The 51452-nt window shown below is 38.9% G+C and overlaps 4 protein-coding genes across 6 annotated transcripts; 3 read left to right on the top strand and 1 right to left on the bottom strand.

Moving 5' to 3' along the window:
- The first annotated feature begins 2292 nt into the window (after positions 1–2292).
- LOC311077690 (B-cell receptor CD22-like) lies at positions 2293–14462 on the top strand. 3 transcript variants are annotated; one of them, XM_084106281.1, is made up of 11 exons: positions 2293–2395; positions 2678–2732; positions 3214–3564; positions 3654–3902; positions 6759–7013; positions 7163–7417; positions 7549–7791; positions 7879–7966; positions 8114–8159; positions 13596–13846; positions 14083–14462. In XM_084106281.1, exons 2-11 carry the CDS (start codon positions 2687–2689, stop codon positions 14138–14140), a joined length of 1842 nt encoding a protein of 613 aa, XP_083962407.1. In that variant the 5' UTR covers positions 2293–2395; positions 2678–2686; the 3' UTR covers positions 14141–14462. The 3 variants fall into 3 exon arrangements, with proteins under 3 accessions (XP_083962407.1, XP_083962406.1, XP_083962405.1); XM_084106280.1 differs by having other exon boundaries at positions 2305–2395; positions 2678–3555; XM_084106279.1 differs by having other exon boundaries at positions 2305–2395; positions 2678–3564.
- Positions 14463–15543: 1081 nt separating this feature from the next.
- On the top strand, positions 15544–23336 carry LOC311077706 (B-cell receptor CD22-like). The gene is made up of 11 exons (XM_084106304.1): positions 15544–15633; positions 17028–17084; positions 17476–17826; positions 17925–18173; positions 20570–20824; positions 20936–21178; positions 21267–21357; positions 21473–21518; positions 22643–22729; positions 22808–22867; positions 23085–23336. The coding sequence occupies exons 2-11, from the start codon at positions 17042–17044 to the stop codon at positions 23109–23111; spliced, it is 1452 nt and encodes a 483-aa protein (XP_083962430.1). The 5' UTR covers positions 15544–15633; positions 17028–17041; the 3' UTR covers positions 23112–23336.
- A 1094-nt stretch (positions 23337–24430) lies between these two features.
- Positions 24431–26509, bottom strand: LOC311077935 (CMRF35-like molecule 6; the record flags this gene model as incomplete). The annotated part of the gene is made up of 6 exons (XM_084106580.1): positions 24431–24639; positions 25209–25249; positions 25357–25470; positions 25569–25616; positions 25988–26350; positions 26461–26509. The coding sequence occupies 6 exons, from the start codon at positions 26507–26509 to the stop codon at positions 24619–24621; spliced, it is 636 nt and encodes a 211-aa protein (XP_083962706.1). The 3' UTR covers positions 24431–24618.
- Positions 26510–27412: 903 nt separating this feature from the next.
- LOC311077695 (B-cell receptor CD22-like) lies at positions 27413–37944 on the top strand. Its single transcript, XM_084106288.1, has 10 exons — positions 27413–27510; positions 27789–27843; positions 33798–34151; positions 34250–34498; positions 35993–36247; positions 36367–36609; positions 36697–36784; positions 36932–36977; positions 37285–37535; positions 37770–37944. The coding sequence occupies exons 2-10, from the start codon at positions 27798–27800 to the stop codon at positions 37825–37827; spliced, it is 1590 nt and encodes a 529-aa protein (XP_083962414.1). The 5' UTR covers positions 27413–27510; positions 27789–27797; the 3' UTR covers positions 37828–37944.
- Positions 37945–51452: the final 13508 nt, after the last annotated feature.

Genomic DNA, 51452 nt, shown 5'->3' with positions numbered 1-51452 from the left:
TCTCAAAAGATTCCACAGATACAAAAGCGCATATTCAGGGGCATTTTTAAGGCAGAACACCAATGCAAAAGACTCTGAAATTACAGGTACAGATAAAGCAAAGTTGTGAATTGTGTTGTGTGCAAAGCAATGCGAGTAAGGACAATAATGCACGATTGTGTGTGGATCGCTGTGTGTGTGTGTGTGGATCTCTCGCGTGCATTCGTGGATCGCTGTGTGTGTGTGTGTGAGAGAGATAATCTCTCGCGTGCATTTGTGGATTGCTTTGTGTGTGTGAATCTCTCGCGTGCATTTGTGGATTGCTTTGTGTGTGTGAATCTCTCGCGTGCATTTGTGGATTGCTTTGTGTGTGTGGATCTCTCGCGTGCATTTGTGGATTGCTTTGCGTGTGTGGATCTCTCGCGTGCATTTGTGGATTGCTGCGCGCACATGTGGATCTCTCGCCGTGCAATTGTGGATTGCTTTGCACACATGTGGATCTCTCGCGTGCATTTGTGGATTGCTTTGCACACATGTGGATCTCTCGCGTGCATTTGTGGATTGCTGCGCACACATGTGGATCTCTCGCGTGCATTTGTGGATTGCTGCGCGCACATGTGGATCTCTCGCGTGCATTTGTGGATTGCTGCGCGCACATGTGGATCTCTCGCGTGCATTTGTGGATTGCTGCGCACACATGTGGATCTCTCGCATGCATTTGTGGAAGGTTTTGAGACTGTTTTCACTCCATAAAAATTGAGTAGAAATAATTTAACATTTAAACATTTAAAAAACAATATTTATGAGTAATATTAACTGTTTTTATTTATGAGTAATATTAACTTTTTATTTTCTCAAACCTTTGTAAATAGTTTTCCATACAACCAATACACAAATAAAAGTGTGTTATATGAATAATATTGATTTGAATTAAGTAATATTTTTGTTTCTTGAAACAGATCAGTTTAATTCTCCATCCTCAAATATTTTGATAGAAATTTCACAAATATATTAAGTGTATTATAAATAAATAATTGGTTAGTCAAATGCTAAATGTGTGTCTTCTGTTAGTTACATAGCGACTACTGAACAGACATGTAGAAGTTTATTTAAAAATGCAAAGTATTAAAAGTATAATCAATAAAAGCTCTGTAAACACTTGGGCCAAATAGAGGAAATACGTCATGCAAGTAGACAAGTGGTCAAGTGCAAAGACCGCAAGTGTGGGTATTTAGACAAGGCAGATCTCAATGAGACCAAAACGACAAGACATTAGGAGGAGGAGACGGTTCTCATGACTGTAGACTTGAACATCGACTCCCACTACCTGTTCTCACACTACATACTTGATAGATAGCGTGTGTGTGTGTGTGTGTGTGTGTGTGTGTGTGTGTGTGTTTATAGAGTTACACTTCCCTAATGCACATGGATAAACACAAACACAGTGTCAAAAGTATAATCTGAAAAACTGCTCCCTCTTCAGGACAGTGGAGGTAAAGTCTGGCCATCCTCAATGTTACTCCATCCATCCATCATAGTGGTGCCTGATTCTTTTATATAAGGGAATGAAATTACATGTTAATGCCCCATCCATCCATCCATCCATTCATTCATTCATTCATTCATTCATTCATTCATTCATTCATTCATTCATTCATCCATGCATCCACCATTCATCCACAAATTAATCAATCCATCCATCCATTCCTGTATCCATCCATCCAATAATCAATCTCTTCTTTCTTTCTTTCTTTCTTTCTTTCTTTCTTTCTTTCTTTCTTTCTTTCTTTCTTTCTCTTTCTTTCTTTCTTTCTTTCTTTCTGTCTGTCTTTCTTTCGCCCACAAAATTATCAACCCAACCATCCATCCATCCATCCATCCATCCATCCATCCATCCATCCATCCATCCATCCATCCATCCATCCATTCATTCATCCATCATATTGTTTCCTGATTCCATTCTATTATAAGGCAATGGCATGTTCCTCCCTCAAATAGGTGTAAATACTGAACATGGATGTAAACACACACAGTTTGATCTTATTTTGTAAACACTGTCTTTATAAAACTACTCGTCTTAAAGAAAGAAGATCACTTTTCAGGAAGCTGAAAAACACCATCTAATCATGTTGACAGGAGGTTTCCCTTCACACTGAAAGTTTCATTTGATATTTGTAATGTAAACTCTGTAGTCATGCTTTTAGATATTCTTTAACCAATCCTTTAGAGAGAGTGTTTTATCTTTTTCTATTTGCAAGTGGTTTCATTCGGGTTGTTCCTGTCTCGGCGTGGGGAAGGTTGATCAGACTTTAAAAAGAGGAAGGAAAAAACTGTAAAATAGCAGAAGAAAGTTTTCAGCTTGCATTTGCACTTCACTCTCCTGGAGTCTGTTATCAGCGGCTGAAACTACAAAACGGTAAGAGATACACTTGTTCAGTAATTAATATTGTCTAAATAATTAATTTCCACACAAGAAAATTGGAGTGAGAAACATTGTCTTTCATAATAACCTCTGTTAGATGACTCGTGTGTTCCTAACGTTATCTTTAAATGAGTTTCATCCGTGGAAATCTACTAACAGTGAAGATTGTAAAGTATTTGTATCATTTTTGCAGTGTTTATAATGCAATAAACGGCTGTTATTATAGTTTTTATGAAATGAAAGATGACATATTGAACTGTTGTGTACATTATTTAGTTTCCTGTGATGTCACTGATAACTCTTGCTCTGGTGTTTCTGCTCCTGATTCCAGGTGAGTCTCTCCTGTAAATGACACACGAGTTCATTACTAACTCAGAGTAAAAGGTTTTGGCTAGTTAGCATGGATCAGTTAGCACTGCTGGTGCCCCAGGAAATATAGCACTGGTAAAATATCTACTATAATGGAGGGAAATTTCTGTGATTTATTTGTTGCTTCTAACGAAAATGGTATTATTCAGGTTATGCTGATATAATGCTGAAATAAACTGCTGAAGCTGATAACATGTAGAGCATAACGGTTTTCATGGTTAGTGTTCAATGTTCTGCTTCCTGCATTTCATCATCTTCTGTCTGATGGCTGTGGGTTTTACACAGATCACATCATAAGTGTAATTCTTCATTTATTAACAACAGTTTTGTAAAGAAAAACAAGTTTTAATGATAGTGTATGGTCCTGTTTAACTCATAGATGGGTATTTGTTCCTTCTATTGTTGTTTCCTATCCTTGTTGCCTTGTAAATTTTGTGTTTCAGGAGTTTGTAGCCAGTGGGGTGGTTGGAGTGTGAGTTACAGTCCTTCACACATCTGTGCACTAAAGGACTCAACAGTGATAATGAGATGCACTTATACATACCCTACTGGACATCAGATCAAGAAAGTGTTCTGGACTAATAAAAATAGTGAAGAGCCTCCAGATCTGTCTGAGGACCCTGAATACAGTCAGAGGCTTCAGTATCTGGGAGATAAACAGCAGAACTGCACCGTCAGACTGAGTCATGTGACACTGAAGGATTCACGCATGTACTATTTCAGATTCATCACTGATAAAGATGGAAAATGGCTTGGTAATCCAGGAGTGACTCTTACTGTCACAGGTGACTTTGGTGAGGTTTATCTCTTCTTCTGTGCATTATGTTGAATAATAATCAGTGTATGTCAGCAGCACTAGATATAATGTGTGTGTTGTGTTCAGATCTTCAGGTGGAGTCTCCTGAGAGAGTGACAGAGGGAGATTCAGTCACTCTGAGATGTAAAAGCAGCTGCGCTCTGACTGACAGAGCAACATTCATCTGGTACAGAAACTCACAGAAGATATTAACTGAGAATAAATACAATAACAAACTCTTCATCAATCCAGTCAGAAGAGAGTATTCAGTCAGATATAGCTGTGCTGTAGACGGACACACTCACATCTCTCCTGCTGTTCAGATCAATGTCATGTGTGAGTATGTTCTTTAAAGTTTTCTTTCCAAAGCCAGTAGAGTTCACTCGTCCCTCCTTTTCTTTAAAAATGATAGTAATTGGGGCTAATATTTAAAACATTTAAATGCTCACTGTTTCAATAGTACATGAACAATATATGTGATTTTAACATTTTATGTTATATTCAATTTTACACACCGTTGTCATGGCAACGCCACACCATGAACACAACACACAGTTCAAATAATGGTTTAAACACCTTCAAAGCTCAAATAATTCACATATCTGAACAAAATACTGATTGTAAATGCTTTTATGAAATACTAAGACTCACATTTATGCCTTTAAATCCTCCAAAATTAGCCCCATTCACTTCTATTATAAGTACCTCAACATTTTTTTCTCTTTTTTAAAGCTACACTGTAAGATTTTCTCCCATCTAGCGGTGAAATTGTATATGACTACCAACTGAATATTACTTTCCAGCCCCTCCCATTCCGAGGGAGTTTTAACTCCTACGGTAGCCGTATTATTTACAAGGTAAACAATCCTTTTTCATCATTGACGTGAGGAAAAGTATCCTAGACGTCGTTCTAGCGTTATCCACAACCCTGCTATAGTTAACCAATCAACTATAAAACTTTGAATTTACACAAATAGGCTGAATTACATCTGTTACAAGAGCGTCTATTGAGATCAGAGGAGTGAGGTTTAGTCGCACAGCGTCTACTATCTGGCCTCCGTTACATGTGGTGTGGGGGAAACCGTAGTACCCCGGAAGAAACCCACGCTGACACGGGAGAACATGCAAACTGAAAGGACTCCTGCTGTGAGGCAACAGAGCTGACCAATGAGTCCCTGTGCCGCCCGGATTCATGGATAAGGACTGTTTATTTCTCTGAATCTCCTGCGTCGTGCGCTTACTTGTGATGAAAAGTCTGATTCATTTCCGCGAGCCACACTGTAAAAAAGAATACATTGATTTTATTGATATCTAATTAATAAAAATGAGGCAACAGATTACAAGCAATATTATTAATTAAATTTAACAAATTAGAATTGAGTAATAATTAATCAAATGAATTCCTTAAAAGTTAACCATTTAAAATAAGTAAAATGTACAAAATATCGTTTATTGCCAACATTGAAGACACCTGGTGTTAACAAGCAGAATCACTGAAGGAGAAAACCATAATTAAAGTCACCATTGTGGAGATCAGTGTGTGTTTTAGTTGGGCGCTTGACCCTTAAATTATTAACTTTAAGTTTTGTTCGGCTGCTGTACATGAGTTATAACAGCCAGATGAACAAAGAGAAAAGGTGATCTGATGGTGTTGGTTGTGATTTAACATAATCATTATTTCACAATCATTAGACCTGAATCACTGAACCTCATATAGAGTCCAATTTTTGAGTTAGGTTAACTTTATTAATTACAGCAGTATAATATTTTTAGCCTTTTCAATGAAATCCAAATGATCAAATCAATAATAAAAATAAAAAAATTAAATATATATATATATTTTTTTTTAGGCACAAACACACATCAAGATTTTGCGTATGAATCTCAGCAATGGTGACAAACAGATCACCTCTGAACATAAGCTCATTATTTATTCATGCAGCAATGCATGATGGGAGCCATGAATGAGTTTTGATTGGTGGAACCCAGAATGCACTGCAACAGGCTTTATAAATGTCACCATTGTTGAGATTCACAGGCTGATTATTGATGTCTGTGTGTCTCCCTTTTATGTAAGAGAAACTTTTTAGAAATGATTTGCCTTACATTGTAAAAGTTAAAAATATTATGCCGTACAAGGCCGGTGCTGTCATAATTAATAAAGTAAACCTAACTCATAAATTGCACTCTATGAGTTCAGTGATTCAGGTCAAATGATTGTGAAATAATGATTATGTTAAATCACAACCAACACCATCAGATCACCTTTCCTCTTTGTTCATCTGGCTGTTATAACTCAGGTACAGCAGCCGAACAAAACTTAAAGTTAATAATTTAAGGTCAAGAGCCCAACTAAAACACACACTGATCTCCACAATGGTGACTTTAATTATGGTTTTCTCCTTCAGTGATTCTGCTTGTTAACACCAGGTGTCTTCAATGTTGGCAATAAAAGATATTTTGTAAATTTTACTCATTTTAAATGGTTACCTTTTAAGGAATTCATTTGATTAATTATTACTCAATTCTAATTTGTTAAATTTAATTAATAATATTGCTTGTAATCTGTTGCCTCATTTTTATTAATTAGATACTAATAAAATCAATGTATTCTTTTTTACAGTGCATTTCATTCGGACAGCTGGTTTAAAAACACGATTCGTCTGTTCCATACGTCATCAAGCAATGATGGCACTACGCCATCCTCGGTAATCCTCTGCAAACTTCAACAGTGGGGTCTTTTTGAGTGGCACATGCTACTTTGTCTTGTGTGTTTTGCGTAATTAACCTGGAACTAAAGTTTGATTCAGTTTGATTAATGAACCGGCTCGACTGGTTACTTCCTACTGGCTCAAAAGAACAATTCGTTCAAGAACCGAACATCACTAGCGCTTTCTACAGCCACACCTAACAATTATGTTACTAACTACAATTTTTGTCATGTAATTTGGAATCAGTAACCGACTATAGTATGTAAGTAATCTATCCAGCACTGATTTACTGACACCACACACACAGAAAAAAATTGTTCGTTTTGGATTTTCTTAATAAGTGGCATGACCTTTTGACTCAAGGATCCATGGATTCATGTTGTTTATGCTAAATTCTGCCCCTACCATCTGTATGTAAGAACAGAAATAGAAGTGCTTTGGTGGGGCGAGTGACGGGTGATACTATATGTTTCTCCTGTAGATCCTCCAGTGAAACCCGTGATCTTCATCAGTCCAGCTCGTGTAATAGTGGAGGGAGATTCAGTGACTCTGAACTGCATCAGTGACTCAAACCCTCCTGCAGAAATCAACTGGTTTAAAGGAGGAACGTTTGTAGGATCTGGAAGAATCTACAGCATCTCAAAGATCAGCTCTGATGACAGTGGAGAATACAAGTGCAAGTCCATCAATGAACATGGAGAGAAATACTCTGATGCTGTGACTTTAAACGCCATGTGTGAGTTAATGATAAAACATAAGATGCAAATTTTCTGTTTTGATAAATTCAGTCCATATTAGCAATTTAAAAAATGTGTAATACAATTTAATAATAATAATAATAATAATAATAATAATAATAATAATAATAATAATAATTGTTATTAGACCCTCCCAGGAGCGTCTCAGTGTCCATCAGTCCATCTAGTGTAATAGTGGAGGGAGATTCAGTGACTCTGAACTGCTTCAGTGACTCAAACCCTCCTGCACAAATCAGCTGGTTTAAAGGAAGAACGATTGTAGGATCTGGAAGAATCTTCAGCATCTCAAAGATCAGCTCTGATGACAGTGGAGAATACAAGTGCAAGTCCATCAATAAACATGGAGAGAAATACTCTGATGCTGTGACTTTAAACGTCATGTGTGAGTTAATGATAAAACATAAGATGCAAATTTTCTGTTTTGATAAATTCAGTCCATATTAGCAATTTAAAAAATGTGTAATACAATTAAAAAATAATAATAATAATAATAAGAAGAAGAATTGTTATTAGACCCACCCAGGAACATCTCAGTGTTGATGAATGGACCTGGTGTAATAGTGGAGGGAGATTCAGTGACTCTGAACTGCATCAGTGACTCAAACCCTCCTGCTCTGAACTTCAGCTGGTTTAAGGAGAATGAAACCTCAGCTGTTGGATCTGGACAGAGTTTCAGTGCACTACAGAGTGGACGCTTCTACTGTCAGGCTCACAATCAACATGGATCTCAGAGATCAGACGCTGTAACTGTCACAGGTGAAGCTTTTCTTTTATAAAGGGTTCAAGACAGTTATAGTATGTAGCTTTGAGACTTAATCTGAACTCAAATTCTTCATCTTTCAGTACATCGTGGTCACGGCTGGCTCGTCTGGTTGGGGATCACAGCATGTTTAGGATTCTTCATCGTCATCATCATTATTCTGTTTATAATGTAAGTTTGAATAAAATCATTCTCAATTACAGTGAGTGTATGAATGTAATTCACTTTCAGACTAGTGCAGGTGGAAATGCCTCATGTAATGTGAGTAGTAATGAATCTTTAAAATGCAGCTTACAAGTTTATTGTCTGTTAAATCAGGAGAAAACGAAGAGGTGCTAAAGCTGAAGACCTCACTGAAAAACAGGTAAATCTTCCAGACACAACATGTGAATAGTCTAGTTAGACGGGGCCATTCACACAAAACGTGAGAGACAAGTCAGTGGAACGAGAGACAAAAAATCCCAGAAAGTCTAGAGATGTGTTTTTAAAAGTTTACCGCATTTTATAATAATAATAATAATAATGCATTTTATTTAATGGCGCCTTTCATAACACCCAAGGTCACCTCACAAGCAATATACAGGTCACTGAATAAGACAATACACACAACTAACAAGCCGCATACAGATAAAGTGCATTAAAAACTCAATACAACATGTTATACAAAAAGCTTGTATAAAAAGATATGTCTTAAGACGCGTTTTAAAAGTCAACAAGCAATCGCTATTGTGAACATCAAGGGGAAGAAAGTTCCATAGGTGGGCGGCAGCATAACTAAAAGATCTGGCACCCATGGTAGTTAGTCAAATCCGAGGTACCACAAGAGAAATTGAAGATGAAGATCTGAGAGCCTTATAAGTAAGTAGCAAGATCTTGAATTCAACTCTATACTTTACTGGAAGCCAGAAAAATCTGAAAATCAGGCATGTCCAGGATGATTGTGACATCATCACAAAAGAATAAAAACACCTGATCACCTTCCTCTTGACTTTTTCTTGCCATATCAAATGTGTTTTATAAACTCACTGTTACAGCAGCCAGAGAGAGATGAATGGTAAGAAGTCCAGGGACAAGAGACCAACTAAAGCAAATACTGATCTCCATCATGGTGACAACAAACTTTATTATTAACTAAATCTCTGTTAATTCTCAACAAGAACTTTTGTACATGTATGAAATCAATAATCGTAAACTGGTTTGTAAACTGGTTTCACACTCAGTGTTACTGGACGTCAGTTGTAGTTCTTGTGTTTCTCTTTTTTCTGTTCTTGTTTGTCTGTCCTGCAGTGATTCTGCACTGTAACGGATTTCTGTAATTTGAACAGTATTTTACTGTAATATGTACAGTAAGATACTGTAAAATATGTATACAGTATGTTACTGTAAACAGCAAAGGATTATGGGAAAATATAGGGTCACTACTGTAATTCTTCACTACTGTAAATCAATTTACAGTAGTGAACTTGCCCGCGAAAAACTGACCAATGGCAAGAGGGATTTCTTTTCAAGTGTTTTTTTGAGGGGTGAAGTGGCAGTTAATGCACGGACAAAAGATCATGTAACTCACCAAAAAGGTTAGTATATAATTTCTATTTTATGTAAAACAAACATTTTCAAATGTTTTTACTTATGTTAACAGCAAACTAACATGATGTATCGTTTTGTTTTCGTCTGAATGGTTTTAGTGCCTTTTTTTCCTGACTGTCGTCAGAATGTTTTTTTGGTGCCTTTATTACTGTCTTTTTTCCTGACTGTCGGCCGGGTCGCTGTCACGGTGATAATATTAACTGGTGAGTAAGTTAAGTTCACCTATATTAGCCGAAATATTCTTTAGTTAAAACTATGAAAAATAATGGTTGTGTGTTCCTCTGCCTCTTTAACGCAAGTTAGCTCATCAGGCGGGCGGAGTCGTCGGTAACGTTAACCGAGCTAACAGCGAACTCAACGTGAAATACTGAGGTAAAGTGAGATAGACGAAACCCTTGTTAAAGTGCGGGTTTTAAACAATATTTTCACGTAGGCCTATATGATTTATTTTTAGGTTTGTGATCTGGATAATGCCATCTGCAACGATGGAGTGTGTTGGAGCCTTTTCATTGTGATAACATCAACTGGTATGTAACGTTATGGTCAACTTCACCTAAATTAGCCGAAGTAAACTTATTAAACAGAGAAGCATAATAACTTTGGTATGTTCTGTCTCCTCTTTCACAACTTTTTGGCAGATGTACAACGTAAATACTGAGTAAAACTAAGTTAAAGGGATAACGTAGTAAGTTACACCTTAAACAGAAAATTATGTATGTCATCATTTACTCGCCCACAACGTGTTCTAAACCTGCATGAAGTTCTTTCGTCTGAACATAAAATAAGATATTTTGAATAATGTTGGTAAATAGTGGCTGGTCCGCATGGACTTCTATAATAGAAAAAATACTTTGGATGTCAATGGGGATCAGTAACTGTTTGGTTGCTCATGTTCTTTAAAATATCTTCTTTTGTATACAGCACATTAAATAATTGAATGGAAGTTATGAACAAGTTGAGGGTGAGTAAATGGTGACAGAATTCACAATTTTGAGTAAACTAACCCTTTATCCAACACCATTGTTAATTTCATCTTTTGTTTTATTTTCAAGTTTGTGGTCTGAATTATGTCGTCTGAAATGTCGGAGGTGTATTTTGGAGTCTTTTTTGTGATTGCCTTCGTAATGGTGATAACATCTACAGGTGAGTAAGATGACATCAACTAAATTAGCTGAAGTATGCATTAGTTAAGCAGGCAAACATGTTCTTTTCTGTTCTTTATTTTGAATTTGCAGCAGCCATTCCCTCCGGACTGTACATCACTGCTGACGCTCTCCACTAATACACAGAACGGGTTGACGTTGGAGGAGGAAGAGGAGAAGGAGGAGGAAAGGGTTAGCAATATACCATTATCAATATAGCAAAGTTTTGCTAACTAATATTTTTAATGTTGTTTAATTGATTAAAAACTATAAACACCATACAACATTATATCTTACCTCATCTTCACCCCACATGTTATTGTTGTTAGTAATAAGTTCTGTTATTGTATTTTAGTTTTTTTCTGTAAACTATAACACTAAAAGGCTGCTGTGACTTTGTCTGTTTCAGGAGAGTCTGTTCTCAAAGCAAAAACATGGATGCTGACAATGAAGGGCAGAATCATCATCCAGTTACAACTGCTAACAGACGACTCTTCAGCATTAGCTGTCTATTTTGTCGAATGCAGAATCAGGTAAACCAAAATATATATATATATATTTTTTTTTACATTACATTACATTTACATGCATGCATTTGGAAGTCACTTTTATCCAAAGCAACTTACATTGTATTAAGTTTAATTAAAAAATTATCCATTCCCTGGAAATCTAAGCTACAGGAATGTATTGAAATGCTTTAATGATTTTAATGTAATGTATTATGGGGTAATACCATCCCTGTAGGTTAGGGGTGGAAATTGGCAAAAATTTGATGATTCGATAGTATTGCGTTATTTGGGCCACAATTCAATATTATTGCGCTTCCTAACATTGCGATACAGCAAGTATTGCGATTCGATTCTGCTACACATTTACTGGAAGCTAGTGCAAAAACTTTGTCCTTGAACATTCAGGACACAGGACCTTATTACAGAACGTAATTATATGAACGCGTCACCACCGCATTAGCACCAAAAACATGGAGATTTTATTTTAGAGAATAATTACAGAACCTATTCGATATACTATAATTCTATAATTAAATAAACTAATCGAATATCCAAAAATTGTGACTCATCCCTGCATGTAATACCTTGTTTTTTCCCCAAAATCTTCACGTACGTCTCGATTTTCGAAGGGGATTATAAACGTTTCTTCCTTGGTTCGCTTTTATTTAGGCCTATTACATTCACATTCTTTACTGTGGTAAAGTAGAAAAACGTTGTAGGACAGATTACTTTTACTTGCACGTCAGATTCATTTCAACACAGTTTTTGCTTGTTATTAGACATGTACGGCACGTCAAGTTTATTTGATTTTTAGTTTCGCTCTCTTTGGCAGCGCAATTTCAAACATAGCTTAAATGTCTTGCCCTTGTGGAAGATTAAATTCACTTTTCATACCTTTTACAACAAGTAGAAAACATGAAGATATCAGAAAATAGATCGATGGTCTCTTTCCTCCTCGTGTCATCCCTCTCAAAGCACAGAGCGGTATGGCTTCATGTGGAATCACGTGTCTTTGTGTGGAAGTATTAAACGAAAGTTTTTTTTTTTATAGATTTAACTTTTCTATTATGTAAGTTTCTAATATTTACTGATATGTATTTGAATGCTTTACAGGCTTTGTGTTGCTTCTTTGACGGAATTGCTCAAATAAAGACTTTTTTGCTCGAGTAAACTACATTTTTTTATTTCAATTTTCATAATAACCCCCCAACCACTGCAGGTAGTTGGTCCATTACCACCGCAGTGGTAAAAAAAACTGCCACCGTCACAGCCTTATAACCTTTATTGGAATACTTTGCGCTACTGTATCAATATAATTGCGTGCGCAAAATATTGCGACACTGAACAGAATCGATTTTTCCCCCACCACTACTGTAGGTGGATTCAGAATCAGATGTAGTGCTTTTATTAACGCCAAAGTACATGCAGCATCAAGTTTGAGGGTTAGGGAAAATTCTGCCAACACCGGTCTGAAAAAATTATGTATTTTTTCCCTGCTTGTGTTTGCAGGTTCATTCTGAGAGTCAACCCTGATGGCACCAAACACCAAAGGCACAGATCAGATGGAAATCTGGAAAGGTCCAAAGAAAAGCATCAGCCTGAAACCCTCAGTGTTTCTCATCAGAGAGCTTGTCAACTTTGACTGGCAAAATTACTGAAATGTAACAACACAAACTGACTTGCTGACTGGCCTGTTTTGCTTTTCAGTGTGTGTACGTTTTTGCCATGCTACAGATATAAATGGTCACCAGGAGATTAATTCTATGGACTTTGGAGATGTTGCCTTTTTTTTTCTTCAGCTAGTGGCTCCAAAAGGTCAAGATTTGTAATTTGAAGTTTCTAAAACAAAATGTTCAACGATTAAAAAGAATATTATAATGACAAATGTTTGTGAGTTATTGTGATTTTTTGGGGGGTGGGGTAAACAAATTTAAAAAAGAAAATTTAAATGATGAAAAAAAAAAAAAAGAAAAAAAAACTCAATACTAATACTGTAAATGAAAATACGGTAATAATACTGTAAATGCAAGTACAGTAATAATACTGTAAATGCAATTACAGTAAATGGTACAGTATACTGTAAGTGAAAATACAGTAATAATACTGTAAAACATTTTACAGTAACTTACTGGCATCCAGCTGCCAGTAAGTTACTGTAAAATTTACAGCAACCTCTTTACAGTGTGCTTATCAGGTGTTCATCAGTTTCTCAATTCACTCACTTCTTTTCATTCACTCTGTCAAGGGGACTATATTAGTGAACTAATGTAGGGAATAGTGAATGAGGGTATTGGGTGTGATTGGGAAAACAGCCTCTGAGTGTCGATTTTGAGCACTGTTCATTTACAGTATATTCCTGTAGGCTATTTTTGTTTTCTACGGTATATTACTGTTTTAATGCGAAATGGTATGATACTGTCTGAATTACGCCTTTTTTTACAGCAAGGGCTAACAGTGTAGAAAAACAATGGAAAAGTAGTGCACTGAAATGGAAAAACGTGTTCTGTGTGAACAGCCTTTAAATGTGAATGATAAATAATATTTAATTTTCTTCCGTTTCAGGACAATCTGTACTCTACCGTAACAGAGAGAGACGTTCATGTTTCTGAATCAGCCGATTGTGATGACGCTCAGTACGCCAGTGTTACTTCCAGCAAACCCAGAAGAGACGGAAATGCTCCTGAATGCAGAGATACTGAGGAGATCCAGTACGCAACTGTCCAACATCACAGAAAGACAGAGACGAAGAGAGCAGAGGAGAACGAAAGCCACTACAGCAATATCAGGATCCGACAGCCTGATTCTGTCCTGAGGTGAGAAGAACGAGCTTAAAGAGACAGTTTACGCAAAAATAAAACATTTGCCATCAACTCACCCTCATGTTACTTTTGTGTTGATGAAAGGAGAATTTATAGTTCTTTAAATCTGGACTTTTTTTTTATAACTTTGTGTCCCACTGATGTTTCAGAAACATCTGAATTGTTTAATGACTTTTATCATCATGTATTCTGATACATACCATGATTGTTGTTTTATTTGATGTTTTTAGGCTATCAAATGTGCAGACTGTGGAAGAGGCGTCTGTGATCTACAGCTGTGTCAAATGAGTAAATGAGACCATCATGAAGACAAAGACCAAAACAGTGAACAATATTCTGAGAGTAGGGCTGTCAATTTAGCATGCTAATTCACTCAGTTATTTATTATTCATTAAATAAGGTGAATAGATGTCAGGAATGCAGTGTATGTGGTCTTTTTCTCATTACAAGAGCAGAATACAAGAGCCAAAGAACCAACAACACATGTTTAGTGAGACTAAAAACATTTTGTGATGTCACTGCTTGGTAATTTGTTTGTTAAAGTCATTTGAACTTTTGACTTCATGTGTTTTCTGTAAGCAAATAAAAAGACTGTATCAATTTGACCAAATTCAATCTTGTGTGTGGTCATTTCTGGGTCATTGTAGACCTAAGCTCAGAATAACCTACTATATGTGATAGCTGGGTTAATATTAATATTTGGGCTGTTCTAACAAACTTGTGCAACAGTGGATAAAATTAAAGCTTTGATGAACACCTCAGTCTATTAAAGTCACCAGTGACGATTATTTGTAGAGCAACTTCTGTGTGCGTGTGTTAAGACGAGGTCAATCATGTTGGTTTAATCAGCTTGACTAAAACTACATTTAATGGAGCCCCTAAAGTCACATGGTGGTGGAAATTATATTTCAATGCTTTTGCATTTTTTCTCAAATCATTTGAATTCCTCATGCATGAAACTCTTGCGAGCAAATGAAAAAGCATTGAAAAATTATTTCTCCTCCCATCTCATACTTTTGAATCTCCATGTCCTTTTAGGGGGTTTTGTATTAAGCAATATTAGCTAAGAATTCATTTTGAGCGATGACGTACATTGAGACACATTGGGCTGTGCATGTGTTCTTCATTATGGGCTGGCGCTCATGTGTGGGCGAACTGATTCTGGATGAGGTCATTTCCTGTCCCACCCATCTCTACTGGCCACCACTTCCTGTCGCTATTCTTTTCGCCAATAAACTGAAGGCAAATATTATCTTGAGGATGTCAAAATACAACTTGTCTGTCGGTTGTCAAAGTGTCGACATCCAGTCTTACTCAATATAAGTTCCTATCTTGAGTGTCTTGCTCAATAATTCTACAGAAAATGTTTCCAGGACAAAAGGCTATAAAAACTAAGTTTAAAAAACCCACTTTTATTTATTTATAAATAAATTACACTTTTATCATATAATTTATTTATGAGCATCCCTTCACTCTTAAAATGCTGAAATTCAAGTTAAACTGTAAATGCGTCCTATAATTTAATAAACCTTTGTACATGACCTATCAAATTGGTGGACAAAATTCTTCATATTGTTAAACATTTTGGGTTTAATTACGTTTTAGATATCAATAAATGCCATTGGATCATGAAGAAAAGTTGTCTGAAGTTGCTTGTGTGGGCAGGAGTCAAGAAAGAGGAAGAAACATTTTCTGTCTGTGCAAGTATTTTAAAACGAACAGTGTGTAACCACGAGAAATTCATCAGTTCAACGCCTGCTGGAGAGACTCACCAGAACACGGTAAGAGTTACGCTGGTTACTGTGTGAATATAGTCAGATTAATACTGTTGTAGAAACCACTAAACTATTTAAAAGGAAATATTCTCAATGAAACATTATTTATGGAAATGTTTTTCAAGCTAAAGATTGTTTTATAATCCTGGTCTTTGAGGACCCCCAATACTGCACATGTTTGATGTCTCTCTTATCTGACAAACCCATCTCGTTTACACTGTCAGTGAAATGTGAACCAATTCCGATTTTTTGCTCATATGCGACACAGATCCGATGTGTTCTCTGACAGTGTAAACAGGAAAAAAACATATGCATTCGGATATTTCGAGATTGGTTTCAGGCCTCATTCATATGTGGAAATAAATCGGATATGTGCCAATGCGACTGTCATGTAAACAGGCAGATCGGATTTTCTGAGGTTATTAGGCAACGTCTCCGCGGTTTAATGACGAGAGAAACCCCGACGCACATCTGCAAATAAGGGACGGATGGCCAGACGAAACGTTGTGTCATCGTAGGAGAGGAATGTGGAGAGGGGCACGGGAAGTGTTTTCACAGGATTGTAAATGTAACAAAAAATTTGGTTCATTTACATTTATTCATTTTAAGCATTTAGTCATTTATTTGTAATAAACACTTTCAGTGGGCTATTTAAAAAGTGCTAGGACTATTTACATGTTCAATCATATTTTTAAAACATACACGCAGAGTGTGACGTCATATTGTGTGTGCATAGAAAGAATTCATCCGCAGTCGCTCAAAAAAGAAAAAGAAAATCGTCCACAGCTGCCCTACTCCTGAGCGCAACTCCACTGTCAGTGTTGTGTAAGTACAGGCTCTAGGCACTTTTTTTGTGTTCATTTCTATTTCCTGCCCAATAACCCCTTAATTTAAGGCTTAATTTATGTCCCGTAGATTGGTCCGTTACATTACAAATGAAAGTAGTATCAATAATGTAAAATATGTGATGTGCAGTCAAGTTCGGGTGTGTGTTTTAACGAGTGTTCTCACCGATACGCTTGTGATTCGTGGAGTTTTAACGAGTTTTATAGACATTGTTTCTTATTCAAAAGTGGTGTTTGGCAACTTCGCATATCGCAGAGCATGAAGCATATTTCGTGTTCGTCCATCTGTGCAAGATAATTTAACCCTTTAAGCATGCGCAATATGTTTCAGATAGTAGCCTATGGCAAGTGTAAACACATGAATCAGATATGGGTCACAATTTAAAGAACGTGTAAACAGACAGTCAAAAAAATCGGATATAGGCAACAAATCAGAATTGGGCATCAAGACCTGCAGTGTAAATGAGGGAGGCCTTATGGAAATGTTTTTAAAGCTAAAGATTATTTTTTTTTAATGATCATTGAGTGTGCGATACTGTATTATTGTTCTTGTAGTGACGTCACTGATAATGGCTCCTCCTCTTCCTCTGGTGTTTCTGCTCATGATTCACGGTGAGTCGCTCCTGATGGAGAATATTTTAATGTTCTTTAGTCACTCATCAAAGTCTTTCTTTTTTTTAAAACCATGAGTCCGGCAGCACCCTGTTAAAACCCCTTTCACAAACAAATTTCTGTGAAAAAAAATTCATCAAAATAAAGTAAAAAATAAAGGCAGAGCTAAAATTTAAAAAAAAGAATAATAACTTTAGATAAATGTTTAAATTATTCTCTCTGAAATTAATGTACAATATAAATATGTGCATCAATAATGATTATTTTAATGTTTTTGCAATATCAGAATTTCACGTGTTCTACAAAAAGAATAAGAATGTAATGAAACACGGGGTCAATAATTATGAAACAATCGTTTTTGTGTGACCTATCCCTTTAATGTGTGTTTCAGGAGTTTTCAGTAGTGCTGACTGGAGTGTGAGTTACAGTCCTTCACACATCTGTGCACTAAAGGACTCAACAGTGATAATGAGATGCACTTATAAATACCCTACTGGACATCAGATTGAGAAAGTGTTCTGGACAAAAGGACCAATTCTAAGGGGTGTTGAGCCTCCAGATCTGTCTGAGGACCCTGAATACAGTCAGAGGCTTCAGTATCTGGGAGATAAACAGCAGAACTGCACCGTCAGACTGAGTCATGTGACACTGAAGGATTCACACATGTACTATTTCAGATTCATCACTGATAAACCTGATGGAAAATGGATTGGTAACCCTGGAGTGACTCTTAATGTCACAGGTGAGTTTGATGAGGTTTATCTCTTCTTCTGTGCATTATGTTGAATAATAATCAGTGTATGACAGCAGCACTAGATATAATGTGTGTGTTGTGTTCAGATCTTCAGGTGGAGTCTCCTGAGAGAGTGACAGAGGGAGATTCAGTCACTCTGAGATGTAAAAGCAGCTGCGCTCTGACTGACAGAGCAACATTCATCTGGTACAGAAACTCACAGAAGATATTAACTAACAGAAAATTTAGTAACAAACTCTCCCTCAATCCAGTCAGAAGAGAGGATTCAGGCAGATATAGCTGTGCTGTAGACGGACACACTCACATCTCTCCTGCTGTTCAGCTCAATGTCATGTGTGAGTATGTTCTTTAAAGTTTTCTTTCCAAAGCCAGTAGAGTTCACTCGTCCCTCCCTTTCTTTAAAAATGATAGTAATTGGGGCTAATATTTAAAACATTTAAATGCTCACTGTTTCAATAATACAGTCACAAAACATGAACAATATGTGTGATTTTAACATTTTATGTTATATTCAATTTTACACACCGTTGTCATGACAACGCCACACCATAAACACAACACACTAAAACAGCTGTTCAAATAATGGTTTAAACACCTTTAAAGCTCAAATAATGCACATATTTGAACAAAATACTGATTGTAAATGCATTTATGAAATAATAAGATTCACATTTATGCCTTTAAATCCTCCAAAATTAGCCCCATTCACTTCTATTGTAAGTACCTCAACATTTTTTTCTCTTTTTTAAAGCTACACTGTGTAAGATTTTCTCCCATCTAGCGGTGAAATTGTTTATGACTATTAACTGAATATTACTTTCTAGCCCCTCCCATTCCGAGGGCGTTTTAACTCCTACGGTGGCCGCATTATTTACAAGGTAAACAATCCTTTTCATCATTGACGTGAGGAAAAGTATCCTAGACGTCGTTCTAGCGTTATCCACAAACATGCTATAGTTAAACAATCAACTATAAAACTTTGCATTTACACAAATAGGCTGAATTACCTGTCGAGAAGAAAGCAGGAAACTTTTTAAAATCCTTGCTCCTCATGAGCTCTTTCCATCTTGGAAAAGCCACTCCAATATTGACTTTGGTCTTGTTGATTTGCCTGTCGTGTTGTCGTTTTAATTCTCTCTTTCACTTCCTTGGCGACTCTGCTACATGTCCTTGAGAATAGGTGTGATCCTCCATCTTCAACAGGCTTTCAAATCTGCCGACAGTCGCAAGTAATCTCCCTCTCGCATTCGTCACGGTGACACCAAGTGTAAAAGCGCGAAAGGCAAGGCTTGAATTTCCAGGTATGTCCCTCTTTGGCTAATGTATTTTCAAGATGGACGCGCAACACGGCTGCTGCCATTCGAGCGACTCAAATACTTGATTAGTTGGTAGAAGTAATTACACATGAATGAGCACATATAATTTTGAAAGAACAAAGTGTTTTTGCTAAGAATCAACTTTAAAAAAATACACAGTGTAGCTTTAAAGAAAACAAAACAAAAAATACAATACTTTTTGTTGTGTAACCAGTATTATGCAACAAATGTTTGAAAAAAAAAAATAACTGTTGCATAATACAGTCAGGTTATATGTATTTATACCAAGCATATCTTATTCAAATTAATGTGATAAACAAGGCAATGTGTGTAATGTAATAGATTACTGTTAGGGTTATGTTTAATTTAGTTATTAATTAATTATATTTAAAATAAATATTTGAACACCCTGCTATTTTGCAAGTTCTCCCACTTAGAAATCATGGAGGGGTCTGAAATTGTCATCGTAGGTGCATGTCCACTGTGAGAGACATAATCTAAAAAAAAATCCAGAAATCACAATATATGATTTTAAAACTATTTATTTGTATGATACCTCTCTCTATGGTACCCCTCCACCCCGGTCCTACTCGCCCCGCTCTGTGCGGGCCTTGAACCCTAGTCTCCGGCGTGAGAGTCAGGCGCTGTAACAAGAAGGCTAAAGACTGCAGCCTCTAATGTCTGCCGCTAGAGCGCCTATTGAGATCAGAGGAGTGAGGTTTACTCACAGCGACTACTAGCTGGCCTCCGTTACATGTGGTGTGGGGGAAACTGTAGTACCCCTGGAGAAACCCACGCTGACACGGGAGAACATGCAAACTGAAAGGAATCCTGCTGTGAGGCAACAGAGCTGACCAATGAGCCCCTGTTCAAAAAAAATGTTTCATCTGTTCCATACGTCATCAAGCAATGATGGCACTACGCCATCCTCGGTAATCCTCTGCAGACTTCGACAGTGGGGTCTTTTTGAGAGGCACATGCTACTTTGTCTTGTGTGTTTTGCATCATTAACCTGGAACTAAAGTTCGATTCAGTTTGATTAATGAACCGGCTCGACTGGTTACTTCCTACCGGCTCAAAAGAACAATTCGTTCAAGAACCGAACATCACTAGCGCTTTCTACAGCCACACCTAACAATTATGTTACTAACTATAATTTTTGTCATGTAATTTGGAATCAGTAACCGACTATAGTTTGTAAGTAATCTATCCAGCACTGATTTACTGACACCACACACACAGAAAAAATTGTTCGTTTTGGATTTTCTTAATAAGTGGCATGACCTTTTGACTCAAGGATCCATGGATTCATGTTGTTTATGCTAAATTCTGTCCCTACCATCTGTATGTAAGAACAGAAATAGAAGTGCTTTGGTGGGGCGAGTGACGGGTGATACTATATGTTTCTCCTGTAGATCCTCCAGTGAAACCTGTGATCTCCATCAGTCCATCTGGTGTAATAGTGGAGGGAGATTCAGTGACTCTGAACTGCATCAGTGACTCAAACCCTCCTGCAGAAATCAACTGGATTAAAGGAGGAACGTTTGGAGGATCTGGAAGAATCTTCAGCATCTCAAAGATCAGCTCTGATGACAGTGGAGAATACAAGTGCAAGTCCATCAATGAACATGGAGGGAAATACTCTGATACTGTGACTTTAAACGTCATGTGTGAGTTAATGATAAAACATAAGATTTTCTGTTTTGATAAATTCAGTCCATATTAGCAATTTTAAAAATGTGTAATTCGATTTAAAAATAATAATCTGATAATTGTTATAGACCCACCCAGGAGCGTCTCAGTGTTGATGAGTGGATCTGGTGTAATAGTGGAGGGAGATTCAGTGACTCTGAACTGCATCAGTGACTCAAACCCTCCTGCTCTGAACTTCAGCTGGTTTAAGGAGAATGAAACCTCAGCTGTTGGATCTGGACAGAGTTTCAGTGCACTACAGAGTGGACGCTTCTACTGTCAGGCTCACAATCAACATGGATCTCAGAGATCAGACGCTGTAACTGTCACAGGTGAAGCTTTTATTTTATAAAGGGTTCAAGACAGTTATAGTGTCATTCTTAGTTTGTAGGTTTAATTATGATATTCTCCCTCTTTCAGATCATCGTGGTGCTGGTTGGCTCGTCTGGGTAGTGATCACAGTGGCATGTGCAATATTCACTATCATGATCACCATCATACTGTATACAATGTAAATAAAAATGTATCAACAAAGAGTAATATAATTTGCTTTTAGACTAATGCAAAAGTACATTTGAATATTACACAAAACAATGAAATGGCTTGTTTCTGTTTATTTTTAACAGTCAGAAGAAAAGGATGAACTGTAGATCTGCAATACACGAGTATGAGGTAAGATGGCCAAAGAACCACAGAATGATACTAATAAATCAGTAACAGCTTCTTTGTACATGTAGAACCAACGCATTCTCATCCTTGGGCGTCATATACTGACGCTTTTGACATTTCGTTGACATCGAACGCACATGGCACCCTTTAGCATCAATATGACACGCACAGAGCTTTGTTCGGTTATGGGTAGGTTTAGGTCTGGTGTAGGGTTAGGGTTAGACCACTAGGAGGCGCCTTCTGGCCCATTTCTATCTGCGTCTCATATTGACGCTAAAGGGTGCCATGTGCGTTCGATGTCGACGAAATGTCAAAAGCATCAATATATGACGCCCTAGGATGAGAACGGGCTGGTAGAACACATATATTGTCACTTTCTGCTCTGAGACACGAAGGTTGAGGATCCAAATGCAGTTTATTTGAACAGAGGGTAATCCAAAAATGTAATCCAGAAAACAGGCAAGAGGTCAAAAAAGACAGTAATCAGTCCAAACAATAACAGGGACACAGGGTCACAGGGACACAGGGACACAGGGGACACAGGGTCACAGGGACACAGGCTCACAGGGGACACAGGGTCACAGGGTCACAGGGTCACAGGGACACAGGGTCACAGGGTCACAGGGACACAGGGTCACAGGGACACAGGGACACAGGGACACAGGGTCACAGGGACACAGGGACACAGGGTCACAGGGGACACAGGGTCACAGGATCACAGGGGTCACAGGGGACACAGGCAAAAAGGAAAATCCGAGGACAGGCAGAGATCAAGAACACGGGAATAACAGACAGAACGCTCAGAATTGCAGTACAAACACTAAACAAGACTTTGCAGAGAATGAATGTGAAAACCAGGCTATTATAGGGTGAGTAAACAAGGTAATGAGACAGAGGTGAATGTGATGATGGATGAGAGTCTGGGGATTATGGGGAATGTTGTGAATATATATACACACACTCAGGATTTGTATATGGTTTTATGAGTAGAGACTGTCGATTGATTACACTTTTGATTGTCATGGCAGCAATTTAAAATCTTTTACATTCATTTTTTTATTTTTTTTTTTATTTAAAATGGTGATAATCATTTCTCTCTGATTTCACTTTTCTCTGTTTCCCTGTAGAACAATCCCAGAACTGATCCCAGTGAAGGCACATATACAGGTCTTGACCTCAAGTCCAGATCATCTGACCTCTACGACACACTCACAGTAAGAGAAATATCAAAAACTACATGTGCAAAAGAGTAAAAAGTCAGATAATCAATAATCAATGTGTTTTTCCGATAGACTGTCCATCCCAGACCTGCTGTTCACCAGTCGGGCTCTTCTGAATATGAGAATCTGTCCGTGAGTTTCTCAAGTCTTCTTAATTTCATCAAAAAATGTAAAAAATGTCCTCAGTAGTCAATCAACTATTCAATAGATACTAAACAGTCTTTTCTTTCTGTTACGAGATGTGATATGAGTCGATTCACTGACAGAAATATATATCTTTTTTTTCTGAGATTATTTGTACCATTTGTAGTGTTGATTTATGTAAATGTGTGTCTTATTTCTGTTGTAGCCACAGCAAGACGCCACAGTAAGATGAAGCACAAGCTAAACTTTACTCAGCTTTTGTCCCATCGCTGGACACATCCACATCACAACTACTGATGAAAAATGAAACGCATCTTCAGAGTTTCCATTCTGCAGAAAGTAATGGATTATATTCATGTGACATTAATAAACAGTCAATGTGTAATTAATAAATGAGTTTAGAGTTGTTTCTGTAATATTTTATATATTTTATCTGTGTATTAAAGAGTCCATGTGACAGATTTTTCTCTTTATTCCTTTTCAAATAAAACATTAAATGATAAAAAGGTACGAAGATTCAACATTCTGTTTAAAATCTGTGTTTTAAAGTGTATATTAAACTGGCCAAGTCACATGATTTCAGAAAATGAGGCTTTGTTAGGTCATACAATGTCAAATGAAATTTTAAATTCTGATAATTTGATGCTAAAACAGTGGTTCTCAAACTTTTTTGATCATGCCCTTCATGACACATTGTTCACATTTTTCCAACAATTTGTAAATTCAAAGAAATTTTAAAGAAATTTTAAAAAGTGCCCGTCACTTGTAACTTGTCGCCTGTCAGTGACGTAATATCTGCGTTATCCCTGGTTTCCGCTTGTACTGCCATAGTAACCATGGCGACAGACATGGACAACTGCGTTACATCTAGCGGCACACTCACGCTGCTGTTGATTCGTCTAAACATTATGGACCATGGCAAGCAGACTTTGGGACAAAAGGAGAACTCTCATACAGCCAACCAACTAACACATAGAATAACATTATAACCTTCAACACACACAAATACAGTTTAGTATGATAGTGTAGACCAAGTGAAACAGTGCTGTGTTACCTTACTAGTTTAATTTGTTAAATAAACTGATTAGTGTGAATAGCTGGTAGTTCGGTAAAATAAAAGTCCTCCGCGGGACTCATGTCTCGCTGATATCTGTCTCTCATTAGCAATCGAGCCCTACTTCATGTATTCACTCATCCATAAACATTTCCCAATAAACATTATTAGATCCATCGGCATGACGACAAGTTCCATGATTCCACGCTAATTCACTGCGTCATCAATCTACGCCTTTGTTATTGTTTTGAAGAGGTTAGCGACTCCTAGCGGCGAAAAACTACATATTGTACCATTAACAAAAGGCTGTATCAATTAATTCAGTAAACTTAATTATATTATATTATATTTATATTAGTTATATTTTTTATTTTATTTAGTGAAAACAACACAAAAACTCGTAGCTGTCAGAGGAATCTAGGGTTTTGATGAGGCTGTTGATGAGGATTCAGTGATCAATAGTGTGATAGATCGCCTCTTCTCGAGCAGAATCCGCTGTTAAACTCTGATACACGTGACTCCGTCTACTGGCGTTCAGTTCTGTGTAGATCTGATCTTGTGTTTGTGCTGAAACAACATCTGTGTAGTAGGAGTGTGTGTCGACCGCTTCTGTGTTTGTGTAATCCAGGTTTATGGGTCTGTAAAATTCCTCTTTATCACGTTGAGCTTTGGATGAGTCTGGAAGTCATATTCTCTGGTTGTCATCCTATATAAAATAAATAAATATAAATAATTAATATAATAAATTAATATAAATATAACACTGCCTTCTTAAGAGTCTATGATTGGATCATTATCACAGTGATTATTATGTTTCTAGCATTTTATATGTTTGGCAACAGTTCTTCTAACCCTAACTGATGGAGTGTGTGGTTTTCATTACTTAAACAATCATGTAGGAAGACACATAATGGCCATATTCCAGAATGACAATGTCAAGATTCATCAGGCTCAAACTGTGAAGGAATGGTTTGGAGGAGCATGAAGAATCATTTCCACACATGAATCGGCTCCTCTGAGTCCAGAGTTTAAACTCACTGAAAGTCTGTAGGATGTGCTGGAGGAGACTTTACAGAGTGCTGGACTCTTGCATTGACAATACAAGATCCTGACCAAAAACATCACAACAGTTATTTCCATCCAGAGATGAATCTTGATATTGTCATCCTGGAATATGGCCATGATATATGTATAACAATAGTGTCTCAATGATTCTAAAAGAACACTGATGTTAAAACAACGTTATTAATTATGAATGAGATTTGCTGTCGTCACCTGAACTGGGTTTGATATTGTCCTTTGGTGAGGAGCAGAACCTGATAAGAACATAACGATTTCATTATCGATTTATTGAACTCTTTCAAAACCTCAACAGAAGATGTTTTGAAGAAAAAGACATGTTCTGTTAGTGCTGTAGTCTCACCTGAGTTACTGCGACTGCTGTGTTTCAGGACTTGAAACAGACCAAACAGAAACACGAAAAGCAGAGCGCAAACACACATCAAAGCCACCATCATCATGAACCTGGAGTAAGACTCTGTTGATGCAAACCCACAATGAGTTGACTGAAAAAAGCAAAACCACATGTGTGTGAGTGTGTGTGTATGTGTGTGTGTGTTTGTTTCGTAACCTCACCGCCAGCTTCTTCCGGGAACAGGTCTGTGGTTTGTTCTTGTGGATCCCCTGCACAGAAAACAAAAGCGAAAGGACTATTTTTTCCACAACAGTTAGACAAATGAAGATGTTTAAGTCAAGTCAAGTTGCCTTCATTTATATAGAAACAATATAGATTGTTTCAAAGCAGCTTTACAGTGATAGTAGGAGATTACAGTAACAGAGATTGTTTGTCTTTACAGCAGCTCTAGAATAAAGTTATTGTCCAGCTAAAGTTAGTTTTGATTGATTCACTTCCGTTGCAAAGATCATTAGTTATTAACTTAGGGGCCGCTTACGCAACACCGTTCTAACAGAAAACCGTACTCATCACATCAACTGCTCGTATATATTAAGGATATTCATTAGGATGGACAGTCTTCAGCTGTTGTGAATCTCACCTTTGCTGACTGTTATCCAGATCTCAGAGGTAAAGTCAGGCAGGAGATCGATATCTACACCACACCAGTACTTCCCCGAGTCTTCTGGAGCCAATCTAGAGACGAGAGCCGTGAGAACATGAACGCTGGTGTCGTCCAGAAGAGCCAGTCTCCCTCGTTCAGACCTCGTGTCTCGATGGGTCGTGTGAACACACTGAGGATCTCTCGGAGAAAACCAGCCGCTCATCTGACAGAAGAACTTGCTGTTGTTCTCGTATGTTTCAGGGTATCTGCAGGAGACTGAGATGTTGCTTCCCACAGATCCAGTGACGGTAAGAGCCAGTGAGTTATTCATCAGCCACAGCGCTGACAGAACAAGCACTGCTGACAGAGGCAGATTCAGAGTTATTAGGCTGAATTGTGGTGTTTATCAATGACACTGAAGAGTAAAAAGTGCAATTCTTACTGATTTAGTGTTATGACAGATATCATACCTGAGAAACTGATGGAGGAGATGGTTCTCATGACTGTCCACTTGAACATCGACTCCCACTACCTGTTCTCACACTACATACTAGATAGATATTGTGTGTGTGTGTGTGTGTGTGTGTGTTTATAGAGTTACACTTCCCTAATGCACATGGATAAACACAAACACAGTGTCAGAAGTATGATCTGAAAAACTGCTCCCTCTTCAGGACAGTGGAGGTAAAGTCTGGCCATTCTCAATGTTACACCATCCATCCATCATAGTGGTGCCTGATTCTTTTATATAATGGAATGAAACTACATGTTAATGCCCCATCCATCCATCCATCCATATATTCATCCATCCATCCATCCACATATTCATCCATCCATTCATCCATTCATTCATTCATTCATCCACAAATTCATCAATCCATCAATCTCTTCTTTCTTTCTTTCTTTCTTTCTTTCTTTCTTTCTTTCTTTCTTTCTTTCTTTCTTTCTTTCTTTCTTTCTTTCTTTCTCCCACAAAATTATCCATCCATCCATCCATCCATCCATCCATCCATCCATCCATCCACATATCCATTCATTCATCCATCATATTGTTTCCTGATTCTATTATAAGGCAATGGCATGTTCCTCCCTCAAAGGTGTAAATACTGAACATGCATGTAAACACACACAGTTTGATCTTATTTTGTAAACACTGTCTTTAAAAATGAAGAACTACTTGTCTTAAAGAAAGAAGATCACTTTTCAGGAAGCTGAAAAACACCATCTAATCATGTTGACAGGAGGTTTCCTTTCACACTGAAAGTTTCATTTGATATTTGTAATGTAAACTCTGTAGTCATGCTTTTAGATATTCTTTAACCAATCCTTTAGAGAGAGTGTTTTATCTTTTTCTAGTTGCAAGTGGTTTCATTCGGGTTGTTCCTGTCTCGGCGTGGGGAAGGTTGATCAGACTTTAAAAAGAGGAAGGAAAAAAACTAAAATAGCAGAAGAAAGTTTTCAGCTTGCATTTGCACTTCACTCTCCTGGAGTCTGTTATCAGCGGCTGAAACTACAACACGGTAAGAGATACACTTGTTCAGTAAATAATTTAGTCTAATTAATCTCCACACAAGAAAATGGAAGTGAGAAACATTTTCTTTCATAATAACCTCTGTTAGATGACTCGTGTGTTCCTAACGTTATCTTTAAATGAGTTTCATCCGTGGAAATCTACTAACAGTGAAGATTGTAAAGTATTTGTATCATTTTTGCAGTGTTTATAATGCAATAAACGGCTGTTATTATAGTTTTTATGAAATGAAAGATGACATATTGAACTGTTGTGTACATTATTTAGTTTCCTGTGATGTCACTGATAACTCTTGCTCTGGTGTTTCTGCTCCTGATTCCAGGTGAGTCTCTCCTGTAAATGACACACGAGTTCATTACTAACTCAGAGTAAAAGGTTTTGGCTAGTTAGCATGGATCAGTTAGCACTGCTGGTGCCCCAGGAAAAATAGCACTGGTGAAATATCTCCTATAATGGAGGGAAATTTCTGTGATTTATTTGTTGCTTCTAAAGAAAATGGTATTATTCAGGTTATGCTGATATAATGCTAACTGATGAAGCTGATAACATTTAGAGCATAACGGTTTTCATGGTTAGTGTTCAATGTTCTGCTTCCTGCATTTCATCATCTTCTGTCTGATGGCTGTAGGTTTTACACAGATCACAAAGATCTACGGGAAAAACTCTTTTTTCACGAAATACTGAAGCAAAAAATTATCCTTAATTTTCCATATATGTAAAGCGCGTTGCAGCAGTACACACGGGTGTACCGAGACGGGTGTGGCTAACCTCTATAAAAGGAGCTCGAAAAGGCTGATTCACTTGATTTTCATCTCTTCAGCGAAGCTCACGCATCGCTGGATCACGAGGAAGCACGCATCGTCTGATGCAAGCACTTCAGCGGGACGAGCCCTCGAAGCCGCTGGCCAACGCCGCCTTCTACCGCCGTACCTGCTGCGCTTTCCGACGCCATATCCTTTCCATTCTATTGTTCTTGTGTGTGTGTGTGTGTGTGTTCGCTTTGCAACACTCACCCCTAAAAGAGCTGCGTCTTTTTCAAGATGCCTTCTCATGCAGCGCTCGCGCTCGCTGACGGCGAAACGCCTTCACTCCGAGCCAATTGCCTACGGTGACTCTGAGGACTCGCCGGGCATCCTTTCCGAGGCTGCCCTTCCTGGAAGCGGATGGCGGGATTAGTTTTTCTTTACGTTACAAGAAAAGCTACCCTGCCTCTGCACGCGTCATTCACCGGCAAAGGAGAAAAGAGTGTTCTTAGTCCCGCCGTTGGTCGGTCTGACCCCTTTTCTCTCACATTTCTCAGTTCCCTGTTCGGCGACTGGAAATATTATTGCACTCAGGGCTCGCGCACATAAAATCGACTCAGGTCGATTGCGCTTCCAACATAGTAAAAGTGCCCACGAACACTATGTCACACAGATCACAGGTTTTCTGTTGTCCCGGCCACGGCCGATGGTGCTATAAATGTAGCGTTGATGCCCACTGCCCAGTGCCCATCCCTACACACAAGCACAGCCCTACACTCAGGGCTCGCGCACATAAAATCGACTCAGGTCGATTGCGCTTCCAACATAGTAAAAGTGCCCACTTCCCAGTGCCCACGAACACTATGTCTCACAGATCACAGGCTCTCTGTAAAAACGGGACCTGTGCGCGCTCGCTCTGCTCAGGCAGGCAGCGCGTCCAAAGCAGTGAATGTGCCCGTTTCCCGCCCACATTTACTCGCAGACAGCATGAGTCCCACGAGACTTTCTCAGCCCTCCCTCACTCAGTTAAGCACTGTAGTAGGGTCGAGGACGAGCGTTCTGCCCGCTGTAATAAGCGCGCTCCCCGCCTCGAATGTCACAGGCGTAACGCTTATGTTATTGCGCCCCGAAGCACCTCTGTTGCACGGCGAACAGAGCGCGCTTCGCATCCAACCCTTAGCCAGCCATGCAGAGGCATGGGCAGCGCTTCCAGGGGTTTCGGACTGGGTGCTAGACATTATAAACAGAGGCTTCTCGCTACAGTTTTGTCGACGCCCTCCCCGCTTCACAGCGCGCGTCGAAACTACGGTGACTTTAGAAGTAGCACACCTACTTCGCGCCGAAATATCAAAACTGATGAGCAAAGGGGCGATAGAGCATGTATCCCAAGCTCAAAGCGAAGGGGGGCTATACAGCAGATACTTTCTGGTCCCCAAAAAGGACGGTGGTATCAGACCCATACTGGATCTAAGACGGCTGAACAGAGCATTGGTGAAACGCAGTTTCAAAATGCTCACGACCAGGAAAATCCTCACGCATATTCGCCGAGGAGACTGGTTTATGTCGATAGATCTGAAGGACGCGTATTTTCAAATACAGATAGCGTCACATCACAGGCGATACTTGAGATTCGCCTTCGAGGGTCAGACATACCAGTATACAGTCCTGCCGTTCGGCTTGTCCCTGGCACCTCGTACATTTACGAAGTGCAGGGACGCAGCGCTCGCCCCTCTCAGACTCAGAGGCATGCGAGTGCTGAACTATTTGGACGACTGGCTGATCCTAGCTCAATCACGATCACAGCTCGTGGAGCACAGAACCATTTTACTCGATCACCTCGAGAATCTTGGTATCACGGTCAATTGGACAAAGAGTTCGCTGAACCCCAGTCAAGCGATTTCGTTTCTGGGTACCATTCTGGACTCACAGTCTATGACAGCGCGGCTATCGCCACAGCGCGTGCTGCACATTCAGCGCGCGGCGAGATCCTTCCGCTGCGGCGCGACTACCCCGCTCAGGAAATTTCAAAGGATGCTGGGTCTCATGGCCTCAGCATCGCCAGTTCTTCAGCTGGGCTTGCTCCGCATGCGCCCTCTGCAGTTCTGGTTGAGAGCGCGAGTACCGCGCGGAGCGTGGGTGTCCGGCCGGTTACGTCCCAAGGTCAATCAGAGCTGTGTGGCAGCCCTGATACCTTGGATGACGGACGACTGGTACCGATCAGGTCTAAGCCTGGGGACTTCATCCACAGACGCATCCACCTCGGGATGGGGAGCGCTGCTCGAGGGCAGACCGTTCTTCGGCCTGTGGTCAGAACGAGAAAAGCTCCAATATATCAACTGCCTGGAAATGCTGGCAGTGCACAACGCGCTGATGCGTTTTTGTCCCCAAATCAAGGACCAACACGTCGTAGTCCGTTCGGACAACACGGCCGTGGTGTCCTACATAAATCGCCAGGGCGGTCTCAGATCCAGATCCCTGTACAGGCTGGCGAAACGCCTCCTAACATGGGCTCAGCACAATTTGCGCTCGCTGAGAGCAGTGCATGTGCCCGGGCTCCAGAATTTGGGCCCAGACAGACTGTCCAGGAACAACATTCCCCTGGGCGAATGGTCTGTTGCTGTTGTGGGAGAGATTCGGCAGAGCGGAGGTGGACCTATTCGCGTCCCGCGAAAACGCTCATTGCCCCGTGTTCTTTTCCAAGAACGACAGCGCGCTGTCCCGGATGTGGCCGCGCTGCCCGCTATACGCTTTTCCCCCCGTCTCCCTCCTGCCTCAGGTGTTAGAGCGGGTCAGGGAAACAAAATGCTCAGTACTGCTTGTAGCACCGTTCTGGAAGAACCAAGCATGGTTTCCAGTCCTGATGCAGTTAGCAGACATCGCTCCATGGCCAGTGCCATTGAGGAAAGATCTCCTCTCGCAGGCCGGGGGCTCGATTTGGCACCCACACCCGGAGTTGTGGTCCCTTCATGTGTGGGCGCTCAACGGATATCCGTTGATCTCGCAGAGGGAGTGATGAATACCATCACTCAGGCTAGAGCACCGTCGACTAGGCGGCTTTATGCCTCGAAGTGGTCGGTTTTCTCCGGCTGGTGTACAGCTCGGGGCCTATCGCCCCTCGATTGTGAGGTGACGGAGGTTCTCTCCTTCCTACAGGAGCTGTTGGATAAGGGCAGATCCCCTTCCACGCTCAAAGTTTATGTGGCGGCTATTGCAGCGTTCTCTGGAACAACGCTAGGTCAGTCACTAGGAAGGAACGATTTAGTCATCCGCTTCCTCAGGGGAGCTAGGAGGCTGAATCCTCCCAGACCTCCTTCAGTCCCTATGTGGGACCTTTCTACGGTTTTGGCGGCCATGAAAGGTGCCCCTTTCGAGCCTATCCAATCTATTAGCCTCAAACATTTGTCTTTTAAAACAGTGTTTTTGATGGCTCTCGTTTCGGTGAAGCGCATAGGCGACCTGCACGCGCTCTCCGTGAGCCCAGCGTGCTTAGAGTTTGGACCTAATGACTCTAAAGTCATACTCAAACCTAGGCATGGTTATGTGCCAAAATCCCTCAACACGCCGTTTCGGGCTCAGGTTATCTCCCTGTCTGCCCTGCTGGGATCAAGTGAGGAAGGGGACTCAAGTTTTCTTTGCCCCATTAGGGCTTTAAGAGCTTACGTGTCCCGCTCTGCTGTCTTCAGACAGACTGAGCAGCTCTTTGTCTCGTTCAGTGGACGTTCCAAGGGAATGGCTGTTTCGAAACAGAGCCTATCCAGATGGATAGTTGACGCCATAGCGCTGGCTTACACTGTCAAGGGCCTCCAGTGCCCGTTGGGCGTTAGAGCGCACTCCACGAGAGGCGTCGCCTCTTCATGGGCTTGGTCTAGCGGGATTTCCTTACAGGACATATGTATGGCGGCAGGCTGGGCCTCGCCGTCTACATTTATTAGGTTTTACAACCTAGAGGTTCCCGCCTTGCAGGCTAAGCTACTATCGGTGTAGTCGAATCAGCTGTCTAACTAGAACACTGAAATCGCATGCGCAGCGCGCTACCGACTGTTTTATGGGCAGAATTGTGTAAGACCCACATTTCCCACATTAGTTCAGGTTCCCCACCCTGTCTATGTGATGTCATATTCGCGTCTGCGGACGCGGCCATATAAGGACGGAGGGATTCCCCTTTTGTCTCTAGACTCTCTCTGTGAGGTCATGTTTTGCGTCTGCGGACGCTACAATATAGGGAATTAAGGTCCCCCCCCCTTATTCCCAGACTCTCTGTGAGTCTATCTGGTGATTATGCACTGTATACCTGGGTTAGCTTCCAGTGATCGGTGTTTTATCCCAGCACGCACAGCGTTTTACAAGGGGTTCCCGTAGCGTTTTTACAAAAAACGCAGTACGAGAGGACTCTCGTAAGAGAACGTACTCGGTTACTAACGTAACCTCGGTTCTCTTTAGAAGAGGGAACGAGTACTGCGTTCTCTGCCGTGCGTACGGTTCACTCTGGTTCGCTTCGGCGATGAAAATCAAGTGAATCAGCCTTTTCGAGCTCCTTTTATAGAGGTTAGCCACACCCGTCTCGGCGGGAAGTGGCAAGGAGGGCGCGAAGCACTTCAGGCCTCGATCGATAGGCTTATGCAGTTGCCGCAGAACAGCCAATGAGCGAGCAAGCTGTCTCGCCATAGCTGTGTACTGCTGCAACGCGCTTTACATATATGGAAAATTAAGGATAATTTTTTGCTTCAGTATTTCGTGAAAAAAGAGTTTTTCCCGTAGCGTTTTTACAAAAAACGCAGTACTCGTTCCCTCTTCTAGAGAGAACCGAGGTTACGTTAGTAACCGAGTACGTTTTGTAATGAAAAACAATTGTTAATGATAGTGTATGGTCCTGTTTAAAGGGATAGTTCACTTTGAAATTAAATTTTGGTATGTTTTAGCTTACCTCAAGGGCATCCAAGATGTAGGTGTCTTTTTTTCCGCAGTAGTTTCAATTTTAATGTTTTTAGGTCAAACCGTTCTTGTCTCTCATTCAGATAATGCAGGTCTGTGGTCACTGTCTCAAAGAGCATGCACAGAGTCCAAATTAAAACAATTCCCCATCGTCCAAATTAAACAATTCCCCATCGTAAGTACACATTGATGGCCTAAGACACGAAACGAGCGGTTTGTGTGAGAAAACGAAACGTATTTATATCGTTTTTACCTCTTATAACACAGCCACGTCCAAGTGATCTGAGGGCGCGGGCGCTTCCTGCTGTGTGACGTGTACGCAGACTGCTGCATAGATATATATACACTAGATGTCGCATTAAAGACATTCGTTCCAATGAACTGCCGTAGCCAAGGCGGAATCTAGTGTATATATCTATGCACCAGTAGGCGCACACGTCACACAGCAGGATGCGCTCGCACCCTCAGATCACTTGGACGTGGCTGTGTTACAAGAGGTAAAAACTATATAAATACTGTTCATTTAGTATGGTCCTATTTAACTCATGGATGGGTATTTGTTTCCTTCAATTGTTGTTTCCTTATGAATGTTGTGTTTCAGGAGTTTGTAGCCAGTCGGGTGGTTGGAGTGTGAGTTACAGTCGATCACACATTTGTGCACTAAAGGACTCAACAGTGATAATGAGATGCACTTATAAATACCCTACTGGACATCAGATCAAGAAAGTGTTCTGGACCAAAACACTGGTAATAGATAATGAAGAGCCTCCAGATCTGTCTGAGGACCCTGAGTACAGTCAGAGGATTCAGTATCTGGGAGATACACAGAAGTACTGCGACATCAGACTGAGTCATGTGACACTGAATGATTCACACATGTACTATTTCAGATTCATCACTTATAGATCTGATGGAAAATGGATTGGTGCTCCAGGAGTGACTCTTACTGTCACAGGTGACTTTGATGAGGTTTATCTCTTCTTCTGTGCATTATGCTGAATAATAATCAGTGTATGACAGCAGCACTAGATATAATGTGTGTGTTGTGTTCAGATCTTCAGGTGGAGTCTCCTGAGAGAGTGACAGAGGGAGATTCAGTCACTCTGAGATGTAAAAGCAGCTGCGCTCTGACTGACAGAGCAACATTCATCTGGTACAGAAACTCACTGAAGATATTAACTGAGAATAAATACAGTAACGAACTCTCCATCAATCCAGTCAGAAGAGAGGATTCAGGCAGATATAGCTGTGCTGTAGACGGACACACTCACATCTCTCCTGATGTTCAGCTCAATGTCATGTGTGAGTATGTTCTTTAAAATTTTCTTTCCAAAGCCAGTAGAGTTCACTCGTCCCTCCTTTTCTTTAAAAATTATAGTAATTGGGGCTAATATTTAAAATATTGAAATGCTCACTGTTTCAATAGTACAGTCACAAAACATGAACAATATGTGTGATTTTAACATTTTATGTTATATTCAGTTATATTCAATTTTACAACTCCCTTGTCATGGCAACGCCACACCATAAACACAACACACTAAAACAGCTGTTCAAATAATGGTTTAAACACCTTTAAAGCTCAAATAATGCACATATTTGAACAAAATACTGATTGTATATGCTTTTATGAAATAATAAGATTCACATTTACGCCTTTAAATCCTCCAAAATTAGCCCCATCCACTTCTATTGTAAGAACCTCAACAATTTTTTCTCTTTTTTTAAAGCTACACTGTGTGAGATTTTCTCCCATCTAGTGGTGAAATTGTATATGACTACCAACTGAATATTACTTTCTAGCCCCTCCCATTCCTGAGGGAGTTTTAACTCCTACAGTGGCCGTATTATTTACAAGGTAAACAATCCTTTTTCATCATTGACGTCGTTCTAGCGTTATCCACAACCATGCTATAGTTAGCGAATCAACTACAAAACTTTGAATTTACACAAATAGGCTGAATTACCTCTGTTGCTAGAGCGCCTATTGAGATCAGAGGAGTGAGGTTTACTCGCACAGCGACTACTAGCTGGCCTCCGTTACATGTGGTGTGGGGGAAACCGTAATACCCCGGAAGAAACCCATGCTGACACTGGAGAACATGCAAACTGAAAGGACTCCTGGCTCAGCCGGGGCTCAAACCGGGGACCTTCTTACTGTGAGGCAACAGAGCTGACCAATGAGCCCCTGTGCCGCCCGGATTCATGGATAAGGACTGTTTATTTCTCTGAATCTCCTGTGTCGTGCTCTTACTTGTGATGAACGCCATCCTCGGTACCATCCTCTGCAGATTTCCACAGTTGGTTAAACCGGCTCATTTGGGTATTTTTGAGTAGGATATGCTACTTTGTCTTGTGTGTTTTGTGTCATTAACCTGGAACTAAAGTTTGATTCAGTTTGATTAATGAACCGACTGGTTACTTCCTACCGGCTCAAAAGAACAATTCGTTCAAGAACCGAACATCACTAGCGCTTTCTACAGCCACACCTAACAATTATGTTACTAACTACAATTTTTGTCATGTAATTTGGAATCAGTAACCGACTATAGTTTGTAAGTAATCTATCCAGCACTGATTTACTGACTACCACACACACAGAAAAAAGTGTGTTTTTTTTGGGGGGGGGGGGGGGGGGGGGGGGGGGGATATTTCTTAATAAGTGACATGACCTTTTGACTCAAGGATCCATGGATTCATGTTGTTTATGCTCAGTTCTGCCCCTACCATCTGTATGTAAGAACAGAAATAGAAGTGCTTTGGTGGGGCGAGTGATACTATATGTTTCTCCTGTAGATCCTCCAGTGAAACCTGTGATCTTCATCAGTCCAGCTCATGTAATAGTGGAGGGAGATTCAGTGACTCTGAACTGCATCAGTGACTCAAACCCTCCTGCAGAAATCAACTGGTTTAAAGGAGAAACGTTTGTAGGATCTGGAAGAATCTACAGAATCTCAAAGATCAGCTCTGATGACAGTGGAGAATACAAGTGCAAGTCCATCAATACACATGGAGAGAAATACTCTGATGCTGTGACTTTAAACGTCATGTGTGAGTTAATGATAAAACATAAGATGCAAATTTTCTGTTTTGATACATTCAGTCCATATTAGTTATTTAAAACATATGTAATACAATTTAATAATAATAATAATAATAATTGTTATTAGACCCACCCAGGAGCGTATCAGTGTTGATGAGTGGATCTGGTGTAATAGTGGAGGGAGATTCAGTGACTCTGAACTGCATCAGTGACTCAAACCCTCCTGCTCTGAACTTCAGCTGGTTTAAGGAGAATGAAACCTCAGCTGTTGGATCTGGACAGAGTTTCAGTGCACTACAGAGTGGACGCTTCTACTGTCAGGCTCACAATCAACATGGATCTCAGAGATCAGATGCTGTAACTGTCACAGGTGAAGCTTTTATTTTATAAAGGGTTCAAGACAGTTATAGTATGAAGCTTTGAGACTTAATCTGAACTCAAATTTTTCATCTTTCAGTACATCGTGGTCACGGCTGGCTCGTCTGGTTGGGGATCACAGCATGTTTAGGATTCTTCATCGTCATCATCATTATTCTGTTTATAATGTAAGTTTGAATAAAATCATTCTCAATTACAGTGAGTGTATGAATGTAATTCACTTTCAGACTAGTGCAGGTGGAAATGCCTCATGTAATGTGAGTAGTAATGAATCTTTAAAATGCAGCTTACAAGTTTAATGTCTGTTAAATCAGGAGAAAACGAAGAGGTGCTAAAGCTGAAGACCTCACTGAAAAACAGGTAAATCTTCCAGACACAACATGTGAATAGTCTAGTTAGACGGGGCCAGTCACACAAAACGTGAGAGACAAGTCAGTGGAACGAGAGACAAAAAAGCCCTAGTTTTAAAAAGTCTAGAGATGTGTTTTTAAAAGTTTACCGCATTTTAATTTCAGTGCCGTGTTTATAACGGTCACACACGTCGGTCTAGCACGAGTTTACATAGAAAAACAATGGAAAAGTAGTGCACTGAGGTGGAAAAACGTGTTCTGTGTGAACAGCCTTTAAATATGATTGATAAATAATATTTAATTTTCTTCCGCTTCAGGACAATCTGTACTCTACCGTAACAGGGAGAGACGTTCATGTTTCTGAATCAGCCGATTGTGATGACGCTCAGTACGCCAGTGTTACTTCCAGCAAACCCAGAAGAGACGGAAATGCTCCTGAATGCAGAGATACTGAGGAGATCCAGTACGCAACTGTCCAACATCACAGAAAGACAGAGACGAAGAGAGCAGAGGAGAACGAAAGCCACTACGACAATATCAGGATCCGTCAGCCTGATTCTGTCCTGAGGTGAGAAGAACGAGCTTAAAGAGACAGTTTAAAAATAAAACGTTTGCTATCAACTCACCCTCATGTTACTTTTGTGTTGATGAAAGGAGAATTTATAGTTCTTTAAATCTGGACATTTATTCTTAATAACTTTGTGTCCCACTGATGTTTCAGAAACATCTGAATTGTTTAATGACTTTTATCATCATGTATTCTGATACATAACATGACTGTTGTTTTATTTTATGCTTTTAGGCTATCAAATGTGCAGACTGTGGAAGAGGCGTCTGTGATCTACAGCCGTGTCAAATGAGTAAATGAGACCATCATGAAGACCAACACAGTGAAACAATATTCTGAGAGTAGGGCTGTCAATTTAGCATGCTAATTCACTCATTTATTATTCATTAAATCAGGTGAATAGATGTCAGGAATGCAGTGTCTGTGATCTTTTTTCTCATTACAAGAGCAGAATACAAAGGAAAGAGCCAAAGAACCAACAACACGTGTTTAGTGAGACTCAGAACATTTTGTGATGTCACTGCTTGGTAATTTGTTTGTTAAAGGTGCGATGCGCAACATTTCATGTTAAAAATACCCGTTTTTCTAACCCATACATGCTTAAACAATTGCCTGATGGGTAGTGATGTATGTCTCGAGACCACTTTTACGTGGTCTCGGTCTTGTCACGGCCTTGACGGTCTTTGGTCTTGGTCTTGTCTTGGTCTCGGACCTCTCGTTCTTGTCTAGGTCTCGCTGTCTCAGACCGACATCGGACATAGTGGTCGGGGGATTTAGCAATACAATACTACAATATCCACAATGACACAACGTTCGATAATGCAATATTATTATCCGCAACGGAACAGATTGAAGCGCGCGTCCGAGTGCTGACAGCGCGAGGCGCGAGCCACACGAGAAAACACTTATCCGCGGCCACTGATCGCAGCGGCAGCGAGCACTTTGATCACTTGATTTAAAAAACACATATCAGTGACATGATGGGTTTTAACTTCATTCAGGAGATTTTGGGTAACTGCACAACTGACAGATGACTTTGAGCGCACCGCAAACGGTGTGTGTGTGTGTGTGTGTGTGTGTGTGTGTGTGTAACCATAGCGACAAAACGACCAACTTTCGGATCCTGCACTTAAGCCTATAATTTCGTTTTTAAACATTTTATTATGTATTTAAAAGTTGCAGAATGGATTCATTTGGAGACTCTGAAATCGGCAGAGATAGGCAGGCATTTGCTTAGATGAATTTGTGTCTTTGATATCTCTGTGTGTGTGTGTGTTGTTTGATTACAGTATTGTATTTAGGATGGTGGTGTTAGACTAAATAAATGGTCTTTTAAATATCATCTGCATATCTCCGTTGTGTTGACTAAACATTAGGCCTAATCCAAGTTTATAATTGTGTATCTTTAATGTGATGTTACAATTTCATCTACACATTAAGTATAATTTCAATTGGTTACATATTTCTCATTCTTTAGACAGTTGTTGGAGGAGCAAGATGGTGTTGGAGGTGTTTGATGTTTTGTCAGATGAACCAGTCAATACCAGTCATGTCAGTCCTCAACAGTACACAAAAGTTAAGGGAGTCTCAATCCTCTAATAGTGCAGTAACAGCCGTCATGCAATTGCTACACAGTTGATCTCACCCAGTCTGCAAAAACATTTACAATGAGCTCACAGTCACACACATGACATGGTCTGTCTCTGTATATTTCTGCCTGTGTAGTTGAAGTAATACCGTCTAATATGTATTGAATGTAAACTGCGGCTGAACCCTAGTATGTTTCTGTTCTTGAATTCATAGTTATTGCTTAGCTTCAACACTAGTCTGTTTTTTTTTTTCCTCTGGTCTCGACTTGGTCTCGGTCTTGGTCTCGACTTGGTCTTGGTCTTGACTTGGTCTGTCTTGGTCTTGGTCTTGGTCTTGTCTTGGTCTCGATACCCTCTGGTCTTGGTAGTGTCTTGGTCTCGGTTTAGGCGGTCTTGACTACAAGTCTACTGATGGGCTGAATGAGCCCTTCTCTGATCACTGCGATTGCCTCTATAATCCTGTACAGTAAAATAAATTTAAATCCCTTTAAAGATTTTCAAAACAGTACTTTGAAAATCAAACATTAAAAGAGGGAAATGGCACGTTTTCGTATAATGACCCAGTTACATTTTCCAAGTTTTGATTTTAGATTGGGAGAGAAATCTGATTAATCATATGTCCACTATAGTGGACCTCATGCATCAATGGCTACATTTCAGCTACAATTCATACTTACACTGTGAATATTGTTTTCGAAAACACTTAATCTGCAGTGAATTTTTTTTTTTACTGTAATTAAATGTATTTGGTATTATTAGAATGTAATGTGATTATATAGTATGTGACTTGTAATGCATTACTTAACTCGTAACATCAAAAAGTAATCTGATTTCATAATGTACATTATTGTAATGCGTTTCTTTACTCGTTACATCAAAAGTGATCTTATTATGTAATGCATGTTACTTGTAATATATTACTTTACTTATAAATGAGTTATAAATGAGAAGAGTTGTAAATGAGAGACAACTTCTTAATGAGTTTATGTCTTTAAAAAGGGATCTCCATATCTCAGCTCAGGAGAGGTGTAGAGAGCCAGGACTTGCACTCCTCTCTACGCCTTATCGCCCTCTATCAGAATCCAAGGTTTCAAGAAGATCCGAGAAACTTTATTTTTCGAACAAAAAAAACTATAAGGCGATAAATAAAGTTTTTCTGATCTTCTTGAAATTCTGGATTCGGATAGAGGGTGCTGAGGCGCAGACAGGAGTGCAAGATTGGAGGCTCTAGAGCCTTCCAGAGCTGAGATATGGAGATTCCACGAAGCATTTGTTACACTGCAAAGCCCTTAAGCTGCAAAGCCCTTAAGCCCTTAAAGTGATGAAAAAGAAGAATGCAATAAATAGTGTTTGCATTAAAGAAGAATATGATTTACAAAACAAAAACACAACCAAGCCCCTTTAACCTTTCAATCTTTTTTGTTTAATACTATGATTATCATTTTTATTGTTGTATTTGTATTTCTTTTATGCACCTGTTCTGTATATTCTAATGCAAAGATGTAATGATATTGCCATGGCGTTTGTACATTACAAAAAAAAAAAAAAACTATTAGAGATAACGTTTTTTTATCATCTACAATATTTTTGCACACATCGAAAGGGCAATATATGTTACACAGGTTTTTAAAAACAATTTAACGCGACTCATCAATAAAATATTGTCATTTTTAAAAGACACTTGAAAATGACCAATGAGAATGCCTCATCACTTTTTTTTTTTTAAATGCGGGACTATATATACGATTGTCACGTTTCACAGGTCCCTTTCGTCAGAAATTCTACCAAGTATCTCTGCGAAAATTTCATCTTTTGGACATCTGAGCATCTCTCTGGACAGTTTCATCTCTGTGACCAAACATCTCTGGACAATTTCATCTCTGCGACCAATACATTTACCTTACTTAATTCAAAAATACAATTTAATTATCAATTTAACTTCACATTAATTTTATTTATTTTTTTCCCTCTCATCATCCAACATCTCAGTAAGTATATCCATCACCCGGTGTATTTTAATAATGTTTAATTGTAGTTATATTTTAGTATTAATGCAATTATCGACCTGTAATAATTTTTACCATTATAGATACTTAAAACTAAGTTCATAATTCTTGCATGAGCATGATTTTCTTTCGGAAAAACTATTTGCAATGTTATAGGCCTAATACAATTCACTGTTAACCCTTGCTGTAAAATTCTGACAATATAATACCATTTTCCATTAAAACAGTAATATACCGTAGAAAATAAAAATAGCCTACAGGAATATACTGTAAATTAACAGTGCTCAAAGTCGACACTCAGAGGCTGTTTTCCCAATCACACCCTATACCCTCATTCACTATTCCCTACATTAGTTCACTAATATAGTCCACTTGAATGAAAAGAAGTGAGTGAACTGAGACACTGATGAACACCTGATAAGCAGAATCACTGAAGGACAGAGAAACAAGAACAGAAAAAAGAGAAACACAAAAACTACAACTGACTTCCAGCCACACTGAGTGTGAAACCAGTTTATGATTATTTCTTTCCTACATGTACAAAAGTTCTTGTTGAGAATTAACAGAGATTTAGTTATTAATAAAATTTGTTGTCACCATGATGGAGATCAGTATTTGCTTTAGTTGGTCTCTTGTCCCTGGACTTCTTACCATTCATCTCTCTCTGGCTGCTGTAACAGTGAGTTTATAAAACACATTTGTTATGGCAAGAAAAAGTCAAGAGGAAAATGATCAGGTGTTTTTATTTTTTTGTGATGATGTCACAATCATCCTGGACATGCCTGATTTTCAGATTTTTCCTGTATATAGTCATTGAAATTATAGTTATCTCATATTTAGCATATATCTGTGAATCTACAAAATGAAATCAATATTTCTGTAATCAGGTCTTCTGAAGAATATTGTAATCATATAGTGCATTCAATTTTATTTTGCTCCTGCTTGACTCAGACACACACAGATATCAACAATCAGCATATGAATCTCAACAATGGTGAAAAGTTTCATGTCGCAATGCATGCTGGGTTCCAGGATAATATAAAACTCCCAGCATGCACTGCTGCATGAATAATAATAATAATAAAAAAGAAATATTGCCACCATTGTTGAGATTCATGTGCTAAATTGTGATATCTCGGTGTTTCTAAAACACAGTGTAGGTCTGTTTCTCTGGTTATGCATCATGTGTTAAAAAAAAAGAGTCATTGTATCTTATAGCTGCGTTTTCACAGTGGTGGTAATGTAACACTTTACTTGAGGATTAAACTCTGAATAAGTGAGAATGAATTCCTTAGTGAATGAACAGGCAATATGATGATTTTGTCATCATAATCATTATAACTGCAGTCATTCATAAACTGTGTGTGCACAAGTGTGACTTGCAAAAACACAGCTCAAGCAGCAAAAGAAAAACTAATGTTTTAGCATCAGCATCCCAACTAAAGCAAGCACTGATCTCTATAATGGTAACTTCAAACCAAACATTTTCAATTAAACATCTCAATAACAACTTCTGTATGACAGAAATAAAGTCATACTGGTTAATAATAAGTGTAATAATGTGTAATGGCTGGAAGTCAGTCGTAGTTATTGTGTTTCTCTATTTTCTGTTCTTGTGTTTCTCTTTTCTTCAGTGATTCTGCTTACAATCACTTACATATTCCCTTAATTATCTCACTGCATCGTTACATTTTACTCGTAGTGTGGATTTCCCTGAGGGGTTGAAAGGGTTAACTGTGTAAGATAAAAAAGACACACCCACAAAATGTATTTTAACAGTAATAAACTGTAAGTTATAAATCAGGTATATACTGGCAACACTGTTGCCAGTAGTTTACTGTAAAATTATTTTTTTGGGTCACCATTGTGCAGAAGAGTAGAAGAGCCTGTGCTTCAGTCCAGGAGAAGATCTACAAACATTGATGATATGCTGCATGTTGCTTTATTTAACAGGCGGTGACTGTGTAGTTGCTGATCCAGTGGAAATCTTTTTATGTACAATAGTTTTTTAGTGGTCTCAAATGAAAGAAGTTCACAGTAATGCTTTGCTCACATTATTAATGCATTATAAATTTTAGTTAATACATTTAAATGACAGTTGGTCAATTTAAGGCAGTCGGTTTCTGCAAGTGAAATTAGTTAACTTGAGTTTTAGTGCATTTTTACAGAAACAAACTAGATTACAGTAAAAAACTGTACAATTAACAGTATTTTACTGGCAACAGTGTTGCCAGTATTTTACTGTAAAAAAAACCGGTAAGGTCTAACAGTGTTTGGACGAAAGTCTTTGTTGCCGAATGAAGAATTAAAAATTAAAGGCCTCAGCTCGTGTAACGTTAACGTTATAGGCACTTGCATAAATACATCAAAACGAGTTTGAGCACTTGCGCATAGTTGCATTGAATATATTAATTATATATATATATATATATATATATATATATATATATATATATATATATATATATATATATATATATTAATAACTCGTGCTATCCAAGTTATTTTATTTTTTTCTGTCATCCTTTAGCTAGCGTTACATTGATCATGCTATTAAAGCAAATGGTTTTAAAACATTCGAGCTCGAAAAGACACACACGTGTCCTGACAGACGCGCACCTATGCTGCGCACTGCGCAGCAGTTGGCAGTCGGCAACGCAGGTCTTAAAGGGACAGCACCCAATATAGCTGTCTCACTCGAGGTCAATCAAATAACAATGGAAACAGAGAAAATTACTCTCTGCTCCTAACTAAATAACCTTTGTAGCTTTAATAAGGATTAATTTATATCTAATTTATAAATTATGCAGTGCAGAGTGTTTGATCGCTTTATTCAATTTCTTTGTTTTTCCCATATTTATCAAGACATCAGTAGCTGTATTAGTATCAGTGATACTGGCCTTCATTTATATATAAAAAAAATGTCATTAAACAAGTATTTAAAATATAATGTCTTTATTTAGTTATTTTATGTTGTTTCTACATTAATCTGGAGATTAAATGTGAAGTTATTAAATGATAAAATATAGTAAAAACGTATAGAAACTTGGGTAACACTGTATAATAACGTTCAGTTGTAAGTCATTAATAAGTGGTTAGTTAATGATGAACTAATCATTTACAAAACATTCATAAATTATTAGCAAGTGATATAATAACATTTTATGTATGTTTTGTAAATTTCGTTACAAGTCATTTACAAGTGATTAGTAAATGATTAACTAATTATTTATGAAACATGACTATGCGTTCAAAAATAATTAATAAGTGATATGTTCATTATTTTATGTATGTTGTGTAGATTCAGTTATAAGCCATTTGCAATTGATTAGTTAATGATTAACTAATCATTTACAAAACATGAATATGCGTTTCATAAATGTTCATTATGTTACATTTTTTGTATGTTTTGCTCACATCAGGTGAACAGTGGTTAAAGACTCCATATGTTTCAGAGAAGACAGCTGTCTATACCCTCACCAGTCAGCACTTACACTGCAGTACACACTACACTACACACTACACTACAGAAGACAGCTGTCTATACCCTCACCCTCACCAGTCAGCACTTACACTGCAGTTGCAGTACAGTACACACTACACTACACACTACACTACAGAAGACAGCTGTCTATACCCTCACCAGTCAACACTTACACTGCAGTACACACTACACTACACACTACAGAAGACAGCTGTCTATACCCTCACCAGTCAGCACTTACACTGCAGTACACACTACACTACACACTACACTACAGAAGACAGCTGTCTATACCCTCACCAGTCAGCACTTACACTGCAGTTGCAGTACAGTACACACTACACTACACACTACACTACAGAAGACAGCTGTCTATACCCTCACCAGTCAACACTTACACTGCAGTACACACTACACTACACACTACAGAAGACAGCTGTCTATACCCTCACCAGTCAGCACTTACACTGCAGTTGCAGTACAGTATTCTTTAAAAGTATATAAATGAATTCCTTATAATATAAAATATATAATATAAAATCACAGAGTGGTTCTCTCTCACAGCACCATCTGTCGGTCTCTGAGCTGACTGAGTAAGTAAGTATTACTTTTTTCCACACAAAAAAAAGATATAGACAGAATAGGTTTTACTTTTGCTTGTAGTCAAACCTGAAATAAGCATGATCTGACCACTGTATTTATGTCTTTCAACCCATCATCAAAAACAGCCCCTATCCAAGGAGAGGTTAACTCCTGAGATTTATTTTTGGTGTACTAAGAGAATCTGACAGACCAAACACAATAATTAGACAGCCAGGCCTTCACATCAGACAAACTGGTCATAAGTGGGCTAGCTCCAGACCATTAGAATGCAGTGTCATCTGCATAGCAATGGAAGCCAGTCCATCCATGACACCCCAGGTTCAACGAGCTAACTGCGTCTGCTGCGTTGCACCTTTGGGCTTGCATATCAAAGCAAAAACAGTGAGTGGTGTCCCATAGCACTAAAGACTGTGCAAGTGTACAGTTGCACGTGACGTGTTGTTTGTGTTTGTGTGTTTTTACAGAGTTCCCTCAAGCCAGTCCATCCATGACACCCCAGGTTCAACGAGCTAACTGCGTCTGCTGCGTTGCACCTTTGGGCTTGCATATCAAAGCAAAAACAGTGAGTGGTGTCCCATAGCACTAAAGACTGTGCAAGTGTACAGTTGCACGTGACGTGTTGTTTGTGTTTGTGTGTTTTTACAGAGTTCCCTCAAGCCAGTCCATCCATGACACCCCAGGTTCAACGAGCTAACTACGTCTTCTGCTGCGTTGCACCTTTGGGCTTGCATATCAAAGCAAAAACAGTGAGTGATGTTCCATAGCACTAAGGACTGCAAGTGTACAGTTGCACATGACGTGTTGTTTGTGTGTTTTTGCAGAGTTCCTCTAGTCAGTCCATCCATGACACCCCAGGTTCAACGAGCTAACTACGTCTGCTGCGTTGCACCTTTGGGCTTGCATATCAAAGCAAAAACAGTGAGTGATGTTCCATAGCACTAAGGACTGCAAGTGTACAGTTGCACGTGATGTGTTGTTTGTGTGTTTTTGCAGAGTTCCCTCAAGTCAGTCCATGACACCTAGTCCAGCCTCCTCACCTACCAGGTCACGACCGCACCATCTAAAGGGGAAACTGACTGACTGCATCATCTAGGCCTTAGGATGGTTCCACAAAGAATTGACTGCACATACAACATGAATTTACTTCAAACTAAAGATCTGACTTTACAGCAAAAGACACTGCATCTATTTGTGTCTCATTAGCTCTCAAAAAACTTTAACCTTACAGTTCATTAAATATTTTAACACAGCTAACTCAACATTAATTGTTTTTAAATCTCCACAATGTATAGCCAGAGGACTATCACAAAAGTGTTTAGGAAAGTAAATACATACTAGAGTATGTTTGTTTAAAGCTGCTTTGTATTGTTGTTTTAAAAAGCTCTATAAATGTCCTAAAACGATGTGCATTTTGCTTGTAGTTTTGTGTTAATAAAAATGTAATATATTACATCTCATAATTCAGTTGAATTCATTATGTATTGTATTGTGTAATTTAATTAAATTTTTATATAAGTTTTGGTTCTCTCATTTTATTACATTAAATGTTATTGTGTTGTATGATGTTCTGTATTAAGAATTAATTATGACATAAATCATATGCATTAGTACACAAATGACATGCTTGTAATAAAAATGCATTTTATGCCACATTGCTTAATAACAAATAACTTTGTCACAAAACATACTTTAAAAATGTTATTTCTTTTAAATAAAAGATTATTATATGAATTAAGCGGTTTGATTAATTACATTAAAAATTGTGATTCCATAATTTTATTATACTGTTCTTTAGTCAAGGCTAGATTTTATATTTTATATTTATACCCACAAAACATAGCTAGCATTCTGTAATTTATTTAAATGTCTAAACTGTTGATACGAAAAATAGTAATATACACAAATAAGCATTATTTTAAGAATATTTTAATAAATAAAAGTGTAAAAAATAATTACATAATAATTACATAATTATAATTGCATTACGAATGGCTGTGAATATGGTAAGGCAGTATCAGTGCAGTATAAGCTCAGGAAAAGCTCATAGCACGAATCACGATCATCGGATAACGTTAGCTGTATGCTATGCTATTATCTAAGCTAACTAAAAAACACTACCAACGAGAAATGTTTAATTTCACAATCTATAGCTTCGGTTAAATACTAGTATATGAAACGTATAATTTAAAATACATTAAATACATGAATGATTCGTTATAACGTAGTACAAACGTCTTCTATAATAAAGTGATTTTGTATGATTTGTAACCAGGCACTAAAGCGATTACCCATAAAACGTGCTTTGAACCAATCGGATTGCTTGGGTCTTCAGCCCGTACCCATTACTATAGGGTTACAGAATACTATACCACACCGGGCAAGCGCAAAATCCCCGTGAACGGGGTAATCAGCCAAAATCACCGCCAGCTGTGCACGATGAGACACGTTGTCATTAGGGTGGGATATCAGGAGAGAGTACGGGCTGAAGAGGGTGGTGTTTGGGGACTGAGTATCTCGGAGGAAGCGCGAGCGGTGGAGAAGAGGAAGTGGGGCTGGCAATGGACGCGAGACTGTGAATGTGGGAGGAAGAGCACGCTGATTCAACTGGAGGAAGGAAATCGTTGTACAGTAAAGATCGCTGGTGAGAGACTGTGAGTAGTTCAACCGATCTCCACCCTTTCTCTCTCTTGTTTATGGGACTTCTTGATGAGAATGCCAGGTCAGGAAATGGGCGACAGCCATATGTATTTCCCACTGAGTGTTGAATTGCAGTGATGAAGTGATGTGATGCACTGTTCTGATGTGTGAAGTGTGAACTTAACCCCGCTGGATGTCTATCACTCGCCTGTGTGTTCTATCCTGTTCTAAGACGTGGGAAGAGGCTAATACTGTTGTACTCCACAGAGACTTGAGTGTACTATCTGTCAGCCCATTGTGAATAGAGACACGTAGGTGAATATTCAACTGACTGCTTTGCAGTAAAATCCTCCAGCCGTAAGTTCTCTGTCTGTCATTACTGAAGAAGAGGATTACGTGTCTGTATATTCACCTGTCTGTTTTGCAGTAACGTTTCCCTGTCACAAGCTCTGTGTCTGCCAGCTCTTTAAGAGGAGTGCATACCTGAATATTCACCTGACTGCTTTGCAGTGAAGTTCCTCCAGCCGTAAGTTCTCTGTCTGCCACCTGTAGAAGAAGAGGATTACGTGCCTGTATACTCACCTGTCTGCTTTGCAGTGAAGTTCCCCAGCCATAAGTTCTCTGTCTGTCACCTGCAGAAGAAGAGGATTACGTGCCTGTATACTCACTTGTCTGCTTTGCAGTGAAGCTCCCCAGTCGTAGGTTCTCTGTCTGTTTTCCGTTTTGAAGAAGAGTACGTACCCGAAACACGCACCTGAGCCGTCCTGCAGCAGCCTCCTCCCAGTCGTGAGCCTCGACTCGTCCCTTCCACTGGAAGACAGCGAAGCCACTCACCAGAGCACTTCCCTTTACTGTATCCTGTGGGCCTTTGGTGGGTTCGTAGGACGGAACGACCCTGCCCAGAAAACTTACCCATTTGAACTTTCTTATCCACTTTTATACTTAATAAAATATTGATTCTTTGAAGTCCTGTTTATCTGTCATCCTTGCCTGTCCCCTGTCCGACTCCCCAAGGGTGGTAACGGGTCTCGAGGGGTGGGTGCAGTCCGATTGGCCCGCCCCGACCTGTGACAAACACCTCAGTCTATTAAAGTCACCAGTGACGATTATTTGTAAAGCAACTTCTGTGTGCGTGTGTTAAGACGAGGTCAATCATGTTGGTTTAATCAGCTTGACTAAAACAATATTTAATGGAGCCCCTAAAGTCACATGGTGGTGGAAATTATATTTCAGTGCTTTTGCATTTTCTCTCAAATCCTTTGCATTCCCCATGCATGAAACTTTTGCGAGCAAATGCAAAAGCATTGGAATATAATTTCTCCTCCCATCTCATACTTTTGAATCTCCATGTGCTTTTAGGGGTTTTTGTATTAAGCAGTATTAGCTAAGAATTGATTGTGAGTGATGACGTACATTGAGACACATTGGGCTGTGCATGTGTTCTTCATTACGGGCTGGCGCTTATGTGTGGGTGAACTGATTCTGGATGAGGTCATTTCCTGTCTCACCCACCTCTACTGGCCACCACTTCCTGTCACTATTCTTTTCGCCAATAAACTGAAGGCAAAAATTATCTTGAGGATGTCAAAATACAACTTGTCTGTCTGCAGTCAAAGTGTCGACATCCAGTCTTACTCAATACACAGCAAAATCCCCAGAGTTAAATTAACTCTATTCAGAGAACATTTGGTCCCTCTCTAAAGAGAGTTAAAATAACTCTGAATCAGAGTTAAAGTTAATGAGATACTTAAGTGATTAATTAAGTGATGATTGGAGATTAATGATGAACACCTGGGCCCAGTTTTTCAAAAGTAATCCAGTGGGATTTCGGATCACGGATTAGATCAAATCTTGGAAATGGGTTTTTCAAAAGCAAAAGAGGGATTCTGAACTAAGATCAGATCATGTAATCCGATCTTAAGTTTGATCTGGATCAAACCTGCCCTTTGGGTTTTTCAGAACTTTGAACTCGGTTTGGGATCTATTTGATCCAAAAAAAACAGGATTATCCTGATCCCATCAGAAGGGTGGATTCAGTTGTGATTTTTTGAACCAAATAAAACCAGAGAGTTTTTTTTTTAAGTGAATGATCACAAAATCAATGTCTACTGATGATATATACATTTCTTCATATTTGAAGCATATATGAAGCATGTCACATCTAATGAGATATGGTAAAACAACAAAATCTACAATTTAACATTATAACAAAATAAGGAAAGTAAAATGTTTCTGTTTATTACAGTGTTTCTGTTTCTTAAAATTAAAATAAACAATGGTTATTTGTGGCCACCGGTATTTTGCCAACTGTTGTTCTTTGCTAAGCCAGTAGGCTACACTGTTGGTTCCATTTAAGGCTCTAGTAAACAGGATTTGGTAATCCTGAAATTTGGTAGACGTCTACAGAAGGTCTTATTGAGAATTAACAGAGGTTTAGATGTTGACGATTTATTGAAAATGTATGATCACCATTATGGTGATGAGTGTTTCCTTCAGTTGGGCAGTTTGACTCTTTTTGCAAGTTTATGGTTTTTGTAACAGTTTTTACCAAAACATGTAATTTGTTACAAAGAAAACCAAAAACAAAGATGATCAGGTGAAAGTTTTTAACAACATATAGTAGAAACATGCACTTATCTCATGACCGTCTAAAAGAGATTTATTTGATGTTAATAGATTATATTCACTAACAATACTCTCTAGCCACAGATCGGACATTCTGAATTTAGATTTTTAAAATACATTATAGGGATTTTTTTTTTTTTTAGACAAAGACATCAAGAATCAGCATATGAATCTCAACAATGGTGACATGCTTCATGCTGCAATGCATGCTGGGAGCCACAATAGTATAAAACTCATGGCTCCCAGGATGCATTGCGGCATGAAACATGTCACCATTGTTGAGATTCATATGCTGATTCTTGATGTCTGTGTCTTAGAAAAAAAAAAATTCCCCTATTATGTATTTAAAAAATTAAAAATGTCCAATCTGTGGCAAGAGAGTATTGTTAGTGAATATAATTTATTAACATCAAATGACCACTTTTGGACAGTGATGATATAAGTGCATCATTCTACTTTTTGTTGTTGAAAACTAGATCACCTGAACATCTTTGCGTCTGGCATTCTTTGCAACAAATTATGTGTTTTGGTAAAAACTATTACAAAAAAACACAAACTCGCAAAAAAGTGAGCTAAGAGTCAAACTGCCCAACTAAAGGAAACACTCATCTCCATTATGGTGACCAACCATTTTCAATAAATCGTCAACATCTAAACCTCTGTTAATTCTCAATACGAACTTCTGTAAACATATGGCAGAAATAAAGTCAATCTGGTCAGTAATAAGTGAAGCTGGTAATGCTGTTTGTGGAGTTGTTTAATCCTCCTTGAGAGATTTAATGTCTTATTTTGTCTTCAGTTGATTTCATCTGTGGCTGGAAGTCAGTTGTAGTTCTTGTGTTTCTCTTTTTTCTGTTCTTGTTTCTCTTTCCTTCAGTGATTCTGCTTGTTGACAGCAGGTGTTCATCATTAATGCCCAATCATCACTTAATTAATCACTTAAGTATCTCATTAACTTGAACTCTGTTTCAGA

This window comes from Abramis brama, assembly GCF_963993115.1.
Source record: "Abramis brama genome assembly, chromosome: 2".
NCBI lineage: Eukaryota > Metazoa > Chordata > Actinopteri > Cypriniformes > Leuciscidae > Abramis > Abramis brama.
This window is presented reverse-complemented; position numbering and strand designations above follow the sequence as displayed.

Bases quoted from the DNA above. Each gene is read 5' to 3' on its own strand.
- LOC311077690 (XM_084106279.1), top strand. From the start codon at position 3,150: ATGGGTATTTGTTCCTTCTATTGTTGTTTCCTATCCTTGTTGCCTTGT. The intron at 7,792-7,878 runs GTGAAGCTTTTC...TTCATCTTTCAG, and splicing joins AGACGCTGTAACTGTCACAG to TACATCGTGGTCACGGCTGG. The intron at 7,967-8,113 runs GTAAGTTTGAAT...CTGTTAAATCAG, and splicing joins ATCATTATTCTGTTTATAAT to GAGAAAACGAAGAGGTGCTA.
- LOC311077706 (XM_084106304.1), top strand. From the start codon at position 17,042: ATGGCTCCTCCTCTTCCTCTGGTGTTTCTGCTCATGATTCACG. The intron at 18,174-20,569 runs GTGAGTATGTTC...TTTCTCCTGTAG, and splicing joins TGTTCAGCTCAATGTCATGT to ATCCTCCAGTGAAACCTGTG. The intron at 21,179-21,266 runs GTGAAGCTTTTA...TCCCTCTTTCAG, and splicing joins AGACGCTGTAACTGTCACAG to ATCATCGTGGTGCTGGTTGG.
- LOC311077695 (XM_084106288.1), top strand. From the start codon at position 27,798: ATGTCACTGATAACTCTTGCTCTGGTGTTTCTGCTCCTGATTCCAG. The intron at 36,248-36,366 runs GTGAGTTAATGA...AATTGTTATTAG, and splicing joins TGTGACTTTAAACGTCATGT to ACCCACCCAGGAGCGTATCA. The intron at 37,536-37,769 runs GTGAGAAGAACG...TTATGCTTTTAG, and splicing joins CAGCCTGATTCTGTCCTGAG to GCTATCAAATGTGCAGACTG.